Below are 72,089 nucleotides of genomic sequence, written 5' to 3' on the forward strand. Positions count from 1 at the left end.
AAATCTTCCTTTTCTCTAACTTGTTTATTAGAGCTTCTGATTTAGCCTTCAGGGGGCTTTTATCTATGAAATCAAAGTTACTCCAGGTTCTCCATTTTTCAATGTTGTTGTTTTGGACCCAAAATTTTTTAACTTTATATAACCCTTTAGTATCTGTATCCTCCTTGAGAACTCTCAAGTCTTCCTTTAACAAAATAGGTTTTGTTGCCATTTGTCCTCCCAGAATAGGGCCAGGTTTCCTTCTCTGATTTCCCAGAAGTTGTTTCCTTAGACTAAGCCCATGTTATTCCAGGCTTTATTCCAGATGTGAGAGCCCTTGTTGTATCCCAACATTCTTATTAGATCATTGTTTTTCCACCTGTGTGGATATTTTTCTTTCCATATATTTGCCCATTGAGCCTCGAGGTCTTTAACACATTGCCACCATAATTTAGCTCCTAAAGCCTTACTTAAAATCTCAGGATCATCCAAACCTAGTCCTCAGTTTTTGGGTTTGCATATTTTCTCCCATGCCACCAAGGCCTTTTTCTTTTTTTTCCCCTACCCCAAAGAAGGTCTCTTTGCACGTTTCTAAATTGCTACAGAACACCTTTGGGAGCTGGGAGAGCTGATTGCATGAAAACAGGGATTGATTGAAGGACAGCCTTGGTTAGCACCAACCTACCAGCCAAATTTAAAGATCTGAAAATCCATTTCCTGATCTTATCTTGCATTTTGCTGAGCACTAGCTCCCAGATGCTCTTGTGAAAAGTTTTGGCTGTAAGAGGGACTCCAAAATATTTTGAAGGGAGGGTCTCCCTTTGAAAGCCCAAAATTCTGGAAATATTTCTCTGAATAGCAATGTGAGTATTAAAGAAAAAATCTTAGATTTAGAGATATTAACTTCCATACCTGAAGCCATAGCAAAGTCCCTCAGGATTTTCTTATAAGCTAGAGCTTCTTTGATAGTGGGGATGCCCTGCAGCATGGCATCATCCACGAATTGTTGATGTATTAAGGCTTGACCATCTTCAGAAAGTTAGAGACCTTTGACTGTACCAGTTTCCTTTGCATGCTTGATAGATCTACCCAACCCTTCCATCATGAGAATGAAGAGAAAGGGAGAGAGTGGATCTCCCTGCCTGAGTCCTCTTGAAGGAATAAAAGTCCCCGAAGGAGAACCATTAACAAGAATTGAAAAACTAGGAGAATTTACAAGGGCCATAACCCATTTGATCCAATTGTGGTCAAACCCAAAAGCCATGAGAACTTTTCTGATGTAGTTCCAGTTCAACTTATCATAAGCTTTGGCTATATCCAACTGCATGATCATTCTAGCTTTCTTCTTGGTTGTTAGTGAGTGAACCACCTCATGAGCTTGAAAAATTTTATAGAGGATTTTCCTGCCTTCCACATATCGAGATTGTTCCCCCGATAGCAGGGTGGGAAGAAGAGGTTTAAGTCTGTTGGCCACAACCTTGGATATAATCTTGTAGACAACATTGCACAAGGCAATGGGTCTGAACCTATCAGGAGTTAGCGCTAAATCTTGTTTAGGGATCAGCGCAATAAAGGTGGTATTAAGTTCCTTTAGAATGGTTTTGTCCCTTCTCGAGTCTTCCACTACATTCAAAACGTCCTGTTTAACGATATTCCAACAAGCTTTGAAGAAATCAACATTAAAACCATCCAGACCTGGTGCCTTTCCATTTTGCATTTCTTTGAGGACCTCACTGATCTCCTCTTCAGACACAGGTCTATTAAGGTTGAAATTGTCCTCTTTGGAAACCAACGTAGGTATATGTCTTAATATAACTCTAATGGATTGTTCTCTATCTAAACAGGACTCCTTAGCAATACCACAAAAGTGTTGAACCAACACTGCTTCTATTTCTTCATGAGAATGAAGAAGATGACCTCCTTCGTCCTTGATAGAAGAAATCTTGTTGTGAGTTATGTTCGCCATAGTGGAACCGTGGAAAAATCTAGTATTACGTTCTCCTTCTTTTAGCCACTGTACTCTGGATTTTTGCCTCCAAAAAATCTCCTCTTGTTTACATATGTTCTCCCATTCTTGTTGATATTTGGTTGCCTGCTCATTTCTTTCTTTATCAAAACCCTCCCTGATAATGGCTTGCTCGAGTTCCTGCAATTTTCCTTCAACATATTTTTTTCCTTCAAAAATATTACCAAAATCCTTCTTGTTCCACTCCTTGAGTCTGAGTTTGATATGTTTTAGTCTTTTTTTAAGTAGGAATATTCCTGTGCCTTGTAAGTTTAATTCTTTAGCCCACCAAATGGCTATGTTTCTGTCGAAATCTGGGTGGGAGAGCTAGATGTTTTCAAATCTGAAGGGTCTATTCTTGGGAATGCCAATGCCTTGGATTTCCAGATGCACTGGCCAATGGTCAGAGCCCCCAAAGGGGAGAACTCTAGCCACTATGTCCTTGTTATTGAACATAATATCCTTTGAGATGATGAATCTATCTAATTTGGCGGCCACCTGAGACTCTCCTCCTCTTTAATTCTTCCAAGTAAAGGTACCATTACTCATAACAATATCCACTAACCTAATATTGTCTATGAAGGATTGGAAAGCACAAGAATATTTATTTAGAGCTCTGGTGCCCCCTTTTTTCTCCGACAAAGATTTGATCATATTGAAATCACCCCCCAAGATCCAGGGGATACTTGCATATCTTTCCCTGAGCTCCTACAGGGAGACTAAAAGGTTGAGTTTGCCATCCATTCTTTGGGGACCATACACATTCGTGACCAAGTAGACTTCATTATGTCCCACTAGTTGAATAACTACTGATAGATAATCCCTAGCTGCCTTTGCATCTATAATTTCAATTTTTTGGGTATTCCAAAGCGTGAGAATGCCACCAGCTATAGTCTCTTCTTTGACTTCCATAAACTCAAATTTATTCAGCCATTTACTATGAATCTCTTTTATCTTTTGACTGGAACATTTAGTTTCCTTGATGAAGATTACATCTAGTGCTACTTGTTTCATTCTGTTACTAAGTAATATTTGTTTTCCTTTGCTGCCTAAACCTCTAATATTCCAAGAAGTGAACTTCATAATTAAATATTTGTAAAGGAGTACTTGTATATGTCTTTCATCTTACTTGAGTCTATCATTAGCTTTCCACATTCCATCAAGAGCTCGTTCTGCTTTTTCCTGCCTCTTTTCTTCCCTAGGTATCTAGGTGCCAAGCCCAGTGTGGTTTTCATTGCTTTCACACCTTCGCTGCCCTGCCTTTCATGATTTCCTTGCTTTTCCTGCTCTATGGTATGAGTTTTCCATAAGAACAGTTGTTGAACTCCGTTGAACTCCTCTAGAGGTAGCGAATCTACTCCCTCTCGAGTTCCTTGTTTCAAGAATCCTTCTAGATCTAGATTCTCTTTCTCAAGAATCTCCTGTAGTTCATGATCTTCCATTTCCATCTCACTCTGGGTCATTTCTAGATCCATGTCCAATTCTGTGTCACCCATCATATCTTCTTTCTGTATATTAATGTTTTGTGTTTGCTCATCCTCTTCTCCATTCTCCTCGTTCACTGGACTGCCTCCCTTGGTCTGATCTGCTTTCGTAATCCCCTCTTCCTCTTCTAGTGCTTGAAACCTATTTTGACTGGCTTGTTGCCTGTCATTTTGATGTGTCTTCGATCCCCTCTTGCTTCCTTTTCCTTTCTGGATCACTTTGTGAAAGCTTTCAGTGTCTTTCATGGTGTTGGTTTTACTATTGTTTTCAGTTTTACTGAGAGGGCAATCTTTGAATAGATGCCCATGTTCATGACATTTACAACATATGAATGGGATGTGCTCATAATCCACAGTTTGAACCCATTCTTCATCAAATACTTCCAATATTATCTCATTCGACAGAGCTCCAGAAAGATCCATCTCCACACACATTCATGCAAAGGATGTGTATTTTCCCCTTCTCGTAGCCTCAGAAGCTTTGACAAAACGTCCTAACTTATTTCCTATGGCAGATAGGGATTCCAGTTGCCAGTAATCCAAAGGCAGAGAGTAGAGTCTTACCCAAACCAAGACCGAGGTGAAAGTTTCACATTCTGGGGAAAAATTCATGATCCAAGGTTGCATATACAGGCCTCCTGCTGCATAAAAGTAGGGCCCTCCTTCAAACATGTCAGACCAGGAGTAACTCCAGACTTGGCAGAAAAACTGATTCATTTATTTCATTAGGTAGTTATTGTTATATACATGAATGTGACTGATCAATTCATCTTCTTGATGATTGTTCACATTCCACATTCACCCAATCGCAGAGGATTAGGTGTCAACATTCCCCCCCTTAATCTGAAGGGATGTTGGTGAGTCCAAGCATCGTTCTGAATCTTTCAAGCTTTTCTCTTCCAAGCACTTTGGTGAAGATGTCTGCAATTTTCTCATTTTTGGAACAATGACGAAGATGGATTGTTTTGGCCTCAACATGATGTCGGATCAGATGATATTTAGTATTGATGTGCTTTTATGATCATGGAACTTTGGGTTCTTGGCCAACTTTATTGCAGAGGTGTTGTCAATCATGAGTGGAGTTGATTGTACTTGTTTTACCTGCAAATCTTCAAGAATTTTCCTGAGCCACACAATTTCTTTCGTTGCTTCAGCTGCTGCCACGTATTATGCTTTTGTTGTGGAATCTGCTGGAACTGATTGTTTGCGTGATCTCCAAGAGACAGCTCCTGATCCAAGACTCATAGCATATCCTGAAGTAGATACTCCAGTTTCTTTGTCTCCATCAAAGTCTGAATCAGAGTATCCAATCAAGCTGAAGTCGTCCACCTGTGTATACTTGATTCCAAGGTCTTGAGTTCCCTTCAAGTACCTTAGAACTCTTTTTGCAGCAGACCAATGTCCCTCACAAGGCTTTTGCATGAACCTGGAGAGGATTCCAATAGTAAATGAAATTTCTGGTCTGGTAGTAGTGAGGTAGATGAGACTTCTTACAGGCTATCTATACTTTGTTGCATCCTCAAATTCCTTTCCTTCAATAGATGTGAGATTTAAGTTTTGTTCCATTGGAGTAGAAAGAGGATTGCACTCTGTCATGCCAAATCTGTTTAACAAATCTCCAATGTATTTCTTTTGAGAAAGAAATATGGATTTTGGATGTTGGGTTACTTCAATGCCAAGATAGTAATGAACATAGCCCAAATCAGTCATTTCAAAACTTTATCCTAATTCTTTCTTTATGGATGCAATATAGCTTTCATTGTTCCCTATCATTAGAAGATCATCTACATATACCACAAGATATACAACTGTTTTGCCAACTTTCTTGACAAATAAAGTTGCATCATCAAGATCAAAATGATTGAAGTTGAGTTTCAGAAGATGCTCAGTTAGTTTTTCATACCAGGCTCGTGGAGCTTCTTTGAGGCCATACAAGGACTTCACAAGTTTGCATACTTTATGTTCATGTCCTTTCATAGAAAATCCTTCAGGCTGGGACATAAAAACATTCTCCTTTAGATCTCCATTCAAGAATGCAGTTTTTACATCCATTTGATGGACTTTCCAACCATTCTAAGCAGCTAGTGCAAAGAGTGTCCAGATGGTGGCCCATTTTGCTGTGGGGGCAAAAGTTTCCTCATAATCGACCCCTTCCTTCTGTGCAAAGCCTTTTGCCACAAGCCTAGCTTTGTGCTTGTCAAGTGAGCCATCAGCTTTGTATTTGTTCTTGTAGACCCACTTGTAGCCAATTGGTTTGGTTCCAAATGGAGGATCAACCAGCTTCCATGTGCCATTCTTTATGAGGGAATCATACTCCTTTTTCATCGCTTCTTTCCATTAATCATGAGAAGCAGCTTCTTTGAAGGAAGTTGGTTCAAAATCTGTAGACAAGTTCAATTCACAATCATAAGTAACATCCATATCAACAGGTGAATTAGAGTCATCTACATCACCTCCATTTTGTCGGTTTGAATTTCTGATTCCTGTTTTTCCAATTTCATCAGGATGAACACTTTCAAGTGTCTTTGTCAGCCACTTTGGGGGACCTTTCTGAGATGGTCCAGGCTACTCTATTGATTGAGTTGGGACTGAATCAAGATTGAGTCTCCCAATTCTATCAATTACATCACTTAAAGCATCATCCATTGTTGGAGTTTTATGCAGGAGAGATTGTTCTTCAGAAGAAGATTCCACATGTTGATCTAGTATAGGAATCCCCCCTTCAAGATGTGGAATCTGATTATCAAATTCTTGAAATGATTTTGTTTTTGTGAATCTATCCAAGCGATCAAGTTGTCGCTCAATAACATTGTCAGATTTGGATGATTCCAAAAAAATGACATCTCTAGATACACCAAACTTTTTATTTACTTCATCATAGAGGTGGTATGCTTTAGAGGTGTTTGAATGCCCCAGGAAGATACACTTACGACTTCTAGCACCAAGTTTGTTTCTATGTACCTTTGGTATCAAAACATAGCAGGTGGAACCAAAGATCCTGAGATGTTTTACCAAAGGAACATGTCCATACCACAATTCATAAGGAGTCTTGTTTCTTATAGCATTAGATGGACATCTATTCTTTATATATGCAGCACATAGAACAGCATCAGCCCAAAACATTATCTTTACATTTTTGAAAAAGAGCATGGATCGTAGCATATTCAAGATTGTTCTATTCATTCTTTCAGCTACACCATTCTGTTGGGGATTATAAGGCACAGTTGTTTGATGTTTAATCCCATGTTGGCGAAGATAGTGTTCAAATTCATTTGATGTATATTCTTTTCCATTATCAGTGCGAATAGACCCAATATGAGATTGTGCATCATTTTCAATCCATTTATGAAAATTATTGAATGTTTGAAAAGCATCAGATTTGTTCTTCATTAAATAAACCCAACACATTCTAGTGTAATCATCAATAAATGTCATGATATATTTATTTCCATTTGCAGAAGGAACATGCATTGGACCACATAAATCTGAATGAATGAGTTCAAGCTTCCTATGTGCTCTTGAATGTGAATCATGAAAAGACTGTTTGCTATGCTTTCCTAGAATGCAAGCATCACATTGCTTATGTTTCCTAGGAATTGTAGGCAAACCAGCAACACCATTTTTCTTCAATAAGCGGAGACTGTCATAGTTTAAATGTTCAAATCTAGCATGCCATAATAAACTTGATGGAAGTGTACCTTCTTCAGGATGAGAAAAATATGAGAAATGTTGTGCATGAGCAGAGGTTCCTTGCAGTTTGAGAGGCCTTTCTTCTTCTATTCCCCTCATGACAAGTGAGTGGTCAGATGCTACCTCAAGCTTGCCATCAAACATATGAATGGAGTGACCTTGCTGGCGGATGTGGACCAAGGACAGCAAGTTTCTCTTGAGCTGTGGGAGATATAGAACATGATCCAGAAGAAAGTCTGGAAGACCAGGCAGTTTAAGCCTGATTGTGCCAAGCCCTGATGGCTTGATTTTTAACTGATCTGCAAAGTATACTGCTCCATCAACATTGTCAGTGAAATTTTCAAAAAAATCTTTCCTATGAGTCATATGACAGGTTGCTCCTGAATCAAGCAACCAATCATTTTTCAAAGAAGCAAGTGAAGCATTAAACAAATCTTCATTTACTCCAATGTTACATTGTGCCTCAATATAGTGAGCAAATTCAGGTGCTTTACCTTTGTCTGTATCATCAGTTTTACCTTTCTGCTGGTTTCTTTTCTGCTCAATTTTGTCCCATAGTAGCTTGCATGTAGAAGAATCATGTGATCCATTTCGTTTGCAGTGAATGTAATGCAGATCTGCTTTTTCTGCTTGAGAATGTTTGCCCCCCTGCCTCTGAAGTATCTTCCTCTTCCTCTTCGTCCACCTCTTCCTCTTGTAGAATCTTGAGCATGATTCTTTTCTTTATGAGCAAGGCAAATAGTCTCTTCAGAAGATTCAGGGACTGTCTTCTTTCCAAAGGCTTTCTCTCTTTCAGCAAACTTTTTCACAAGAGAATCAAAGGTTATATCTTTAAGATTTCCATTTGCTTGTAGAGACTCAAGATAATTGGAGTAAGTAGGATAGAGTGCCTTGAGAAAAGCAATAAGAGGGATATCCAGCTCAACCTTAGTGGATTTAATATCATGCATTATAGAATTTACTTCAGATGCAAGAGCAAGAGGATCATTATTTTTCAGTTCAAGAGTGAAGAGTTTAATCATGAGCTGAACAACTTCAAGTGCAGAATGTGAGTCATAGAGTTCTTTCAGCTTTTGTAAAGCTTCAAAGGTAGTTGAATATGATGAAATATGGCGACTTACTTCTTCATTTACAGATGCTGCGATTAATGCATAGGCTTTGCTGTTCTTGTTTTCCCAAATGACGAGCTCTTTTTCTGATGTAGGCTGCACTGGGTCATTGTATCCTTCTTCGACACACACTCCTTTCCACAACTCATTGAAGATGAGGGTGTGTTTTATCATCCGGGACCATTCAGGATAGTTCTCCTTGCCAGTGAGAACTATTCCTACCATAGAGATGATTGAATGCATTCTGTAAAAAAATTACTTCTGCTGATATACAATGAAATTGTATTCAAAAAAATCTCTGTGGGAAATAATCAATCATTCACCGCGAGCTCTACAAAGTTGGAGCAACAACGGTATTACAATTTTAAAGTTTAGTGAAGAGACTAAAAAATCACCATAAATCCCTTTGATTCTCTAGACCTTGAAGCCAATAATAAAAAATATGGCAATGTTACTAAAGTACTGGACAACTTTAAAAAAAAAAAAACTTCAGCACAACATTAAAAACTTCAGCACAACAATGTTACTAAAGTGTTGGACGACTTTAAAAAAAAGGACTTCAGCACAACATTAAAAAATTCATCACAACAATGTTACTAAACTGCTAGATGGCCAAGCTCCGGGTTTAGTTGTTTATGTTTATTTCAATACAATGTCTTCTCTGTCGCATCATATTGCAAGTAGTAGTCATTAGCAGACGACAATAAGGATCAACCTTGGTATCTGAGGTTTTTACAATGATCACTTCACAAAATAATTCGCAATTGATACCAAATTGAAAGGTCCATGGGCATATCTATAACACTACTAGTTTAAAAAGAATGTTGCCTTCTCGATCATTGCAATAGCTGCTCCGTAAGTCACATATTCAGGTTGGAATATATTCATCCAATTTGAGACAAAGTAACTTGTTGGAGTGACTTCTATCTGGCATTAGCAGACGACAATAAGGATCGCAAAGTTGTGTTTCCCCCTCGCTTGTGTACTCTCAGAGCTTTCGCTGATAGTGGAGATAATGTTATGAAACCCGAGCCCCAGCCCGACAGAATGTCGAGTTTCTTCAATTCTCTCGCCGCCAGTATCGACCATGCAGCCAAATTCAAAGACTGGGAAATTCTGTCGGGTCGTTTGGCAATGGTGAGAAAATCTTCTTGATATTCTGATTCGAATTTTCCGTCAAGCTATTAGCATTCGCATGTTTGGATGCCCTCATGCTGTGAATTTCTCATGGATTTGCAGATTGTGTTTGCGACAGCCATCAATGTGGAGCTATTGACGGGAAACTCTCTGTTTCACAAGATGGATATGCAAAAGATCTGCGAGTTTGGGGGAATCTGCATGGCTTCCATTGTAGGTGCTGCTGGATTTTGTCAGAACTGTGAGGTATTTTGCAAGGAAACCGAAGCTCACGTCCCTCTTACCGTTACATGATAGAGGCAGGCACCAACGCATACCATGTCAGGACAAAGGCAGGCATAGGAGTTACAAGGGGCACAAAGGCTAAAAAAAGGATTGGCTCTGATACCATGTCAGACCAGGAGTAACTCCAGACTTGGCAGAAAAACTGATTCATCTATTTCGTTAGGTAGCTATTGTTATATACATGAATGTGACTGATCAGTTCATCTTCTTGATCACTGTTCACATTCCACATTCACCCAATCGCAGAGGATTAGGTGTCAACAAAACACTCTATCCTTATCTTCAATGTTTGCAAAGACTATAGTGAAGAACCCCTTCGACCCAAGATGTAGTTCTATGCTTCCTTTTGGTTTCTAGTGGTATTTAATACATGTTTGTAGTGCTTTTTCAGTGGGCCATATACCCATGAACTTACAAATGATTGTATAGGTCTGCATGTGGTCCATATGCGCTTGCAGAGCAAAATCGCTCAAAACAACTCTAGGAGTAATAGTAGTCCTGGGTTTGCATTGTCCCTTCTAGATTTTGTCTTTTGTGCCCTGTTCCTTGTCTGTTTCCTTGTTGTCTTTAGAGTTTTTATTCTTCTCAGCTTCAGAGCCCTCCTGCTCCTTTTCTCTGTTGTTTTGCCTTTCAACTGAAGGAACTCTATCCTCTTCTATTGGTTTTTCTCCTCTGTTGGCCACTACCTACTTGTAGGAGGGAGTGGAGCTCCCTCCTTTACGGCCTTCCATGGAGAATGAACTCTGTAAAATTGTAACTCTAGCTCAAAAATCGCCCTCCTGGAAAGTGAATCTCCTCCTTAACTCCCCCCAACTATCCCACTACTTCAAATATTTTTATTTTAATAACTTATCATTATTTTATTTAAAATCACCACATTATATAGAATGCTAAGATATCAATGAAATTTTAACCCAACAACAATACTAAAAGAGAGTATCCCTACCAGTTAACCCAGTTGGGGATAAAAATTGACTTACTAAAAATAGTAAGAATTGGAGAATTCTCCTCAAATAATTCTAAAAAAATGATTTTTTTCATAATCCTAATGAGATTTGAACTAACCATCAAAAACTTCCAAAACACTAGATTAATTTCCTCCAAGGTTCCTTAACCCTAACACAATCTTATAAGAGCCAACTAATAGGTTAGAGGTCAACGGACTCCGACGCTTATGAATGGGACATTCTAGTTCATCCTTCACGAACTTTTTCTCAAGCAATCTCAACTCTAGTTGTTGAAATATTTGTTCATTTTCCCATGCGGCATCCTCTACTAGCAAGTTATTCCATTTGACGAGGAACTTTTTGATGGACCACTTATAGAGTCCTCACTCTAGTATCAATGATGGTCTTTGGAATAAATATTGACTTCCCCATGTTCATCCAGTAGTGGAAACTCATATAAAGGAACTATGTTATGACTGAGATCTTTTGTAAACTTGGATACATAAAATACATTATGAACCCTGCTTCTATTCGTTAGATCAATTTCGTAGGAAATATCTCCAACCCTTTGAGATACTCTAAATGGTCGATAAAACCTAGACTTAGTTTCTCTTATCCACTCTTATTGAGAGTATATTGTCTAAATGAATGAAATATCAAATAAACCATATATCTAACTTCCAAAATGTGCTCTATCTAATGTCGATCAACATACGACCTCTATTGATTTTATTCTTGTTAAAAACATTCCTTTTGCAACTTCATGATTTCCTTACTCACTTGTAGTAGTTCCATTTCCTTAGGCACTCTACTATCCCCAAAAAGTAGATACATGAAGTTGGGAGCCTACTAACAATATAATTCCATGAATGGAAACATCTTGTTAAACATTTGACAAGTAGTATTACAACAAAAATCACTAAGATATAGCCGTTTTATCAAACCTATACGTTATCCAACAACATAGTACCTAAAATACCCCTCCACACATTTTTTAACTATCTCCATTCAACCAAATTTCTATGGGTGGTAGGTAATGTTACAAGTGGTCTTAGTCCCACTCAATGTAAAGATCTCCTGCCAAAACATACTAAAGAAATTGTTGTCCCTATCATTAAAAATATTCTTGGGCATACCATGAAACATAAAAATCTCTTTGAAAAATAAATTAGCCACCTATGTTGTTGTATAAGTCACTGAAATGGAAAACAATTGTCCAAACTTATTAAACTTTTCAAACACCACATAAGATGTAATCTTTACCCTTCACTTTAGGTGGCCCTGTGATAAAATCCATAGAGATAGAATCCCATTTTTTATTAGCAACGAGTAGGGGTTAAAGCAAAAAAACTAGATAAGTATGCTCATTTTTGTTTTGCTAGAAAGTTGGAAACTTTATAACATACTTAAGGACTTCGTTCTTAATTCCTTTCCATTTGAATCTCTCTCATATTCCCCTATAGCTTTTAAAGAAACTTAGATGACCAACAATAGGTGCATCATGAAATTTCGTTAATATATTTAGCTTAAACTGTGAATAAGGAACTAAATAAATTATTCCAATATACATGATGAACTCATTTACTATTGTATATCTATCATCATGAATTGTGGCTTCCATAATTAATACTTCCCATGATTCCTTGGCATACTTTTCTAAAATTAAGTCCCTCTAAAAAACAAAAATATCCACCAGCGAACATATGTAAGGCATACTAGAAAGTGCATTAGAAACTACAATGTCAAAATAATATGTTTATAATCTACTGGCCCACTTATCTTACTGTTGTAGCGGCTGGAACACCCTACAAAATTTTGGCTTGGACTCAAATTTGAGAGCCTTCCTTGGTATTTCCCTTTATCGTTGCAAGCACTCAAGTGTGTTTCATGAGCTTCCTCAGAGTCTTTTCACCCCTTTCTGTTGCTTGATCAATTGCCATATTTTTTCACATTGGAGTGTTTCATCACACTTGTGGTCCTTTTCTAGTGAGTTCAAAGTTTTGTCTTTGCATGTTCAAGTTGTACTAGTTATGTAAACAATGACCACACTAATACATAAAGCTTTAAGAAATGTTGCACAAGTGTCGTTATTGTCATCCTAGGGTCTCTCACAAGTGTTGCACTTGTCACTTTTTGTTCTAGATAGTCTCACAGAGGGTAATGCTTTGTCTTGTTGATTTGGTGGTCTATGTTGTCATGTCATCAAAATATGCTAAGTTTGTGATCATAATTTCAAGTTCGTCACAAGTTCACTTACCTCCCACACTTAGCCATTTTTTTTGAAAATCCTCTCGAAAAAGAAACTCTTGTTAATCGGACGTTGACTGAACTGTGCATTACACAATATTAGCCCTCAGTGATGTCACCCTACTATCTAGAACTACACAGTGTGCAGTCAGTGTCCCCCCATACAGTTGCACTACACAATTCTAGAGTTGAGCAAACTACCTTCCACATAAAATTTTAAGGATGGAAATTTATTTTAATTTTTAGAAACCTTGGGAAATCTCACTAGTTCATAATATGTAATATGTGAAATGTTTAGCAACATTTTTGCAAAATATTAAAATTTCTAATAATTTTATGTAGTATCTATATAAAGTTTTGATGAATTTTAGGGTAAAATAATTTTATAATATAAATTTTGGGAGGATAATTTTTAGAAAAAAATGGAAATTAGAGTTTCTTTTTGAAAAAAGGATGGAAAATTAGCCCAATTGCAAATATTAGCCCCTAAAAGTTTCACCGCTGCCTTCCTTCTCAGAATTGCACAGTAGCTTCTTCAAGCCTAACCTGAAGTGCACATTTTGCAAGATCAGTCATCAAGCTTCCTCCTTGCCCATTGGAACCCCGTGATTCACAAACATCCAAGCCTACCTTACCTCCTAGAACAATATAGACCTCTCTCCCAGTTTCCTCCCTCAGTCAGGACTCGCCGATACCAAGCACTGTGCAGATCTGTCCTCCTAGGTCCCTCTATTGCCTAGTCCTACCTTGCCTCTAAAAAATGCGGAGACTTGCCTCCCAGGGAAAAAATGCATAGACCTGCCTCCCAGGGTCCCACCATGTAGCAGCCAATGATGGTCTCAACTATGCAATCATGTCTCCTAGTGGCCTCTATGCATTTTTTCCCATTATTGAAGACTGTGCTCAAGAGTTCCAAAGCCAATCCTAATTTGCGATCTGCATAGTCTTAGTAACCAGTCTCCCGGTCAACTAGAACTGTGTAATGTGTAGTTATTGGGGGCCCTTTCCCAGCTTGTCACATGTCTCGGGCATATTCCATGGATAACAATGCATTGTCTTATACTAGGAGGTTCTTTTCATGAGTGAATTGAAGGAACAACTATACTGCAAGATCATGGTGAGATAATGAAGGAGATGAAGAAGGTGTGAACATGCTAGAAGACTCACTTATAGCTGGATTGATGAAGAATATTATCAAGAACAAACAAAGGGAACACATGCATGTAACCACCTCTCAAGACCAAATATCGTTGAAGACCTTGCATCATCAAACTATCCAGAGGAGAAGAGGAAGCACAATCAAGAAAACATTTATCACTCAGCAACAACAATGAATTGACATTGTGTAACACCCTCCTCCAAAATCCACCTAAGTAACCATGCCAACTGGGGTAAACATGAGATGAGAGGCTACTATGATCAAATTCAACCTCCTAGGTAACCTTAAGAAAGTGGAATCGATGGAACATCACACACAGTCATCCAAGATCATCAACAAAACCCTCACTAGACAAGTCAATCACTCAGACAACCTATCCCTAGGTCCCATTATTGTTCTCAACAATTTAAGGCTCAGTCACTCTCATGATATAGGAAAGGGAGCGACCAAAGACCTAAAGTCACTCTCATAGGCTTGATGTCAGCAATTGTGGATGAAACTTGCCAGTTTTGTGCCAGCGATTCTGGGATTTGAGCCACTTTTTGAGGCCGAGAACCCATGCCACTACCCATAATGAAATGAAATCTCATAATTAATTAAAGTACAAGGAAACAATGATGCAAAAGTAAATAGTTGATAAAGGTCTTAACAAGACCCCTACTAGTCGTGATAGGCATTTCATCAAACATATCATCGATATGTAATCTCTAGGCATAAAAAACAGAGTTAAGTGTAGGGATCTCTTACTTATCTGAGAATCACCATGAACCATTTTTTACTCATGTCATTTGCTACCTGATCACGTATTAGGTCATAGATACAATATCCATTCAAATAAAATTAAAAACATGCTAAGAGCCAAACATAGTGGTTTCCCTAAAATGAACATATAACCAACATAATAGGAACAAAATTAAAATAAGCATATCAACCATCAAAGTCCATATATACACGAGTACATTTACACATGAAAATCAATGGAATGAATTTATCATTAATCAATGCAATGAACCGACCAGATATGGGACTACCACATTCCACCCGACCATAGATTCGCTGAGCCAAGTGTCTCTTAATCCAATCACCCCCATGCTATATTACAAGAATGAATGTGGGACTCAAACCAAAAGAACTCAACTAGGGCATACCGAGTCCAAACCACCTCACCCTCATTAATAGAAACTAGGCTTTACCGTAATCCATCCCGAATCACTAGGTCAACACAATGAACACATCATAACAAGCTTTACCATGATCTCCACCCTATCACTAGTCCAAAAAAGAATGGATTCCATTGGATTTCTCCACCTACACCATGAGGAATTGTCTTGACTCCTAGTCTCTCAGGATTTACCACAATGCAAACCTGGATCACTAGGCCCTAAACCGAGACCCACTCTCTAGGCTTTACCACATATCCCAAACCTGGGATTACTAGGTCAAACGAAGAGAAAACCACCTGTAGGCTTTACCGTATATCCTTCCATTCACCAACAAGTATTCCTAGACCATCTGAGGCAACACACAATCCAAATTTATTGCAACCCACATTTCAGTTCAGGGGTTACTATGCTATGTTTTCTATCATTTCAGAGATCCACCTCACTTAACATCGAATCCATTCGGCAATCCAACTCAACCAAACATGAGAACCCTATCACACCATTGTTATCAAAAATGGCAAGTTTCGGCCAGATAAATCGTTCTTGCGGACAAGACCGATCTCCCTAGTATCTATGGACATCTAGCGACAAGCAAACCAAATAAATTCTATCTTTCTCTAAATATTACGATTTATAAATAAAGGCTAATAGATGTTTTAGACCCTACCTCAAGTCCAGTGCTAGTTTGTGGAAGCCACGCTCTGTTTTTCCAAATGAGCTCCCTTTTAAAGAACCTGCAAACACAAACAGGCACACATCAAATAGCATCTGAAAAGCCAATATAATAAACCATATTTATCATGATGATCAAGGAATTCATGAAATAAACCATAGAAGACAATTTATTGAGAAAAATGAATCTGATTGTATTAACTTTAATCAAAGAAGAAATTTACAACCTTGGTGCCTTGATGCTGTACAAGATCCTCCCACGGTCCAGCAAGAATCTCCTCTACTTTGACAAGTTTCACTCTCTTCCCAAAGAAGCCAAAATGTATGTAATCTCTCCTCTCAATCTCAATTAGGAAGTCTAAATTCCAACAACATTTACCCTCAAAAATGTTCAGCTTTCAACCTCCCTAGCAACCAGCCCAATGCCTCAATTTATATTGCAAAGGAGGCAAGTTACCAGGTCCACCTTCAAAGGGATAGAGTCCTCCTTCAAAGGGATAATCTCCTCTCATCAAGGGGTTAGCTCCTTTAGTTATGGGATGCATGAACCACCTAGGAGCGAACTTTCCACCTCAAGATTCCTTCTAGAAGTGTCCAGATGTAATCCAAAGTGAATTTTTAATAATAAACTTGCGCCTTTTTTACTTTTACAGGGGTCCGCACCCACTCCTTTAGAGACAGAGCGGGCAGGTCCACAGGGAACATGACCAAGGGGTGCGGGACCGCAGGTAATGCTAAGTGAAAGTGCGAAACCAGGGTTTTAAAGATTTTCAAAGGCTTTCTCTCATTTTTAAGGCTTTGACATGAAGAGCTGAGGTTTAAGACTTGCAAACGAGGACAGTATGAGTGGTGGTAGACTCACACTAACTGCAAAAAGTCATGGTGACAATATTTTGTGTAACAGATTGCCCCCTAAAGTACGAAGTTTGTAGTAGATAGTATTTGTCATCTAAGAAGAGTGAAGTAATTTATCATTTCGAGGATCATCTTGTGGAGAGCCTGGTTGGAACCTATAAAAACATTCTATACAAAATATATATATATATATGAGATCATATCATCGTTGAGGAAGGCATTCCCATACTCAGATCAGAACTGACTAGAAAACTAACTCAGCTACTCTGATATAGGAATGATCTTGAAATACATCACAAGTATAGACAAATGTAGACACAGTATGGATGTAGCCATCTATTTATGAATACTCCACTGTATAATGAATACAAAATTCCTCGTAGCCTGGATGGTGGAAACTATATCTACGGTCTTGATTTCTACTTCCAGAAATAGTATGATTCTATCCATGTGAATGAATGTGTCGAAGTCGAACATGGTAGAAACCACTTGCTTACCAGTCAATGATGTAAACTATTAACAAGTGTGAGAGAAACCACCAGTAATGTCAATGGCTCTCAAAGTACTCAGTACAATCCATGAAATGTGAATAGATGTGTTGATGTCGAACATGTCACAGAATCCTTTGATCGAAGGTCAATGATGCAACCTGTCATCGAAGGTGATAAACCTGCCATTGAGGCATGCAGATTCCAAGGTACTGAAGATTTCTAGATCATCTTTCTAGATAATGAGCTGAAGTCGATAGAAAGCGATCCGTCGTAGGCAACCCCACAACACGAAATCATATATCAAGTTTGAAGAAATATACTTGCAAGGACTGACTCAGGGATGGTCAAGATGGATGACAGATATTTTGCAGATGAATGGTTTATTTGCACTGACCTCTTGAACACATAATGACACAGCAGATGGTTTGGTGACAATTGACCCAAAGTTAATACCCAGAAACCGGCTGAAGACTTTCAATATGGTTTGATCCACTGTTAGGCAAAGGATTTCCCAACCCAGGTGAATAAAAAGTGTCCTGTTCAAGAGTGGTTAAACGTTTTTCTGAGACACAAAGTATGAAAAACAAGTTCATTTTTCTCTCTTTTCCTCCAGCATTTCTGGCAAGTACCTCTTTATTTTTGACAAGCTTGAGGAGGATAACATTTGCTTGATTATAAGATCATCCTTTGGATGAGTCCAACATAGTTTAAATTCAAACCCTGAGAAGGAGTGGTCAGTTCCTATATGTAATTGAACAGGTCCTTTACTATTAAATTTTAACGAGTCCAGTATAGGAGAAACTGGGCGTTTTTCAATTTTAGGGAGTCGGAAGAAAAACTTAGGAAAACTCCATGGTATTCCATTTTCATAAATTTGTGTCTCACAAGCCCGAAAAGGTATAAAATAACACTTGAGAGAACCGCTTGACCGTTACAATCAAGGAGTACTTTTCATAATTAGTGTCTCTGTTCCGAAAAAATAAAAAAACAATCAATGACATGTCATTTTATAACTAATATCGAATTTGAAACAACAAAAATCCGGTAATTTTTTCATGTTTTTACCGTCAGAAAAGAGCTGTAAGTGGACCGTCCTTTTAATTCTGTTTTAACGAGCTTAAAAAGAAAAAATCGGCAATATTTTCATATTTTGGGAGTCATAAAAGAGCTTAAAGATGACTCTAATGCTTTTGGTTGAAAATGATCAATTTTGCCTGAAAAATCCAGTATTCTGCACAAAAACTCAAACATTACTCATACCTGTTTAAAATAAATAAAAATGCTTCAAAAGTTACCTCTTTAAAGTGAAAAATAAACAAATTAAAAATTCATTTATTCAAAATAACTTATAAAAAGGGGTTTTGTAAATTCATTTTTACCGTTGGACCTCAGAGTGAGAAAAGAGAGCTTTTGGTAAGAAAGTTCCCATGAAGATTGCAGAAAATCCGTTTGTTGGAATCGACCACTGTCACCTCCAGGTAATCCACATCACTTAAATATTGCATTTAAACCGTTCGAATTTTGTTTTTAGGTTTTTATTTTCATTTTTAGGAAATATTAGGTTAAAAGACCACACGCAGGGGTCCGCAGGCACAGCATGCGAAACATGCGGACCCCGACTTTTTCCTAGAAGGAAAAAAGTCAGGGGCCCGCACCTACTGTTAAGGCAGAGTGCGGGCCTACACACTGTCTCTAACCTAGAGAGTGCGGTCCCCGCGACATAGGTTTTCAAACTTAAATTTTTCAACTTCCGCCAAAAAACTTTGATTTAAAATGTTTTAATTCTCCTTTTCATTTCACTGTAGGATATACACAATGCTCAGTTGGCAGGAAAAGGAACACGAAGATGTAGATCTCACCACAATTAATCATCAACCTTCGATTGATGCATTGAAGGCATGCGGTTTGTTTAAATTTGGGGCCATACCTGGCATGAGGGCCCAGGTGGATTTTTTGCAGTGGCTGGTGGACAGATGAAATATACAGGACCAGTGTTTCATTATTAGTTGCCACCAGCTCGAAATGGAGCTAGAGGACATTTAATTTTTTACTGGTTTGTCTAAGAGAGGTGAACAACTGACTCTATTCGGGACTAGGCTAGGTGGCCAGTCTGTCGATAGTCTCTGGCTAGAGTTTTTTAATGACCAAACCAAGGACAAAGGGATTGATATCAAAACCATCTCTCATCCTGAACTCAAAGTGATTGCATTTACTATCACCAGACTCTGCAGAAGAACAACACTACATATTTCCACCGGATCTCAAATGCCGACGGCAGTAGACTACTTTCAAGGCACCGTCTTCAATTGGTGCGAAGTTGTGGTGCCTAACGTAAAAGGCAAACTGACTAGAGCAAAGAATGGACAACTGAAGAACTTTGGATATGGTTTTTTAGTTTTGAGCTTTGGTCTAGAGAGGGTCACAATGTTGGTCCCACAACATCTTTTAGTTGAAGTTGGACTTCCCCGAGAGCCCAAACTGATGCGTTGGGTTGTAGTTATGGTCCGTCATCCTGAGGAGGGTTCAGAGGTTGTTCGATTTCGTCCTGAGTATTTTCATTGGTTAGAGAACCAAGTTTTTTCTATTTATGATTTTCCTTATGCTGGGATGGATTATTGTGGTGACCCAGACATGGCTCTTCCACTAGGAGAGCAATGGGATGACTCAGGTAAAATCATTTTCAACATTTTCTAATTTAATTTTTTTTGTTTTAAAACGTCTCAAAATTGATAGTAAAACGTTTCAAATGCCGATGTAGGTCCACGTCGACCAGCCACTCTACGGCCCTATGAGAGGAAACAACCAGATGCAGTAGCACCAGCCCCACGGGACGAATCTACAGAGACCCTGGCTGAATTGGAAAACCATCTAGAGCGTTTGAAAGCAGGCATTCCAGAGACCAGCATAGATGACATTCCTCTTAGGCTACAACGCTATGTGATTGGAGTCCCAGGACCTTTTAGGAGGTTCCTTCGTAGGGTGGCCCGTATAGTGGTTTCTCATCGTGATCATCACCAGTGATAGGATGATCACCTGTTGTAGACTCATATGAAATTTTTTCTTTTTTGTAATACCATTTTCGCCGATCATAAGGTGTTTTTCAACCTATGATCGAAGACGATGTACATTTGACGCACTTCTATGTTATACTATATCACTATTACTGGCTATCTTGTAAAACATATTATGGAATGTGTTTAAATTTACTGTTTGATTATTGCAAATATCTACTTAACATTCGAGAAGCAATTGCATATACTAATGTATTTAAATATCTTGGAATATGATGATATTCAATATAGTCAAATTCACATTCCAAGAGATGAACTCTCAAAAATAATCTTAATAACACTGCATTTCTAATGGCATAAACTCTATTAAGCTGCAATACAACGAGTTCATAATCTAACCTCACAATCAAACTCTGAATTCCAAATGAAATGGATTCAGATAATAACTCAATCACTGCACTATAATCTGCAATGTTGTTCGTTGTTTGATCGAGGCTTACCCCATGTGTAGATACCAACCCATCAGAGGGCGAATAGATAACCCAAGCTGCAGAAGAAATGTTTTGTGTATTACGACAAGCACCATCAGCAAAACCAATCTACGTTTGAAGAGACGTCGACATCTGTAATATCAAGAGTAAACTCAAGATAAGCAGGAATAATGACGAAAACACTTTCTAAACTAACCACACTTTTATAATCTAAAACACACCAGTCTAGAAAGAAAAACTAACCTAACTAAAATCTCCACACCCAGATTTAAGAATAATATCTCTTCAAGTAAAGACCATTTCTGGGTTTACCTAAAGAGACTCCGTCAAAGTCTACCAATTCATAGGCCCCTTTTGCCAGCTTTCGCTTAACAACATAAGGACCATGCCACATGGGTACGAATTTTCCAGCGCCTAACTTTTCATTTGCTTGATCGTATAGTAAGACTAGGTCTCCTTCTGAAAAATTACGAGGTGTAACATTTCGCTCATACTGAGCTTTAATACATTTGGCATGAGTTTCTATTGCTAATGCAGCATCACGTCGATTCTCATCTAGCTGAACCAAGTACAACAAACGTTTCTCCTCATCGGAAGTGGTTGGAAGTAATTCTAAGGCCATTTACAATGACATGATTTTGCATTCAATGGGTAACACAGCTTCCAAACCGTAAACTAGTTGGAAAGGAGTGAAACCAGTTGATGTTTTTACTGAGGTTCAATACGTCCAAAGCACTGAAAATAACATGTTATGCCAATTCAACCTATGAATCCCAATGATTCGTCAGATCATAATGACTAGGACTTTGTTGATGGCCTCAACCAGACCATTAGCCTGTGGGTAATATGGAGTAGAAATATCGTGATGCAGGCCAAGTTGATCTGTTATTTTAGTCATTATAATTTTTCGAAAATGACGCCCATGATCAGTGATAATCGCTTGTGGAACATCGAACCTAGCAATTATATGATTGAAAACAAAAATCATAGTAGTTTTTCCACCTGCCGCAAATGTAGGCATCGCCTCGGCCCACGGTAAAATAATCTACTGCAAGGATGATATACGCATGCCCCCCAGCCGAGTAAGGGTTACATGTAATAAAATGGATACCCCATTTTGCAAAAGGATCGACAGCGATTATAGCATGGAGAGGAGCAGGTGGAGCGGGCATCTTTCGATAAAAAATTTGGTAGTTGTGGCATTTTCAGACCGCGTTAATACAATCTTTAAACAAAGACGGCCAGAAATAGCCAGCGCGCAATATCTTTTGGGTTGTGGCAAACCCAGACATATGACCGCCACACGCTCCAGAGTGACAGTCATTTAGAACCCTTTCAGATTCCTCATGAGTTAAACAACGTCAGAAAACAAAGTCCGCCCCACGATGATAAAGTGTTTCTCAAATAATTTTTTATTGTTGGGATTGGAATCGTATTTTCCGACGCTTGGATCTTGAAATTTCAGGCTGAAAGGATCGGGTTTGGAGATAAACTATGATATCTCCATACCATGGATCAAGAGTGCTGATAAGAAACAAGGATTCATCTGCAATGGGCTCTTCCGCCACAGTTTCAGTATCAACACGCGGAAAGTCACACATCAACTCTGAAAAACTAAAGATTTCTTTGACTTAGATTTTTAAAACTCCAAGTCAAATTCCTGCAGGATAACAATCCATTTGGAATACTTTCCCCTAGCAATTGTTTTGTCAAAATATAGATCACAGGGTTACAGTCGGAAACGATAGTAGTTTTGCATAGTAAAATGTAATGATGAAATCGTTGGACAACTTGAACAGCTGCCAAGGCCAATTTCTCCACATGTGAATATTTTAGCTCAATTGGATTCAAAGTGCAACTAAGGTAATCAATCACATGTTCATTACCGAATTCATCTTCTTGAACTAATACCATTCCGATGGTGGAACGAGAGGCGACGAGATACAAGAAGTAATCTTGGTTGTAGTTGGGAGGATGCAATAACGGTGCATGGGTCAACATGTGTTTTAATGCATCAAAAGATTTATCAGCTATCTCATCCCAAAAGAATGGAGTATTCTATTTCAACAACCAGGTAAAACCCTTTTTGATCTCAGCGTAGTTAGGAATGAATCGACGTAAAAAGTTTGCTTTCCCTTGCAAACTTTGGAGTTGGCGAAGAGTCGATGGAGGAAGCAATTTGATAACAGCTTCAACCTTCGAGGGGTCGACATGAATGTTACTTTCGAAACAACAAATCCCAGTAAACGACCCGTTTCTATATAGAAAACACACTTATGTGGATTCAACCTAATTCGATAATGCCTACATCTCATTAAGATTTCTCATAAATGAGTGAGATGATCGGCTCTACGTAATGAATGGGCAGGTAAATCATCGAGATAAGGTTGCACATTGTGCTTGATTTCGTGAAACGCATAAGACATGGCCCTTTGAAAAGTCGCACTGGCGTTCTTTAGCTCAAAAGGTAATTTTCAATAAGAAAACGTCCCCCATGGACAAATGAAATCCGTTTTTGGTTGATCAACAGGTAGAATATTGATTTGATTATAACCGGAAAAACCATCCATAAAGGAGAATATTTCACTACCGGAACAATCCTCAATGATTTGATCGATATAGGGAGTTGGGTAATTGTCTTTCGGACAAGCTCGATTAATATCCCTATAATCGATACATATTCTTATTTTTCCTTACTTTTTGTTAATAGGAACAATATTTGATACCCAATCCGCTAAGGGAATTGGATAAATGAAACCTACTTTAAGTAATTTTTCAACTTTTTATTTAATTGCAGCAGCTTTTCGTGGGTGAATCTGACGCAAATGTTGACAGATGAGTTTAGCATCCGGGTAAGTTTTGATTTCATGAACAACAATTGCTAGGTCAATTCTTGGCATTTCTTCATAAGACCAGGCAAACACGTCTCAAAATTCTTGAAATAGGGCCTTATATGTTTGAAATTCATCTTCCGTACAGGAGGCACCTATATGAATGTTTCAACAATTCCAGGTTTAACTGAAATGTTAATAGGAACAGTTCAAGAAATATTTCCCAAATTTAACTCAGAATCAGGATTTTTCAATGGATTCTATGGTTCCTTGACATAATCAGTTGTAAAAATAGATGAAAAATCATTTTCAAAATGATCAATCTCAAGTAAAAACAAAGATCTATGATGAAGATCCTCCCATGGTAAATCATCAACAGACAAAATCTCACGAATTTGCTCATCAGTGTGAACAAGTATGGAAAATGTCGTTGAATTTGAGTTTGATGTTGAAAGTGATTCTTCATGGACTACATTCATTAAGTCAATTTCGGTTGAAGAAGGGTCAGAAAATGACTGTACGGCCTGATACACAATTTCATAGGGACTCAAATGCATAGCATCACCAAATGAATCCATCTCATATTCAGAAGGTACGATCCAAGGATAATCATAAAAAATAGTGTTTGATGAAATAATATGAATGGTTGCAGTAGAAGGTGGTACGTTAGGAGGAGGAAAGGAAAAAGTTCCTAGTAAACCAGAATCTTTAACTAATCCTACTGCCACATCCTTATAAGGGATAGTTGTTTTGCTGACATGCTGGATACTTTCAGAAGAGGCTGGGTTGGATGAAAGGTAAGTTAGCTGGTCTATAGTTACAATCTTTCCATTATGAGGAAACTTTATAAGCCAAAAGACCAATGAAATAACAACAGTCATAGCATAATACCAACTACGACCCAAGAGAAGGTTGTAATCTAGAGGGGCATCAACCACCTCCATATCTAGATTAACAGTTTTGCCTTCAACCCCTATAGGTAAATCTTGTAAAATGCCAAAAGGATGGAACCCATGGCCATCAAAATCCTTTAGAATCATCGGGGATTGATTGAGCGTAGGAGAACCAAGCAATCTCCAACACTGGATCGACATAATACACGTTGAAGCTCCCTCATCAATCACAATCCTATAGCAAGGTCTGTTTTTTACTAACACTAGAATCTGGAAAGCCATTTGATGAGGTAAACGAGGTGTACTATTTTCTAAATAGAATATTATAAGTTTCGAGTCCTGAATATCAACAGCTCCCATAGCTGATAATAACAATTTATGTTGTGCTGGACATGATTGCAGCACCTCCAAAGCCGGCATTACTGAAGGAGAAATAGCTAAATCTTCAACAATGTTATAGTTCTAAGCATCTCTTGCATGTGGATTGAAAGCTGACTTTCGAAGTATACCCTTGGCGGGTGGTTTGATTACTAAGTCTGGGTTAGGTTTCTCGATTTGTAGCGGATCAGAACTGGGAGTTGAAGTTGATGGGTTTGAATTAGAAGATTCTGCTTCCTTACCACCAACAAGAATTTTACTTCCATAATCTTGCGATCGTGTCACAATCCTAACATGGGACATCATCATTATGGTTTCTTCTGAGGCATTTGAGGAAGAGCCTATCATCTTACTGTCTTGACTAGGAAAAGGATCCTTCAAAATAGCAGTCGTTTGAGAACCTTTGACGATTTTTGCAACCTCAACGCGATGAGGGAAGTCTCTTGTAAAATGCTCTTCATCACAAATGAGACAAGGAAAACATCTCACTAAGGAAAACACAGTAAGCAAAAGCAAGATCACAACAATTAATAAGGATTTCACCCTATTCTCCAGGGCTACATCTCCGATCCAGCTTTCAATGGTGGCCTTCTTTTTATTGTCTCTTTAAAGTAGAGATTTACAATGAGGAGCTCAACTTGAGTCTCCTGAAATAGATAATGTTTAGTAGGGTGGTTCTTGGATTCCCCAAGCCACTAAAGTGCATAGGCTCTTTTCCTTTCCAAGTATTGACCTCTCTGGTCTTTAATGGGAGGAGCCCAATGTCGTACTCAATTCCTGACAGATCCTCTCAGAGATTGCTTGAACCTCTCAAGCTTTCTGTCTGCTCGATGCTACCTAAGGTCAGCTTGGCTCTCTGTTTTCTACTTCTTGCTTCACTGTCTTTTCTTTACTCTCACCCTCTATGTCTTCATTCTCTTCCCCTTTTCTGTTCTCTATCTGTTCATGGCTTAAAGCCAATTTGTCTTTCACTCTTCGATTCCTCTTCTACCCTTTCAGTTCACCTACTCCTACTCGTTTGGGGTTCCTTGCCTCTGCGTCATTGCCATCATTCACAGGGAGGTTGCCACTTTTCCCCTCATGAATTGCGCTAGCTCTTCCTCAACAGTTCGGTTTTTCAGTTACATTGTGGAATGACTCATCTGCTGACTCAACAGTCAAATAGGACATCAAACACTTATGTGTCATGGCTTAATCCCTTGTCAAATCTGATTCCTCCATCACGCGCAATCTCCGCCATCAGGTCTAGAGCCTCCAGATCCTACAATGTTCGCTCATTTCATGCGGTTGACTTGCTTGACCGTTAGCGCGCGATGAGAGGCGGTTTTCTCTCTCATCCACTAGACATGTGTCATGCGCTGAATGAATCATTTGTTTTCTGCCAAATCTGCTTACCACCCAAGGATGCCTCCGATATACCATCGGTTTTGGACGTGGGACCTACCTTTCGCTTTAGCGCTTTCCGCACATTTTCTTGGCTTCCCATGCAACTGAGCGTTCTGTGGCTTTTCCTTCTCGAGGGGTTTTTCTCAGCAATGTGCTAAACGTGCATCAAAAATGGCCTCTGTTTCTAAATCTAGGCTTCCCAGTTTCTTGTTTTACCTCTTGCATGGTCTCCATGGGCCTCGGTCAACGCGCTTTGACTGAGGTCCTCATCGTTCCTTACTAACTGCAAACTGCCACTATCCATAGGTCTTCCTAATCACTCTTTGCATAAATTTTGAAGTCTATCCTGATTTGATACAATCATGGCACTTTGATAATCTTCATGGATCCAATTTGGATCATGGCCTTCCCATTGAAAAAACTTTTGGACCACCAAAAGTTAGTTTTTAAGCATTGACTAACTAAGGGTACAATTGTCTCACTTGTCCAATCTCTATCCACTTTGCACTGCTCGGCTTTGAACCTTTGAGCCCAATTTTGAGGTACTCAACATCTCCCTTGCGCATCGTCCTCACCTTCCTATCCAAAAATGTGTCTTCCTACATTTCATTAAGATATTCAGGTAGCAGGTCATCAATAGAAGGCAATTGACTCCGCTCTTCGGGATCCTCAATTACTTAAGGTTCAAAAAACCTTAAGCAATCTACATCTACAACTAAGTAGAGGTGCAAGTAAGCTGGTAGATCAAGGCAGAAAGCATTCTCACCAATTTTCTCAAGTATCTTGGAGAGTCCATACCTGATAGGCTTTAGCTTTTTACCTTCACCTTGCATCCTGTCCTTGCTGATGTACAACTAGACTTGGTCACCAACTTGGAAACTATGCTCCATCTGATGCTTGTCATGCCTTGCATTGTATTTGGCTTGACTCTTTTCCAGCTATTCTTTTACTACCTCGTGGATCTCTTGTATTTTTTCAGTGAACCTATTTGCCCTGTTCACATCACTATGTCCCTCAATTGTGGTGTCTTTACCAAAGACGAAATCTAAAGGAGACCTTGGTGTGTAACCAAAACAAGTCTTGAAAGGAGATATTTGTGTAGAAGAGTGTTTTGCTCTGTTGTAAGCATGCTACACATAACACAAGTGTTCATCCCAAAGCTTAGGATGTTTGCTGCAATATTCCCTGAGTAAATGGATCATTGTCATGTTAACTACTTCTATCTAGCCATCAGTTTGTGGATGAAAAACTATTCTTTTCTTCAGTTTGGTGTCTGTTATCACCCAGGTTGTTCCCTATGACTCCCAAGGGAATACGGCTGGGGTAACCACTAACCAATCTTTGGGTTACAGTTTCTAGCCAAACTGTAATCAGAGAGGGCTCTCTCTTTATGATTTGTTTCTGTTCTGATAGTATTTTAGGCTAGCTATGATGTTCAAGGTTTTGTTTTTGGAATGTGTTTGGTGATGATTCCAGTCAATATATATAGGTGCTTACTAGCATGTCTTAGTCCATTGGGCATGGAGTCAGTGGTCCTTTAGTTGGCTTGATGTGCTGTGTGATAATGAAGTGATGATGCAGAGGCAGATTAGTGTCTGAGAAACAATTTTTTGAAATGGTGACTGAATGTGGTGTATCCAGTTTATGCAAGGCAATTAAGAATCTTACAATAAACTGCTAAAGAAAGACAGTGAGAATATTATTCTGGAAGCAATGAAGAATTTCTAGATAACATTCATACCTATAGAATTAATAGAAACATGAGCAATTAAGAATTCATGTCCATGGTTAATTCTGAAGACAAACATTTACAACAGTAAAAATTGAGTGCAAGGTGTAATAAAACAAATCCTGCACTATTCTTTTTCTCTACTGCTAGTTTAGTGTAACATGAGTATGATTTAATAAACATAAGAAAACAATAACAGAGATTGAGGAAAACTTGTTATTTCATCAAGCAACACAGGAATTCTGCATCAGCACACATAGCATCATCCAAACATCAAATATTTCAGGAAATCACTGAGCTGGTCCAGCCCTTTGTATTAGATAAACTGAAAGCATACAATAGATTTGCCTTAGAGTCTAAATCACCAACCCCTAATGCGTTGCCAAAGGGGGTATATATACAAAATTTACATAAGAAAAATATCAGAGAATGAGTTAATGGCTCATTTATGTTATGCCAACTCCTGGAGCATTGTAGCTGAGAGAGTTAATGCTGAAATAACTCTTTAGTGCCTTAGCTGTCAAAAATAGTCAGAAGCAGTTGGTTTGGCGGCTGTTGGAGTCGGCTGAGGATACGCTGTCAAAATTTGCGTATTGTCTTATCCCTTAGGCTAGCTGTCATTGTCCATGTGCTGAGTCACCTTTCAGCTGCCTTTAATGCTAACCTTTTTCTGCTGTTTGTTTTGTAGTGACCTGGAGCTGGCGGTGGCCGAACAACTGAGGCTACCGTGGCAAAATCTGAAGCATTGCTTGCCACCAATCCTCCTTAGGCATTTGATGTCTCCGAATCTTTATCAAGGTCTCATCGGCTTCTGTATATCTATAAAAGTTAGGAGGAGTTTCAAAAAGATGATTTACCTCATTTTCAATGAAGAACAGGCCTTCAAGTTTATCATATAAGCTCTGTCCCGTGGGAGGCACTGTTTGCTCAGATGTACTGCCAGATGCAGTAATCTGATTTTCAATATAGGTTGCCATTCTGTTGGCAAATTGATCTCGGGAGATCAGTCTTCCTGCACCGCTTAGGAGGCTGGGCAGTCCCTTTGCTTGCAGCACTGCCATCTTGACTTTATATTCCTCCACATCAGCTTGTATCTCATAGCACTTCCTCTCCACAGTTTGTACATAGTTCCTGAGAGTTAGTACCTTCTTAGCAGTAAGGAGAGCCTCTGTTCTGTTGACAATGCCTATGGCTGCCAGTTCCTCCTTTTCCTGCCTGTTCAGGAAGTCTATCATTCTGTTGGCCTGTTCAGGTTTGTCTCCCAGTAATGTTTTGGCCTTATGAATTTCTGCTTGTGCTTGGCCCATTAAGTCCATCTGCTCATGTATTGTTTTGATTGACCTCCATTGTTGAGTGATGGATTGGCCAATTTTGGCCCATAGAATCCTTTTTATGTCGGCCATGGCAGTCTCTAGATTCAGCTCCTTCTCTAAGGCCTTTATCTTGTCTTTTAGGGCCTTTATTTCTCTGCCCTGTTTTGCTACAGTTACTTTTGATTTGTCATACTTGGCATCCAGTTCTGCCAATTTTTCCTTGGCCTTCTTTATCTCATTTGCCTGGAGCTCCATTTCCTTGATGGCCTTAGTCAATTCTTCTACACTTGTGCTGGCATCTGGAGTTGTTGTTGTTCCTGCTGCTTCTGTTGTGGGGGCCACTGCTGCCCCTGTAGTTGTTGCTGTTGTTGAAGTAGTTGGAGGAGCTTGGGATGTGGACTCTCCCTGTTTATCTTGTAATGCTCCTTCCAGCTCTTTCTCCAAATCCAGGACCCTCTGGTTTAGATGCATTATGAGGTCCAGTTGGTCATCAACCTGTTTTTCCTTTTGTAGCTTTGCTGTTTGAGGGTGCTCTGTGGGCAGCAGCTTTAACCTCTTCTTTAATGCATTTCGGTCATCTTCTTTCTTCTTCAGAAGGGCCTTTACACCCTTTGGATCACTAGGATCATGTCCTAGATCAATAATGATGTCCTCAAGTGACTTTATTCTATTGTCTTTGGCCAGGGAGGACATTCTCTCAAAATCCAACTGTGTGTTGGTATTTTTCAGGGACTCCTTTAGCTCATGGGCTATGGTTGCCCTCTCCACCAAGGTTGCATAAACCATCTCTCCAGCTTGCTTGTGGAGTTCAATTTGGTCCATGGGATGGATGTCTTTGGCCATGACCTCCACCCTTGTCTTCACAAAATCTGTTGCTGACTTAGGCTGCGGTATTGTAGGCTTAAAGTGACTGAGGATGATTTTTTCCTCTTTAATGTCATATACATACATTAACCTTTCTTGCTGGGCTGGTGTTGCATATAGATATTGTTTGTACACCTCTACCCTTAGCAAGTCATTCTGTGCCTTTATTTGCTTGAAAGAAGCCTTAGTGCTTTTAGGCTTCTTGCTCTGCTGAGAGGAGGAAGACACCTCCAAACCAAGTTGCAATCCTTGCTCCTGCTGAAAGGAGCTTGTCCCTGTGTGCTGGCTGCCCTCCCTGTTTTTCCTTGAACTGTCAAGGAATTCTTCTGTGATGTCTTCTACCTCTGGGGAATCAGCTCTTGGCCTCTTGGTCTGGGGTTGCTGGGAGGATCCACTAGCAGGAGTGGACTCTTCTCTGGCTCTTTTCGTACCCCTTTCCTCATGTGCTGGGGTCTGTAAAATTGGAGCAGTCAATGGCTCAGTCTGTGGAGGTGGAGTTTGCATTGTTGGAGCTGCTGGTAGCTCCGTTTGTGGAGGGGCAGTCTGCTCTTGCTGCTGTTCTGGTTGCTGCCCTTACTGCTGCTCATTTGAAAGGGCAGGCTTTTCTTTCACTGTTTCTTCTTCTGCACCCATTATTCCTTTGCCTTTGTCAGTACCTGGTGCTGCTGTAGAGGGTACCTGTGTAGTTGGTGCAGCTGTTGTGGCCGAGGTCCCTTCTCCTGCTGGGTGCGGTCTTTTGAAGGGTACCTGCTGCACAGAGTCTAGGTCAATAGTTTTTTCAAGCTCCTTTACATTCTTTAGCATTGTCTCTTCTTCAGTTAGCTTTTCAACTAGAGTACCCTGCTGCCATTCTTGCTGGTTGGCATATCTTTCAATGTGTGGGTATTGACAATGCCTATAACCTAGAAGCCTGTACTTGGTTCTTCTAGCAGTAATGAAGCCTTGAGGGTCATAAGGGACCCATCGAAAACATATGACAGCTTGTATTTATCTTTGAGGATTAGGTCGACATCTTCCCATCCTTCTTTCTTATTCATGATGAAGGGGCCCAACTGGTGTTTGAACTTGAGGTGGGCCTTCTTTTTGGAGTTGTGGAAGTGGGTGAGGTCGGACTGAATCAACTACCTGTAATACTCCAAGGCAAATAACCTCATAGGCACATATTTTGGGAGCCTGTATGGACAGAGCTCACATCCATAGACTCTGATGACTGTATGATTCTCATATAGGTACCAATCACCTATTTTGTATTTTTTGGAAAGCTGCAGAGCTTTTTGTATCTCAGTTGATATTCTGGGAGGAGGGGACCTCATCAATAGGCAAGAGGCTGGGTATACAAATTGGTCAACAAATTCACAATAGGAATAGGGTGAATTTGAGACTTTGTGATAGACAGAGGTCCAGAACATAACAGATCTTCTTTCCCCTCTATAATCCAGCTTTTTGATGTAGCATGGAAAAGCCTCAGACTGATAGTACATGAACATGTGATAGATATAGGCCGAGTACTTGAAGACACCCTGTCTGTCCACTCTGCTCAACTGATCATGAATCTTGTTAGCTATGAACTTAGCAAAGTTGTACTTGCGGGCAGGGGGCTGGCCTGGGTTGTAAGCAGCTAACAATACCAGCATTGTTTCATCCACATGCTCGCTGGTTTTGTATCCCAGCACATAAGCAATCATGTCCAGTAACAGTCTGCCTACTTCAGTAAAATAGACATCCAGATAAGGAGGTGGCCCTGTAGGCTGGCACTCAGGTTTCATGAATGTCCTGGTGACCTTTTGAATCTCCTCACTGGTCATCTTGGCACCAGTGTCCAGTAGATAATTCATGGAAAATGGGAACAGCAGCTCTGTCTGATCAAAATGGAGCATTTTATTGATGGATTCAGGATTAATGCAAAAGAGTATCCTCCCAGATGGAGAGCTAATAGCTCTATGCTGCACATCATAGTTTTTTGCACATAGGCGAATGATCTCAGGAAAAATATTGACAGAAGGGAGACAATAGTATGGCAGGTTTGACTCCCATATTCCATATGTATCATGACCATTCAGGTAGTCCTCTCTCAATTGCCTGAAGGTCTACAAAAAATCCTTGTCACCCACAAAGTCTTCAATGAGGTAGTCCTTGTCAGCAAAGGGCAAGGCCTCCAGGTCTTTATTTGGAGGATTTAATGGAGCTACACTGAGGGCTGAGGGTGCAGGGGCAGCCATTGTATAATCTGATTTTGAACAAGGTGAGTTCAATGGATTGCAAGGTTCCTCAGAGCTCAAGTGATAGACTCACTGTAGACAATGTTTGAAATGTTTTTCAGAGTGGAAAAGGCAGGCTTGTTTTTGCAGTTTTTGGTAAATTCACAGGGGTTGTGAATTGCTAGGGGTAAATTGCAGAGGGTATGTGAGATATACTTTGTTAAGAAGCTGCAGCTGGTCTAACCCGGCAAAAGGGAACAATGCCGGGCAAGTTTGAGGCCGAACTGGTAACCTTTGACCGTGAATTAACGTTTTAATAGCGAATTGCCGAGGCAAAGGATAATGCAGGTGGATTTGATGGTAAATTTGGTGAAAAACAGTGTGCAATTTGGCAATTGAATGTTTCTTATGGAAAATTCGCATAGAAATTGGTATGCTCAGTGGGAAAACAGGGAACTTGCGGTGAAATACCTGAAAAACGAGCTGGAATGCCTTCGGGCCGAACAGGGGAGCTCACTGCAACTGGATTTCCAAGTTATAGTGGTCGCAGCTTCGAATTTGAGGGCTGGAGGCAATTTTGCGGCAAACTGGTTGACAACGGCTGCATCGTTTTCGCGTGAAAATGACCGCAAACGGCTAATTTGGGAGTTTATAACAACAAATTCGAAAAAAAAAGGGTCATTGGCGCTTTTCCGCCAATGACATCAGCATGACGTCACGGCGGGCCCGGGTACGGAGGTGACATGGATGCTGAGCTGGCGGCCAGAGTGGCAGACGCGGTGGCAGGCGGATGCGGTGGTAGGCGGATGCGGTGGCAGGCCACGTGGAGGGCCACGGGGCGCGGGGCGGACGGGGTGATGCGCTAGTAGAGTGACGTGGGCAGTGACGTAGGAAGGGTGGTAACGGGGAGGCGGTAAGCGGTCTCCCCGCACCGCTTTTGGCGATAGGAAGTATCGGGGAGGGGGGCTCCGAACAACCCCCGCGCTTGCCACGCGTCCTGGGTACGGCCCCCAATACCGCCCTTCCCCGGACGTTAAAGGGAGGCAGGTCGGGGAGCGAAATCGACCGCCCACCGTTAGATCGGGGCGGCGGAGATCGGACGGCTGGCGGGTACTGCCGTCGGTCGCGCAGCTTCTGGGTTGGGTCCCGCCCGCATTAAAATATTCAATTTAATATATATGCGCGGAACTTAGGATTTAAGGGTTTTGATGGGTTTTTTGGGTTTTTTCTGTAGGAAAAAGGGTTTTTAGTGGGTTTTAGCAGAGGTAAGGGGGTTCTTTGTGGAATTTCTGAACAGAGGGGAGGTGAGTGCTTAGGGGGAGGTTATTACTCCAACCAGAGGCTAGAGCAATCCCATGACAGGGTTGACCCTGGTCCCTGGTGGACCAATGTCTCCCTCAACAAACTTATTTAGCTATAGTGCTAAAAGGGAGAATATTTATACAATGCTGGGGATTTATACACCATGGTGTTATAGTAGTAGGGGGAAGGGAATCATAAGGGATTTAGATAATAAGAAGTTAGGGGTTAATATGAGTGAGAAAAGTGAATGAGGAGTGATATCACTAAGTTTATATGAAAACAACTTAGATTAGGGAGTAGATCAAAATGAAAAGAATTTTTAGACAAGAAATGTGGCTTTTACAGGAGCAAGAACCAACATAAAACCTTAAATTCTTCCATGAGTCTGTACTGATGAAGGGATGTTAGTAAATGAATGTGAAAGGGGAAAATGGAAGTTAGACATGCTCCTTTGTTTTGCTGCAACATGATGGAGAAGAGAACCTTCTCAATCCACTGATATTCCTTTGCAAACATGTTATCAAACACTCACTTGAAAGGAATGAGATTTCTGCAACCCCATTTACTTACCCATCTATTTCCTAGCATTTTTTGTTGCTTCCTGGAGGGTGCACTTAGACTTGCAGACCCTTATGTGCCTTTTCTTTTCTTTGGCTTTTTCTTTTGACTTTCTATCTAGAACTACCCTTATTGCTTCCAAGGTCCCAGATTAAGCAGTTGGGAACCTTACTTCTCTACCTAAGCTAGTTGTCTGCCAAGGTTAAACAGTTTGGACAGACTTCTTTCTCTATTTTACAACAGAAAATTGAAATATTGTATGATCCAGATTAAGCTGTTGGACCACCCATCAAAATTTAGTCAACCTCAAGCTATGTACACACATTGTTTTCTCTTGGAAATATGGGATCTTTGCATCACCAAAGCAGAGCATATTTGGACCTTTCTTTGCCAATCATGAAATATGAAACTTATTGGTATAGGTAGCTAACAGTGGCTCCACTTGGGGATGGTTTTTCTTCTTGAAAGACCAAGAACAACAGGTCAGAATGCCTTGGCCCTTGATCTATTCTTGCCAAAATTTGAAACTTCTCTCTTTGTATTTCAAAACTAGAAGCTATTACCTCTGTGGACTTTCTGGTATGTAAAGCCCCCTTTCTGTTTATTTATAGTGACTTCTCAAACTGAACTATTTATCTGCTGAAAGAAAATATATACAGCTGATTATGTACAAAGGAAAATTAGGCTGCACTCATGGATGATAGTCAAAATAGTGCTTCAGCATCCTGCCATTCACAGGACCTTCGCCTAAGTCAGTGCCATCCAAATTTTCCAAAAAGTAAGTGTTATTTCCCTGTATTGCTTGTATGACAAAAGGCCCTCTCCAAAGGGAGTCAAATTTTCCATGTTTTCCCTTATCCTCTCTTCTTGAATCCCACTTGAGGACTTTGTCTCTAATATTGAAATCTTCTGCCTTAGTCCTTCTGTCAAAAGCTTTCTTTAATTTTTCTTGTAAAACTTGAACCCTGCTGTAAACTTGATCTCTAGTTTGCTGCAAACATATTATTTGATTAATCCTTCTTTGCATGTCATTTGGTTCAGCTTGACTTTCTTGAAGAAGTTTCATGACAGGAATCCCTAGTGATGAAGGGAATTTAGCTTCTGATCCATAGACTAACTCATATGGGCTGACCCCAATTGATCTCTTGGTTGTTAGTCTATCTGCCCATAAGGCATTCACAAGTTTCTTATGCCAATTCTTTTTATTTTCTTCTAACACTTTCTTTATGATGTTTACCAGACTTTTATTTGATGATTCAGCAAGGCCATTTCCTTGGGGATAGTATGCAGTAGAATGGCCCAAGGTAATGTGAAATTTGTGGCAGAAATTCACCATCTTCTTAGATCTGAAAGCAGCAACATTGTCTGTTATTATCTTATCAGGACAACTAAATCTAGAAAGAATATTGGTCTCAAGGAACTGAATGATAGTGGAATCATTAGCTTGTCTGCATGGAACAGCTTCAATCCATTTAGTAAAGTAGTCTGTAGCTGTTAGAATCCATCTATGTTGGCCTGAAGATGAGGGATGAATTTCCCCAATGAAATCCAAGCCCCATTATTGGAAAGGTCTCTCTGTTGCAATAGGCCTCAAAGGAAGTGGCAGTAACTTTCTCTTTCCCTCAAACACTTGACATTTATGACATGAGGTGGTGAATTTCTTGACATCAGAGAAAACAGTGGGCCAATAGTAACCAGCCCTCAGTATTTTATCCACAGTGGACTTCCAATACAAGTGTCCACCATAGTCACCTGCATGAAATTCTTTGGTGACATTGTTAGTCTCATTCTCAATCAAGCAGTTTAACAGTATACCTTCATGGTTTTTCCAAAGCAAATTGCCATTTATAACACAAAATTTAGAAGCTTTCATTTTTAGGAACCTACGCTTAGTTCTGGACAATCCTGGGGGAGCACACAGGTTTTGTAACACATAACAGATATCAGAGTACCAGGGGGATTGTTCAAAGGCTACATTGATCTTTGGAGTCGCCAGCTCCAGTTCACTGTCCAGTTGGTTGATGTCCAAGGCTTGGAAATTTGTTTCAGACATTAATTTAGCCAGACCTTGTCCTTTTATCAGTTTTGTAGGTTTTATTTCAATATCAAATTCTAAAATATTTGCAATCCATTTTCCTCTTCTGCCCTCTAAGTTCTCTTGAGTAAGCATGTCTTTCACAATTGGGCTTGGTACATAGGCTATAACATGGGAGTATAGGATGTAGATCCTAAAGTCTTTAATAGCTTTGACCAAGGCATATGCTTGCTTTTCCATAATCTGGTATTTCAGGGGTGCATCTCTAAGAGCTTTACTAAAGAAAGCAATGGGTTTCTCATTTCCTTGGTCATCTTTCTGTAATAAGACAACAACAATTGTGTGTTGGGAAGCAAAGGAAAATATGATAAATTCCCTATCAAATTGTGGATTTGTTAGCACTGGAGTTTGGGTGAGGGCCAACTTTATTCCTTCAAAGGCTTGACTTGCTTCTATCGTCCATTTTACCTTTGAATCCTTTTTTAACATGTTATTTAGTAACCTGCTCAATTCGGCCAGATTTGGGATAAATCTCCTCAGGAAGTTGATTTTACCCAAAAAGGCTTGTAATTCCTTTACATTTCTTGGATGAGGCATTTGTAAGATGGCCTGGATTCTGTTTGGATCAATCCTAATGCCATCTTTAGAAATGATGTGGCCCAACAGTTTACCCTCCAAACCAAACAGGGATTTCTTAGGATCCAAGGAAATCCCATATTTCCTACAAGTTATGAATATCTGCCTTAGATGTTTCAAATGTTCTTGGTCAGATTTGGAGAAAGGTGTGAGGTCATCCAAATAAATGACAAGAAAGTCATGAATCTCTTTGGCAAAAGCAATATCCATTGCTCTTTGGAATGTAGCCCCTGCATTCTTCAACCCAAAAGGCATTTTAACATATTTGAAGGTTCCCAATGGGGTTGTAAATGATGTTTTGTCCTGATCATCAGGATGAACTAAGATCTGGTTGAAACCCGAGAATCCATCAAGTAGAGAAATTCTTGAGGCCCCCACTACTCTCTGCAAGATGTGATCCATCTTGGGTAAGGGGTAATTATCTTTCAAGGATACTTGATTCAAGTTCCTTAGGTCAACACATAGCCTTATTTCACCGGTTTTCTTTCTTGTAGGGACTAAGTTTGAAATCCAATCAGAGAATCTGATTGGTGCTATGATGCCTGCCTTAAAAATTTTTTGTACCTCTTGTTCCATTACTGGGAGAAGCATAGGATTGATTCTCCTCAATTTTTGTTTAAAGGGTTTTTGATCTGGCTTGAGAGGGATAGTGTGTTGAATTACAGAGGTGTCATAGGATTTTAAATCCTCATAACTCCATGCAAAGACATCCTGGAACTCTTTAAAAAGGTCAATGTATTTAGGCTTTTGGTCAGGAGGTAAGGAAGCAGACAATTTTATTATTTTGGGTTGTTCAGCAGTCCCAATGTTACATTCTTATATGGCAGTGTTGAGGGGCTGCATTTTTGGTTTGTTGGGAACATCATTGGAGTCGAAAATGTCTTCTAAAGGAGCTAAGCCTGTTGGAAGAAAATTGTCCTTCAATTGTATCATTTCAGCTTCATCTTCGGCTGTCTCCTCACAACTAATTTGTTGGATTTCTTGTATGTTGTCTTTGTTGAAAATTGTAGAATGTAGCATTTGGTTAGCTGTTTTGGGTGATATTGCTTTGTTATTCTGTTTACTCTGTATTTGTGATTGACTTGCTCTTTCAGGTATTTGTGGTTGACTTGCTCTTTCAGTGTCAATGTTTAGTCCTGAAAATTCTTGCTGTAAAGTCAAGAAATTGTTTATTTGTGTATCATCATCAAACACTTGCCAATCCTTGACATTGTTTGGGACAGATGGTCTGTGTTTTATCTCAGCTGAAAAACAGTGGTGGGGCTCAAAAGGTAGCTTGCAGGTACTTGCAAATGTGGCCAAGCTATGGGCATGCAGATTATGGGTTCTAGGAATTTTGGTAATCTGGAATTCAGTGAAGGACTGTAGTAGTTCAGCAGCAGCAGACCTATAAGATCTCAGTCTTTTATCATTAGTAACAAAATTTCCCTTTACTTGTTGGATGATCAAGTCTGAATCTCCCATAATTGAAACCTTTATGGCTTGTAAGGATTTTACTAGCTTAAGGCCTAACAAGAGAGCTTCATATTCTGCCATATTGTTGGTGCATCTGAAGTTTAACCTATAGGCTCGGCCCTCTGCATGACTGTGTTGTTTATTATGTATCCAAACCCCTGCTCCCGCCCCTAACTTGTTGACTGACCCATCAAATTCTAGAAACCATAGGTTCTCTTTTTCTAGGGGTGATTTAATAACTTCTCTGTGATCTGGGATCATAAGTTGAAGTTCTGGTTTTTTACCTGGTTTGTCTTCTAGGACAGTCTGATCACTTGATTGAATTAGCTTGATTTCTAGAACAGCAGCTTTGTTTAGTGATGGTTTAACCATTATTTCTTGGGTAGCGGTTTGTTCATCAGTGTCCTCCTCTTGTATGAGTGTATTGGTTTCAACATCCTTGTTTGAGGGAGTTGTATTATCATTGAAGAGAATGTATGAGTCTATGTCTGAATGGACAACATATATGGGAAAATTTTGGGGCTTTTCTTCACTGCTGACCATGTATTTCATTAGTGTTTCTCTGTACAGTCTCTTTGGTTGCCCAAAAACAGAGATGGTGGCGTATGACATGTCCAGTTGTAGGGAACCTTGAAGTTTAGCCCCCCATGATCTTGATAACAGCATCCCATACTTGGGTGGGATATCAGCAACTACAACATCCATTAGAATTGTTTTATTTGGGTATTGAACAAGGGACACACATAGATCTTTTATTAGACCTAAGCACTTGACTTGGCTGGAGTCAAAGGAGAATAGGTCCTTATATGGTCTTGTAATATCTAGATTCAATCTTTCCATGACTGCTTTTGGCATGAGGTTGTGAGAGGCACCTGAGTCAAACATTGCATTGTGCAATATCTTATCATGAACATGTAAACTGACATAAAAAGGTAAGATCCCTGTGACTACTATTTTTCCATCAACATCTGGACCGAACAGCAATTCTGGGGTATCATCCAACACATTGACATCATCTTTGTTGTTAGTAAGTTGAAGGGACTTCTTGATTTGTTGTTTATAAATGTCATGCTTGGCTAGTTCTGAAAGAGGAATAGCTACCTTCAATTTACCAATTTCAGTTTCGAGGTCAAAGGGCTTTTCAGATTGGGTCTTTTGGTTGTGGATGACAGTTCTTTCCTTGTTCACTAACTCTTCTTCTTGATTCTTATCTTGATCTTGAGGCTTGTCGTTCTTGCTCATCTCTTGAGGAGTGACTCTTGGGTTAGGGTGCAAGGATGATGTAGCCATGGGCTGCTGTTTTGAAGAAAATGGTTCAGTGATTTCTTCAATGGTTACTTCCTTTGCAAGTGATTCCGTTGTGTCATTTGGCTCTGTGACTATGGCTCTTTTGGGCTGCTGGCTATCCTTTATCTTTTCGGGCTGTGTTACATTTACAGTTCTACTCCTTAACTTGTATTGTTTATGGACTTCATAAACAGCTGTGTCATAGCCTTGTTTAAAGTCAAATGACTCACCTGATTTGGTTTGGAACAACTTGATTTCATCATTCTCATGATCTTCTTGTGTTAAAAAGACTTGACTTTCACCATCCAAACCCATTAAATTAATGTGGGGATCTTCATTGGGTTCACTTGATGTGGAAGTCTCAGCATAATTCTCTTGGAAAGGGGGTCTTATATCTGGGTCAGAACTGGCCTTGCCAACGTTTGGATTTTGAGTTCTCCTAAAATTTGGATTCCTAGGAGGGTTGTTTTGTGGTGCTTCCCATGATGACTTTCTCTCAACTGATTCCACTCTATCACCCAATCTCTTCATACCAGTGAGTATTGCATCCAGTTTTTGATCAAAGGCTGAGGGTTCTTCCTTGAAGGTGGTTCTTTTTTCCAACCTTGCTCTGTTTCTTTTGGCAATCAGGTTAGCTTCCACTGTGACAGCAACCTTTTGGGCATCTGCAAGGGTTTCAGGAGCTCTCTCCTTCAACTGATAGGCCATATCAGGGTCAAAACCATCAGGAAATTTGTACAAGGCCAAATCAGGAGGAGGTCTTAAATTTTGTGGGATTGTGTTATATACATTGTTGAATCTTGCACAATACTCCAAAACGGTCTCTTGTGGACCTCGTTTGATAGTGTCATATTCACCAAGTATGTGCAGAGGATCTTTCTTTTTCTCCCATCTGTTAGTAAAGGCTTGATAAAGCTCGTCAGGAGTTGTGATGGAATTTGCATTCAGGGATCTAAACCAAGTTCTTACATCCCCAGTCAGACTTTGAACAAACATCCTCATTCTCACACTGTCATCATCTATTTCATAGGTCTCAAAATGATCTTGCATCCTTTTGGCATGCTGAATAGCTGTGAAGGGGCCAGTGGAGTCAAAATATGAGATCTTAGACTGGTAGTCTTGGGGTAGAGCTGCAGCATTAGCAGGTAACTGCAAGGGTGCATACCTATTGGCCATATTTGCAGGGTTTATGGGATTGACAGGGATAAACAGGATAACAGGGACGATGGGTACTACAGGGTTGATAGGACCGGTAGAAGCTAGAGTGTTGGTCAAGGGAATATGTGCAGTGGATGAAGGTGTGAAAGGAGGGCTTTGAGATGCAGATGGTGAACTGGGGGAGACAGGGGTAGATCGAAATAGAACCTTGATACGAGTTGGAACCGGACTTGGATAAGCTGTCTCAGGACTTACATCAGCAAGAGTTTCCTGTCCTTGCTGCTTCCTAATGATCTTAGGGATTGTATTAGGATTTTCAAAAACAGCTGGTGGGTTGGGGTCAGGATTTGACCTAGTATATCGCAGATTCTTCTTAGGAGCCAGCTTCTGAACTTGTTTTTGAGTATGTTTTTTGGAATATTTTTATATCTGTAAGGACTAGGCAAGATTTTGGAATAGCTGTATATATCTCAAAGCTAACATGAAGATTGACTGAAGCAACATTTATCTGAACCTGTTAATGTAAAACAGAAACAGTTCTGAAGGCTTCCTGGCTGGTATTCAGGCTTCATCTGTAGCTTTAGGAGATATACAGTAATTAGAAAATCCTAAGGAGTCCCCAGTGGAGTCGCCAATTATGTTAACACCCAGGTTGTTCCCTATGACTCCCAAGGGAATACAGCCGGGGTAACCACTAACCAATCTTTGGGTTACAGTTTCTAGCCAAACTGTAATCAGAGAGGGCTCTCTCTTTATGATTTGTTTCTGTTCTGATAGTATTTTAGGCTAGCTATGATGTTCAAGGTTTTGTTTTTGCAATGTGTTTTGTGATGATTCCAGTCAATATATATAGGTGCTTACTAGCATGTCTTAGTCCATTGGGCATGGAGTCAGTGGTCCTTTAGTTGGCTTGATGTGCTGTGTGATAATGAAGTGATGATGCAGAGCCAGATTAGTGTCTGAGAAACAATTTTTTGAAATGGTGACTGAATGTGGTGTATCCAGTTTATGCAAGGCAATTAAGAATCTTACAATAAACTGCTAAAGAAAGACAGTGAGAATATTATTCTGGAAGCAATGAAGAATTTCTAGATAACATTCATACCTATAGAATTAATAGAAACATGAGCAATTAAGAATTCATGTCCATGGTTAATTCTGAAGACAAACATTTACAGCAGTAAAAATTGAGTGCAAGGTGTAATAAAACAAATCCTGCACTATTCTTTTTCTCTACTGCTAGTTTAGTGTAACATGAGTATGATTTAATAAACATAAGAAAACAATAACAGAGATTGAGGAAAACTTGTTATTTCATCAGGCAGCACAGGAATTCTGCATCAGCACACATAGCATCATCCAGACATCAAATATTTCAGGAAATCACTGAGCTGGTCCAGCCCTTTGTATTAGATAAACTGAAAGCATACAATAGATTTGCCTTAGAGTCTAAATCACCAACCCCTAATGCATTGCCAAGGGGGGTATATATACAAAATTTACATAAGAAAAATATCAGAGAATGAGTTAATGGCTCATTTATGTTATGCCAACTCCTGGAGCATTGTAGCTGAGAGAGTTAATGCTGAAATAACTCTTTAGTGCCTTAGCTGTCAAAAATAGACAGAAGCAGTTGGTTTGGCGGTTGTTGGAGTCGGCTGAGGATACGCTGTCAAAATTTGTGTATTGTCTTATCCCTTAGGCTAGCTGTCATTGTCCATGTGCTGAGTCACCTTTCAGCTGCCTTTAATGCTAACCTTTTTCTGTTGTTTGTTTTGTAGTGACCTGGAGCTGGCAAAATCTGAAGCATTTCTTGCCACCAATCCTCCTTAGGCATTTGATGTCTCCGAATCTTTATCAAGGTCTCATCGGCTTCTGTATATCTATAAAAGTTAGGAGGAGTTTCAAAAAGATGATTTACCTCATTTTCAATGAAGAACAGGCCTTCAAGTTTATCATATAAGCTCTGTCCCGTGGGAGGCACTGTTTGCTCAGATGTACTGCCAGATGCAGTAATCTGATTTTCAATATAGGTTGCCATTCTGTTGGCAAATTGATCTCGGGAGATCAGTCTTCCTGCACTGCTTAGGAGGCTGGGCAGTCCCTTTTCTTGCAGCACTGCCATCTTGACTTTATATTCCTCCACATCAGCTTGTATCTCATAGCACTTCCTCTCCACAGTTTGTACATAGTTCCTAAGAGTTAGTACCTTCTTAGCAGTGAGGACAGCCTCTGTTCTGTTGACAATGCCTATGGCTGCCAGTTCCTCCTTTTCCTGCCTGTTCATGAAGTCTATCATTCTGTTGGCCTGTTCAGGTCTGTCTCCCAGTAATGTTTTGGCCTTATGAATTTCTGCTTGTGCTTGGCCCATTAAGTCCATCTGCTCATGTATTGTTTTGATTGACCTCCATTTTTGAGTGATGGATTGGCCAATTTTGGCCCATAGAATCCTTTTTATGTCGGCCATGGCAGTCTCTAGATTCAGCTCCTTCTCTAAGGCCTTTATCTTGTCTTTTAGGGCCTTTATTTCTCTGCCCTGTTCTGCTACAGTTACTTTTGATTTGTCATACTTGGCATCCAGTTCTGCCAATTTTTCCTTGGCCTTCTTTATCTCATTTGCCTGGAGCTCCATTTCCTTGATGGCCTTAGTCAATTCTTCTACACTTGTGCTGGCATCTGGAGCTGTTGTTGTTCCTGTTGCTTCTGTTGGGGGGGGCACTACTGCCCCTGTAGTTGTTTCTGTTGTTGAAGTAGTTGGAGGAGCTTGGGATGTGGACTCTCCCTGTTTATCTTGTAATGCTCCTTCCAGCTCTTTCTCCAAATCCAGGACCCTCTGGTTTAGCTGCATTATGAGGTCCAGTTGGTCATCAACCTGTTTTTCCTTTTGTAGCTCTGCTGTTTGAGGGTGCTCTGTGGGCAGCAGCTTTAACCTCTTCTTTAATGCATTTAGGTCATCTTCTTTCTTCTTCAGAAGGGCCTTTACACCCTTTGGATCACTAGGATCATGTCCTAGATCAATAATGATGTCCTCAAGTGACTTTATTCTATTGTCTTTGGCCAGGGAGGACATTCTCTCAGAATCCAACTGTGTGTTGGTATTTTTTAGGGACTCCTTTAGCTCATGGGCCATGGTTGCCCTCTCCACCAAGGTTGCATAAACCATCTCTCCAGCTTGCTTGTGGAGTTCAATTTGGTCCATGGGATGGATGTCTTTGGCCATGACCTCCACCCTTGTCTTCACAAAATCTGCTGCTGACTTAGGCTGCGGTATTGTAGGCTTAAAGTGACTGAGGATGATTTTTTCCTCTTTAATGTCATATACAGAAATTAGCCTTTCTTGCTGGGCTAGTGTTGCATCTAGAAATTGTTTGTACACCTCTACCCTTAGCAAGTCATTCTGTGCCTTTATTTGCTTGAAAGAAGCCTTAGTGCTTTTAGGCTTCTTGCTCTGCTGAGAGGAGGAAGACACCTCCAAACCAAGTTGCAATCCTTGCTCCTGCTGAAAGGAGCTTGTCCCCTTGTGCTGGCTGCCCTCCCTGTTTTCCCTTGAACTGTCAAGGAATTCTTCAGTGATGTCTTCTACCTCCGGGGAATCAGCTCTTAGCCTCTTGGTCTGGGGTTGCTGGGAGGATCCACTAGCAGGAGTGGACTCTTCTCTGGCTCTTTTCGTACCCCTTTCCTCATGTGCTGGGGTCTGCAAAATTGGAGCAGTCAATGGCTCAGTCTGTGGAGGTGGAGTTTGCATTGCTGGAGCTGCTGGTAGCTCTGTTTGTGGAGGGGCAGTCTGCTCTTGTTGTTGTTCTGGTTGCTACCCTTGCTACTGCTCATTTGAAAGGGCAGGCTTTTCTTTCACCGTTTCTTCTTCTGCACCCATTATTCCTTTGCCTTTGTCAGTACCTGGTGTTGCTGTAGAGGGTACCCGTGTAGTTGGTGCAGCTGTTGTGGCCGAGGTCCCTTCTCCTGCTGGATGCGGTCTTTTGAAGGGTACCTGCTGCACAGAGTCTAGGTCAATAGTGTTTTCAAGCTCCTTTACATTCTTTAGCATTGTCTCTTCTTCAGTTAGTTTTTCAACTAGAGTACCCTGCTGCCATTCTTGCTAGTTGGCATATCTTTCAATGTGTGGGTATTGACAATGCCTATAACCTAGAAGCCTGTACTTGGTTCTTCTAGCAGTAATGAAGCCTTGAGGGTCATAAGGGACCCACCGAAAACTATATGATAGCTTGTATTTATCTTTGAGGATTAGGTCGGCATCTTCCCATCCTTCTTTCTTATTCATGATGAAGGGGCCCAACTGGTGTTTGAACTTGAGGTGGGCCTTCTTTTTGGAGCTGTGGAAGTGGGTGAGGTCGGACTGAATCAACTTCCTGTAATACTCCAAGGCAAATAACCTCATAGGCACATATTTTGGGAGCCTGTATGGACAGAGCTCACAGCCATAGGCTCTGATGACTGTATGATTCTCATATAGGTACCAATCACCTATTTTGTATTTTTTGGAAAGCTGCAGAGCTTTCTGTATCTTAGTTGATATTCTGGGAGGAGGGGACCTCATCAATAGGCAAGAGGTTGGGTATACAAATTGGTCAACAAATTCACAATAGGAATAGGGTGAATTTGAGACTTTGTGATACACAGAGGTCCAGAAGATAACAGATCTTCTTTCCCCTCTATAATCCAGCTTTTTGATGTAGCATGGAAAAGCCTCAGACTGATAGTACATGAACAGGTGATAGATATAGGCCGAGTACTTGAAGACACCCTGTCTGTCCACTCTTCTCAACTGATCATGAATCTTGTTAGCTATGAACTTAGCAAAGTTGTACTTGCGGGCAGGGGGCTGGCCTGGGCTGTAAGCAGCTAACAATACCAGCATTGTTTCATCCACATGCTCACTGGTTTTGTATCCCAGCACATAAGCAATCATGTCCAGTAACAGTCTGCCTACTTCAGTAAAATAGACATCCAGATAAGGAGGTGGCCCTGTAGGCTGGCACTCAGGTTTCATGAATGTCCTGGTGACCTTTTGAATCTCCTCACTGGTCATCTTGGCACCAGTGTCCAACAGATAATTCATGGAAAATGGGAACAACAGCTCTGTCTGATCAAAATGGAGCATTTTATTGATGGATTTAGGATTAATGTAAAAGAGTATCCTCCCAGATGGAGAGCTAATAGCTCTGTGCTGCACATCATAGTTTTCTGCACATAGGCGAATGATCTCAGGAAAAATATTGACAGAGGGGAGACAATAGTATGGCAGGTTTGACTCCCATATTCCATATGTATCATGACCATTCAGGTAGTCCTCTCTCAATTGCCTGAAGGTCTGCAGAAAATCCCTGTCACCCACAAAGTCTTCAATGAGGTAGTCCTTGTCAGCAAAGGGCAAGGCCTCCAGGTCTTTATTTGGAGGATTTAATGGAGCTACACTGAGGGCTGAGGGTGCAGGGGCAGCCATTGTATAATCTGATTTTGAACAAGGTGAGTTCAATGGATTGCAAGGTTCCTCAGAGCTCAAGTGATAGACTCACTGTAGACAATGTTTGAAATGTTTTTCACAGTGGAAAAGGCAGGCTTGTTTCTGCAGTTTTTGGTAAATTCACAGGGGTTGTGAATTGCTAGGGGTAAATTGCAGAGGGTATGTGAGATATACTTTGTTAAGAAGCTGCAGCTGGTCTACACCCGGCAAAAGGGAACAATGCCGGGCAAGTTCGAGGCCGAACTGGTAACCTTTGACCGTGAATTAACGTTTTAATAGCGAATTGCCGGGGCAAAGGATAATGCAGGTGGATTTGATGGTAAATTTGGTGAAAAACAGTGTGCAATTTGGCAATTGAATGTTTCTTATGGAAAATTCACATAGAAATTGGTATGCTCAGTGGGAAAACATGGAACTTGCGGTGAAATACCTGAAAAAACGAGCTGGAATGCCTTTGGGCCAAAAGGGGAGCTCACTGCAGCTGGATTTCCAAGTTATAGTGGTCGCAGCTTCGAATTTGAGGGCTGGAGGCAATTTCGCGGCAAACTAGTTGACAACGGCTGCGTCGTTTTCGCGTGAAAATGACCGCAAACGGCTAATTTGGGCGTTTATAACGACAAATTCGAAAAAAAAGGGTCATTGGCGCTTTTCCGCCAATGATGTCAGCATGATGTCACGGCGGGCCCGGGTACGAAGGTGACATGGATGCTGAGCTGGCGGCCAGAGTGGCAGACGCGGTGGTAGGCGGATGCGGTGGTAGGCAGATGTGGTGGCAGGCCACGTGGAGGGCCACGGGGCATGGGGCGGACGGGGTGACGCGCCAGTAGAGTGACGTGGGAGGTGACGTAGGAAGGGTGGTAACGGGGAGGCGGTAAGCGGTCTCCCCGCACCGCTTTTGGCGACAGGCGGTATCGGGGAGGGGGGCTCCGAACAACCCCCGCGCTTGCCACGCGTCTTGGGTACGGCCCAAAATACCGCATTTCCTCGGACATTAAAGGGAGGCAGATCGGGGAGCGAAATCGACCGCCCACCGTTAGATCGGGGCGGCAGAGATCGGACGGCTGGCGGGTACTGCCGTCGGTCGCGCAGCTTCTGGGTTGGGTCTCGTCCGCATTAAAATATTCAATTTAATATATATGCGCAGAACTTAGGATTTAAGGGTTTTGATGGGTTTTTTGGGTTTTTTCTGTAGGAAAAAGGGTTTTTAGTGGGTTTTAGCAGAGGTAAGGGGGTTCTTTGTGGAATTTCTGAACAGAGGGGAGGTGAGTGCTTAGGGGGAGGTTATTACTCCAACCAGAGGCTAGAGCAATCCCATGACAGGGTTGACCTTGGTCCCTGGTGGACCAATGTCTCCCTCAACAAACTTATTTAGCTGTAGTGCTAAAAGGGAGAATATTTATACAATGCTGGGGATTTATACACCATGGTGTTATAGTAGTAGGGGGAAGGGAATCATAAGGGATTTAGATAATGAGAAGTTAGGGGTTAATATGAGTGAGAAAAGTGAATGAGGAGTGATATCACTAAGTTTATATGAAAACAACTTAGATTAGGGAGTAGATCAAAATGAAAAGAATTTTTAGACAAGAAATGTGGCTTTTACAGGAGCAAGAACCAACATAAAACCTTAAATTCTTCTATGAGTCTGTACTGATGAAGGGATGTTAGTAAATGAATGTGAAAGGGGAAAATGGAAGTTAGACATGCTCCTTTGTTTTGTTGCAACATGATGGAGAAGAGAACTTTCTCAATCCACTGATATTCCTTTGCAAACATGTTATCAAACACTCACTTGAAAGGAATGAGATTTCTGCAACCCCATTTACTTACCCATCTATTTCCTAGCATTTTTTGTTGCTTCCTGGAGGGTGCACTTAGACTTGCAGACCCTTATGTGCCTTTTCTTTTCTTTGGCTTTTTCTTTTGACTTTCTATCTAGAACTACCCTTATTGCTTCCAAGGTCCCAGATTAAGCAGTTGGGAACCTTACTTCTCTACCTAAGCTAGTTGTCTGCCAAGGTTAAACAGTTTGGACAGACTTCTTTCTCTATTTTACAACAGAAAATTGAAATATTGTATGATCCAGATTAGGTTGTTGTACCACCCATCAAAATTTAGTCAACCTCAAGCTATGTACACACATTGTTTTCTCTTGGAAATATGGGATCTTTGCATCACCAAAGCAGAGCATATTTGGACGTTTCTTTGCCAATCATGAAATATGAAACCTATTGGTATAGGTAGCTAACAGTGTCCGTCAGTTCCCGCAGACTTGACCAAACCTTCCCCACAAATTAGGTGTCTCGATCAAATACAATGGAAGTGGGTAATCCAAAATGAACCCATACATGTTGAAAGAACAATTTTGAAATTTGTTCAGTTGTAATCTGTTTATTACAAGGTATCAAAATAAGCATTTTATTGAATCTATCCACAACAACATATAGATAATTATGACCTTTCCTAGATTTAGGCAATCCTCCAACAAAATCCATGGAAACACTTTCCCAAGGGTGATAAGGAACTGGTAATGGAGTGTACAAGCCTAGTTTTCTATTGCTGGGCTTGATTTTTGCACACACTGTACACCCTCTTACATATCTAGAAACTGTCTCATTCATTTTTTGCCAATAACAAAATCTTTGTAGTTGTGCAACTATTTTACTTACCTCAAGTGGCCTGATTTTAGAGAAGCGTGTGCTTCTCGAATTATCTTTACTCTTTCATTTTGTGGAATGCATAACTTCCCACAATGGTATAAAAGTTGGTCCTTTACATGATACTCCAATTCTTCTACTCTTTTTCCTTGACTTAAAGTTGCATATACATTTTTGAAGTCTATGTCTTGAGCATATTGTTCAATGTAACTCTCATGTAACACAAAATTATGCTTAAGTATAGTAGATGCATTTGTAAGGGGTCTAGATAACATGTCTGCAATTTTATTATGTATGCCCCTTTTATATCTGATGACTAAATGAAATTGTTGTAGAAAACCCATCCATCTATAGTGTCTTGATTGCTGCAACTTGGTTTGGGAGTGTAGATATTAAACTGGTTGATGATCAGTATGTATTACTATCCCTTTGCCCATTAAGTAAAGTTTCCACTTCTTCACACTCTGTACTAATGCATACAATTCTTTATCATATGTAGCATAGTTAACTACTGCAGAATTAAACGTCTCAGAATGATAACATATGGGTTTATTGTGCTATGTAAACACTGCTCCCATGTCATAGTCACTGGCATATGTTTGGATCTCAAATGGTCTCTGAAGATCAGGTAATGCTAGTACATGTGTTGTACTAATCTTTTCTTTCAAGGTGTCAAAGGCTTTCTGCTGTTTGCCTCCCCATTGAAACACCTTGTTCAATCCTGTTAAAGCATGTAAGGGAGCTACAATGTAGGAAAAGTTAGAAATGAATTTTCTCCAATATTGTGCTATCCCTAAGAAGCTTCTAACTTCTGTAGTAGATTTGGGTTTAGGCCAGTTTACAACGATTGCCACCTTAGAGGGATCTATCTTCAATTCACCACCCCCTACTATATGACCCAAATAATTTAGAGATGTTTTGCCAAATTCACATTTTGAGAGTTCAACATAAAGTTTTTCTCTTTTCAAAACATCTAGTTTTTTCTTAACATGCTTTAAGTGTTCTTCCCACATTTTGCTAAATATCAGGATGTCATCCAGATACACAATAACAAAATCATCAAGAAAAGGTCTGAGTACATCATTCATTAATCTCATGAAAGTAGCAGGAGCATTAGTTAAGCCAAAAGGCATAACTAGCCACTCATACAATCCCTGCTTTGTTTTGAAAGCAGTCTTCCATGCATCTTGTTCTGCAACTCTGACCTGATAGTATCCACTATGCAAGTCTAATTTGGAGAAATAAACAACTTCCTTTAATTGATCTAAAAGATCATCTATGCGATGAAGGGGATAACGATTTTTTATTGTTATCTTATTCAGTGCTCGGTAATCAATGCACATTCTCCACGAGCCATCTTTCTTTCTCACCAAACTGATTGGTGACCCACATGGTGATGTGCTAGGTCTGATGAACCTTTCTCGAGCAACTCCTACACTTGATTCTTGATTTCAACATTGTCTAAAGTAGACAACCTGTACATTCCAATTTTAGGCAATGGAGCATCTTGTTGCAAAATAATATCATGCACTATTTCATTTTTTAGTGGCATACCTTTAGGTTCATGAAACAAGATATCATACTCTGAAACAACCTTTTCTAAATCAGCGTGTTGATTAGCATTACAGGCTTCAAATACATTGGTTTTATCAGGTTTCTTTTCCTTTACAACCATCAGTAAGAATTGTTTACATGAATTTATCATTCGTTTCATCTGCCCTGAGTTTATGAGAGTATAATTATTCTTGAGCTTATAAGCTCTTACAAAGTATTTTATTCCATCTTTAGCATGTAGATACTTGTTATTAGCTCTATAGAAGATAGCTTTTCTATCATACAAGTAAGGACTTCCTAAAACAATTCCACATATATCCAAAGGAATTATGTCTAACTCAACCTCATCTACAAATGCTGACCCAAAAGAATACTTGAGTTTGCACTGTCTAGTCACTTGTAGTTGTGCTTTATCATTTAACCATCCTAATGGGTATGGTTTCTTATGAGGTGTAGTTATTAATCCCAACTTCTTTACAATTGCTTCAGGAATTAAATTTACCTATGAGCCACTATCAAACAAAGTATCAATCTTTTGATGTTTGGAAATAACTTGAATATGGAAAAGCTCATGTCTTTTTCTCTCATTTTCTTAATCAATAATAGATTGTGCATAATTACTAGTAGATGCTTCAGAATTCTTACCTTTTATACATGTGACTGCAATAGTTGTTTCATCTCCTTAGTCTGAAATCGAGACTTAATTCATAACCAGTCACTTTTCTCTCTGATGGATCTTGTCTTGGGTTAATATCTACCTCACTTACCCCACCCACTCACCTTTTACATCATAATGATTGGTCAAGAATCACACTTACTATGAGATATAGGATAGATTGTTTCTAAAAAAAGTATTTTCTACAATATAATGTTCTTAGACTGGGATTCCTTCTTCTTTAAGGTTGTTTTTTTTTTGTGGTTTAAAAGCATATTTTCTACACTACAATGTTCTTAGGAGGGGATTTTCTTTTCTTTGGGGTTGTTTCTTACTTTGAAAATCATATTTTCTATCATAAAATGTTCTTAGGCTGGGATTCTTTCTACTTTAGGGTGGGATTCTTTCTACTTTAGGGTTGTTTTCTTCATCTTTTTCTTTCTTTTAAATCATATTGAAAGTAGATATTATGGGTATACCCATTTGGTTGCTTTTTTTCAATCTCTCTTTATATTCTCAAGAAAAAGTTGAGATATGTGTTTGGACATAGGTAAATAACTCTTATGATTGTTTAGGGAGGTTTTGATGGTTGACCTTAAGAGTTTATTTAAGAATAATTTATATCATGTGAAAACTCAAATTTTTGTTTCCTACATCAAATAAATTAGTTTGTAAAAAAATGATAATGAATTAAATAACAAAATTTGGTGACATTTAATAAATATTGCATTATTTTTATCACATTCACCTATGTTTTCATTATCTTTGAAGAAACCAAGTACAAATAAATTTATTTTTTAAGAGGATAAAAAAAATAATCTTAAAAATGATAATGTTATTAGTTTCTTTCAAATTGAAAGAAATGTACAAAGTTAAAAATGTTGCTAAATTTTCAATGTAAAATTGTCATATTCCTATATAACCAATATATACTAAAAAGTCCTTTAAGATCCCTTTAGTTTGCGAACATATAGTCCATTTCGTTATCCTAACAAATAAAACCAACCAACCAACCAATAATGAATCCTAACTCACAAACCAAGAAGAAGTAATCTCCTCTAGAAAATACTAATATCAAATATCAAAAACCAACATATGAAATGAACTCCAAATTTTTTCTTTCATAACTCTCCCAATAAGTTAGACACCCTTCATAAAGCCATGTGGGACTAAATAGAGTCACTTTTAGTCTTCCAATTAAATACATTATAATTTTCTATTTTTTAATAAAACATCCTTCACTTTATAATTGGTCCTTAGTCACTTTATTAAATTGTTAAAATAACAATAAAGTTAAATGATATATATATATGGCTGAAGCAAGAGACGATCCTACTATTTCATTAATTCAAAAGTAGTGTTACAAAATATTCAGGACTCATACAAAAACCATCCAAATTCATGGACTTGAAAAAAAAAACCAAAGGGCATCCTATCATAGACAAGCACCCCCCCAAGCAACAGTCGTTAACAAAATTTTGAACTACACAAAAAGTTGGACAAAAGAATCTCGAACTGCAGGGAAAGCACCGGTAACTTCCTTACCCCACCACCCGAAAAGGCAAACAGTTGTCATCCTCCATACTTCTCGCGCCAAAACAATCCAATAAAACTCGTGGAGAGAAAGACCTGGTCCACGGAACAACACGGTTGTTTGTGACCGTCGATCTAGTTGGCTAGATCCAACGGTCTCGAGCAATATCACGCTACCAAGTTCACCGAAAGTTAGTGTGCGATAGAGGGCGCTATTCCTTACCCCTCCACTACCACGTGTTGGAAGCCTAATGGGATTGCTTCTAAATCTCCAATACCATTTACCGCTCAGGAGCCATCCGATCACCTGGAAACTACTTTGTGCACGGTTTTCCGTTCCAAGAGTGGACTCAAGGTAGATTGCCACAGCTGTTATCCAGCCAACTTAGTCCGATAACCTGCATGATCAATCCCGGCCGTCGAAACGCTTCGCCTGATCCTATGGCTAAGGATTAAATTGCACCAAATAATATCACTGACCATTAGCGCATCCCACCAACTAAACCGATAAACTTCTCGATTAATCTCGGCCATCGAATCCCTTCGCCTGATCTGATGGCTAAGGATCATATCGCACTGACTTATTTCACAAAAATTTAGTGCTTGATGAGGGTGGTATTTTAGCCAACCCCATCGGCACGTGTAGTCCTCTATATGGTATCACTTCAAAATTGGCAATACCATTTCCTACTTGTAAGGGTTGTGATCGCCTGAGAACCACTCCTAGCCTGGGATTCCAAACCCGAATAGAAACCCCTAGTATTGCAGTGGCCAAGAGTCCCCGAGATCCTACATGTCATTTTGTTGTCTCTACCAAAATCCAAGACGGACGAAACCCCCACCAACCATTCTTTCTTTGAAGAACTAGGGCCGCCCGACTGAGTATCCACTGAATAAATTGGATTTGGTCTCCATAGCCCTACTCTGAAACACAATCCTATCTTCATTTTCCTGGTCGTAACATTTCACTTTTAGCCTGTTCTACGACATTTCCTACCAGTCAAAAGCAACCCTATTCTCTGTGCAGATCACCCCTTGATTGGCAAGAAGATCTGCCTGTTTACTTGTCGATCCTCGTACATGTTTAAAGCTGACAGTCTGAAGGCTCTGGAGGTGCTGCTAAATCCATTGAAATCCCTAAATCAAATTCCAGTTGCTTAAGACCTTTTCTAGCCTTGTACCCCAACTAATTATCTTGACTGGATCTATGACTAACTTTGAATTAGCCTCAACAATCACATTTTGCTAGTTATCATGTTTCAGGAAATCTAAACACTGCTCCATAGCTATCAATTATGCCATGTTATTGGTGGCTCTTCCTAAATGACAGTAGAAGATGAACAGTACTCCTCCATTCTCATCCCTTAACACACCTCCATAACCCGCAAGGCCTGGGTTGCCCTTTGAAGCCCCATCAATGTTGAATTTCAAAAAACCCTTGGGGGGAGGATGCCATAAATCTTGCTTTGAAACTAGGGAGGTTACTTTCCTATCCCATCCCTGAGGTATAAGTCCTTGCAAACCCAGTTCACTGAGAGTTCTCAAATCCTCTGCAGGAGGATTCTTGGGGAGATTTCGCACAATAGTGCCAACCATTTCCTTGATTTATTTTAGGATCTGCGTAAAAAGGCATTGGGATGGCCTCTTTACATTCTTGAAGATTCTATTATTCCTTTCTTTCCAGACATTCCAAATAATAAAACTTGGCATGATGGCCCATGCTGAGCTGAGAATATCATTGTCGAAATATGTTCTTCTCCATCTATTTAGGGTGTTGATGATGCTTCCTTTGTCCCTGTCAGTCTGTCAGAAAATAATGGCATGAGAGTCCCACAAACTGGAGGTGAAGATGCAATTGTTGATAAGGTCCTCCATAGTTTCCTCTTGGGCTTCACAGAGCTGACATCAGGAAGGCCCCAAGACACCCCTCTTCTTGATATTATCCCAGGTCAGGATTTTATTCTATTGAACCAGCCACATAAAGAGTTTAATCTTCATCCAGCCTTGATGTCTCCATAATTCCCATGTCTTATCTCGAGCTTGTGAGTTAAGGTCTAGGAGAATGAGTTTTTCTTCTTTTGGATTAAAGGTACCCTCATTTTTGTTGCCCCATATTAGCTGATCTTACCCCCCTGATTTCAAAATTTTCCTTTGCTCTAACCTGTTTATTAGAGTTTCTGATTTAGCCTTTAGGGGCCTTTCATCTATGAAATCAAAGTTCCTCCAGGTTGTCCATTTTTCAATGCTGTTGTTTTGGACCCAAAAGTCTTTAACTTTATATAACCCTTTAGTATCTGTATCCTCCTTGAGAACCCTCAAGTCTTCCATTAACAAAATAGGTTCTTGTTGCCATCTATCCTCCCATAATAGGGCCAAGTTTCCTTCTCTGATTTCCCAGAAGCTATTTCCTTAGACTAAGCCCCTATTATTCCAGGCTTCATTCCATATGTGAGAGCCCTTGTTGTATCCTGACATTCTTATTAGATAATTGTTTCTCCACCTGTGTGGATATTTTTCTTTTTATATCTTTGCCCATTGAGCCTTGGGGTCTTTAACCCATTGCCACAATAATTTAGCTCCTAAAGCCTTACTTAAAACCTCAGGATCATCCAGACCTAGTCCTCCATAGTTTTTGGGTTTGCATATTTTCTCCCATGCCACCAAGGCCCATTTATTTTTTTCTTCCCCCCTACCCCAAAGAAGGTCTCTTTGCACGTTTCTAAATTGCTGCAGAACACCTTTGGGATCTGTGAGAGCTGATTACATGAAAACAGGGATTGATTGAAGGACAACCTTGGTTAGCACCAGCCTACCAACCAAATTTAAAGATCTGAAAATCCATTTCTTGATCTTATCTTTCATTTTGTTGAGCACTGGCTCCTAGATTCTCTTGAAAAAAGGTTTGGCTACAAGAGGGACTCCCAAATATTTTGAAGAGAGGGTCTCCCTTTGAAAGCCCAAAATTCTGGAAATATTTCTCTGAATAGAAATGTGAGTATTAAAGAAAAAATCTTAGATTTAGAGAGATTAACTTCCATACCTGAAGCCATAGCAAAGTCCCTCAGGATTTGCTTATAAGCTAGAGCATCTTTGATAGTGGGGATGCCCTGCAGCATGGAATCATCCATAAATTGTTGATGTGTTATGGCTTGCCCATCTTCAAAAAGTTGGAGACCTTTTACTGTACCAGCTTCCTCCGCATGCTTGATAGATCTACCCAACCCTTCCATCATGAGAATGAAGAGAAAGGGAGAGAGTGGATCTCCCTGCCTGAGTCCTCTTGAAGGAATAAAAGTCCTCGAAGGAGAACCATTAACAAGAATTAAAAAACTAGGAGAATTTACAAGGGCCATAACCCATTTGATCCAATTGTGGTCAAACCCAAAAGCCATGAGAACTTTTCTGATGTAGTTCCAGTTCAACTTATCATAAGCTTTGGCTATATCCAACTGCATGATCATTCTAGCTTTCTTCTTGGTTGTTAGTGAGTGAACCACCTCATGAGCTTGAAAAATTTTATAGAGGATTTTCCTGCCTTCCACATATCGAGACTGTTCCCCCGATAGCAGGGTGGGAAGAAGAGGTTTAAGTCTATTGGCCACAACCTTGGATATAATCTTGTAGACAACATTGCACAAGGCAATGGGTCTGAACCTATCAGGAGTTAGCGCTAAATCTTGTTTAGGGATCAGCGCAATAAAGGTGGTATTAAGTTCCTTTAGAATGGTTTTGTCCCTTCTCGAGTCTTCCACTACATTCAAAACGTCCTGTTTAACGATATTCCAGCAAGCTTTGAAGAAATCAACACTAAAACCATCCAGACCTGGTGCCTTTCCATTTTGCATTTCTTTGAGGACCTCACGGATCTCCTCTTCAGACACAAGTCTATTAAGGTTGAAATTGTCCTCTTTGGAAACCAACGTAGGTATATGTCTTAATATAACTCTAATGGATTGTTCTCTATCTAAACAGGACTCCTTAGCAATACCACAAAAGTGTTGAACTAGCACTGCTTCTATTTCTTCATGAGAATGAAGAATATGACCTCCTTCTTCCTTGATAGAAGAAATCTTGTTGTGAGTTCTGTTTGCCATAGTGGATCCGTGGAAAAATCTAGTATTACGTTCTCCTTCTTTTAGCCACTGTACTCTGGATTTTTTCCTCCAAAAAATCTCCTCTTGTTTACAGAAGTTCTCCCATTCTTGTTGATATTTGGTTGCCTGCTCATTTCTTTCTTTATCAAAACCCTCCCTGGTAAGGGCTTGGTTGAGTTCCTACAATTTTCCTTCAACGGATTTTTTTTCCTTCAGAAATATTATCAAAATCCTTCTTGTTCCACTCCTTGAGTCTGAGTTTGATATGTTTTAGTATTTTTTGAAGTAGGAACATTCTTGTGCCTTGTAAGTTTAATTCTTCAGCCCACCAAATGGCTATGTTGCTTTCGAAATCTGGGTGGGAGAGCCAAATGTTTTCAAATCTGAAGGGTCTATTCTTGGGAGTGCCAATGCCTTGGATTTCCAGTTGCACTAGCCAATGGTCAAATCCCCCAAAGGGGAGAACTCTAGCCACTATGTCCTTGTTCTTGAACATAAGATCCTCTGAGATGATGAATCTATCTAATTTGGAGGCCACTTGAGACTCTCCTCCTCTTTTATTGTTCCAAGTAAAGGTACCATTACTCATAACAATGTCCACTAACATCATATTGTCTATGAAAGATTGGAAAGCACAAGAATATTTATTTAGAGCTATGGTGCCCCCTTTTTTCTCCGACAAAGATTTGATATTGAAATCACCCCCCAAGATCCAAGGGATACTAGCATATCTTTCCCTGAGCTCCTGCATGGAGTCTAAAAGCTTGATTTTTCCATCCATTCTTTGGGGTCCATACACATCCGTGACCAGGTAGACTTCCTTATCTCCCACTGGTTGAATGACCACTGATAGATAATCTCTAGCTACCTCTGCATCTATAATGTAAATTTTTTGGGTATTCCCAAGCGTGAGAATGCCATCGGCTATAGTCTCTACTTTGACTTCCAGAAACTCAAATTTATTGAGCCATTTATTGTGAATCTCTTTTATCTTTTGAATGGAACATTTAGTTTCCTTGATGAAGATTACATCTAGTGCTACTTGTTTCATTCTGTTACTAAGTAATATTTTTTTTCTTTTTCTACCTAAACCTCTAATATTCCAAGAAGTGAACTTCATAATTAAAGATTTGTAAAGGAGTAATTGGATAGGTATTTCATCTTACTTGAGTCTATCATTAGCTTTCCACATTCCATCAAGAGCTCGTTTTTCTTTTTCATGCCTCTTTTCTTCCCTGGGTATCTAGGTGCCAAGCCCAGTGTGGTTTTCATCGCTTTCACACCTTCGATGCCATGCCTTTCATGATTTCCTTGCTTTTCCTGCTCTATGGTATGAGTTTTCCATAAGAACAGTTGTTGAACTCCGTTGAACGCCTCTAGGGGTAACGAATCTACTCCCTCCCGAGTTCCTTGTTTTAAGAATCCTTCTAGATCTAGATTCTCTTTCTCAAGAATCTCTTGTAGTTCATGATATTCCATTTCCATCTCACTCTGGGTCATTTCTAGATCCATGTCCAATTCTGTGTCACCCATCATGTATTCTTTCTGTATATTAATGTTTTGTGTTTTCTCATCCTCTTCTCCATTCTCCTCGTTCCCTGGACTGCCTCCCTTGGTCTAATCTTCTTTCGTAATCCCCTCTTCCTCTTCTAGTGCTTGAAACCTATTTTGACAGGCTTGTTGCTTGTCATTTTGTTGTGTCTTCGATCCCCTCTTCCTTCCTTTTCCTTTCTGGATCACTTTATGAAAGGTTTCAATGTCTTTCATGGTGTTGGTTTTACTATTGTTTTCAGTTTTACTGAGAGGGCAATCTCTAAATAGATGCCCATGTTCATGACATTTACAACATCTGAATGGGATGTGCTCATAATCCACATTTTGAACCCATTATTCATCAAATGCTTCCAATATTATCTCATTCGAAAGAGCTCTAGAAAGATCCATCTCCACACATATTCGTCCAAAGGATGTGTATTTTCCCCTTCTGGTAGCCTCAGAAGCTTTGACAAAACGTCCTAACTTATTTCCTATGGCAGATAGGGATTCCATTTTCCAGTAATCCAAAGGCAGAGAGTAGAGTCTTACCCAAACGAAGACCGATGTGAAAGTTTCACATTCTGGGACAAAATTCATGATCCAAGGTTGCATATACAGGCCTCCTGCTGCATAAAAGTAGGGCCCTCCTTCAAACACTCTGTCCTTATCTTCAATGTTTGCAAAGACTATAGTGAAGAATCCGTTCGACCCAAGATGTAGTTCTATTCTTCCTTTTGGTTTCTAGTGGTATTTAATCCATGTTTGTAGTGCTTTTTCAGTGGGCCATAAACCCATGAACTTACAAATGATTGTATAGGTATGCATGTGGTCCATATGCGCCTATAGAGCAGGATCGTTCAAAACAACTCTAGGAGTAATAGTAGTCTTGGGTTTGCATGGTCCCTTATATAATTTGTCTTTTTTGCCCTGTTCTTTGTCTGTTTCCTTGTTGTCTTTAGAGTTGTTATTCTTCTTGGCTTCAAAGCCCTCCTACTCCTTTTCTCTGTTGTTTTGCCTTTCAACTGAAGGAACTCTGTCCTCTTCTATTGGTTTTTCTCCTCTGTTGGCCACTACCTTCTTGTAAGAGGGAGTGGAGCTCCCTCCTTTACGACCTTCTATGGAGAACAAACTCTGTAAAACTGTAACCCTAGCTCAAAAATCACCCTCCTGGAAAACGAATATCCTCCTTAACTCCCCCCAACTATCCCACTACTTCAAATATTTTTATTTAATAACTTATCATTATTTTATTTAAAATCACCACATTATATAGAATGCTAAGATATTAATGAAAATTAAACCCAACAACAATACTAAAAAAGAGTATCCCTACCAGTTAACCAAGTTGGGGATAAAAATTGACTTACTAAAAATAGTAAGAATTAGAGAATTCTCCTCAAATAATTCTAAAAAAAATGATTTTGTTCATAATCCTAATGAGATTTGAACTAACCATCAAAAACTTCCAAAACACTAGATTAATTTCCTCCAAGGTTCCTTAACCCCAACACAATCTTATAAGAGCCAACTAATAGGTTAGCGGTCAACGGACCCCGTCGCTTATGAAGGGGACATTCTAGTTCATCCTTCACGAACTTTTTCTCAAGCAATCTCAACTCTAGTTGTTGAAATATTTGTTCATTTTCCCATGCGGCATCCTCTACTAGCAAGTTATTCCATTTGATGAGGAACTCTTTGATGGACCACTTATAGAGTCCTCACTCTAGTATCAATGATGGTCTTTGGAATAAATATTTACTTCCCCTGTTCATCCAATAGTGGAAACTCATATAAAGGAACTATGTTATGACTGAGATCTTTTTTAAACTTGGATACATAAAAAACATTATGAACCCTGCTTCTAGTCGTTAGATCAATTTCATAGGAAATATCTCCAACCCTTTGAGATACTCTGAATGGTCGATAAAACCTAGACTTAGTTTCTCTTCTCCACTCTTATTGAGAGTATATTGTCTAAATGAATGAAATCTCAAATAAGCCATATATCCAACTTCTGAAATGTGCTCTATCTGATGTCGATCAACATACAACCTCTATTGATTTTATTCTTGTTAAAAACATTCCTTTTGCGACTTCATGATTTCCTTACTCACTTGTAGTAATTCCATTTCCTTAGGCACTCTACTATACCCAAAAAGTATATACATGAAGTTGGGAGCCTACTAACAATATAATTCCATGAATGGAAACGTCTTGTTAAACATTTGACAAGTAGTATTACAACAACACTCACTAAGATAGAGCCATTTTATCCAACCTATATGTTATTCAACAACATTGTATCTAAAATACCCCTCCACACATTTTTTAACTATCTCCATTCAACCAATTTCTATGGGTGGTAGGTAGTGTTACAAGTGATCTTAGTCCCACTCAATGTAAAGATCTCTTGCCAAAACATACTCAAGAAATTGTTGTCCCTGTCATTAAAAATATTCTTGGGCATACCCTGAAACATAAAAATCTCTTTGAAAAATAAATTAGCTACCTGTGTTGTTGTATAAGTCACTGAAATGGAAATTAATTGTCCAAACTTATTCAACTTTTCCAACACTACATAGATGTAATCTTTACCCTTCACTTTAGGTGGCCCTGTGATAAAATCCATAGATATAGAATCCCATTTTTTATTAGCAACAAGTAGGGGTTAAAGCAAAAAAACTAGATAAGTATGCTCATTTTTGTTTTGCTAGAAAGTTGGGAACTTTATAACATACTTAAGGACTTCATTCTTAATTCCTTTAGATTTGAATCTCTCTCATATTCCCCTATAGCTTTTAAAGAAACTTAGATGACCAACCATAGGTGCATCATGAAATGTCGTTAATATATTTACCTTAAACTGTGAATAAGGAACTAAATAAATTATTCCAATATACATGATCAACTCATTTACTATTGTATATCTATCATCATGAATTGTGGCTTCCATAATTAATACTTCCCATGATTCCTCGGCATACTTTTATAAAATTAAGTCCCTCTCAAGAACAAAAATATCCACCAGCGAACATATGTAAGGCATACTAGTAGTGCATTAGAAACTACAATGTCAAAATCATATGTCTGTAATCTACTGGCCCACTTATCTTACTGTTGTAGTGGCTGGAACACCCTACAAAATTTTGGCTTGCACTCAAATTTGAGAGCCCTCCTTGGTATTTCCCTTTATTGTTGCAAGCACTCAAGCGTGGTGCATGAGCTTCCTCAGAGTCTTTTCACCCCTTTCCCTTGGTTGATCAATTGTCGTATGTTGGGTGTGGAGCCTGATTATCTTCTATAGTACCGGCATATTGGACCCCAGTTCAAAATGGGGCGGCAACGCCGCCCGTAAAATAATCGCTGCCGTGGGGGGTCCAGGGGGGGGCCCCGAAGCTAAAAACAACTGTAAAATTGCCTTGTAAAAGTATAGTAATTTCTAGTCAATCTGGGCCGTTCATTAGGCGGATGATCTGACGGTAGAACTTATGTTTAGTTTAGGGTTTTTTGCCCTAGAAGGCAACCCCTCTCTTTATATGAGGGCATTGTATTTGAGGCTGAGAGATAGATGTGTATTCGGTGAGCAAGAAACATAGAGGTGAGACTGTGAGAGAAAACAGAGGATATTACAGCGGTTTTGCTGTAGGTTGTATCTCTTCATTTTGTTGGATAATAGAAAGGAAGGACTGGCTGTTCGGGGTGGACATAGCCCAAACTGGGTGAACCACGTATATCTGTGTCTCTCTTGTTTTGTGCGTTTTATGTGTTTATATTTCTGCAATATTTTATGTGTTCCATTGCTCCGATATATATAATTTTATAACATCGTATTTTTGCACATTGGAGTGTTTCATCACACTTGCGGTCCTTTTCTAGTGAGTTCAAAGTTTTGCCTTTGCGTGTTCAAGTTGTACAAGCTATGTAAACAACGACCACACTAATACATAAAGCATTAAGAAATGTTGCACAAGTGTCGTCACTGTCATCCTAGGGTCTCTCACAAGTGTTGCACTTGTCACTTTTTGTTCTAGATAGTCTCACAAAGGGTAATGCTTTGTCTTGTTGATTTGGTGGTCTATGTTGTCATGTCATCAAAATATGCTAAGTGTGTGATCACAATTTCAAGTTCATCACAAGTTCACTTACCTCCCACACTTAACCATTTTTTCTGAAAATCCTCCTGACAAAGCAACTCCTGTTAATTGGACGACAACTGAACTATGCATTACACAATATTAGCCCTCAGTGATGTCACCCTACTATGTAGAACTACACAATGTGTAGTCACTGTCCCCCCAGACAGTTGCACTACACAATTCTAGAGTTGAACAGACTACCTTCCACATAAAATTTTAAGGATGGAAATTTATTTTAATTTTTAAAAACCTTGGGAAATCTCACTAGTTCATAATATGTAATATGTAAAATGTTTAGCAACATTTTTGCAAAATATTCAAATTTCTAATACTTTTATGCAATATCTATATAAAGTTTTGGTGAATTTTAGGGTAAAATAATTTTATACTATAAATTTTGGGAGGATACGTTTTAGAAAAAATGGAAATTAAAGTTTCTTTTTGAAAAAAGCATGGAAAATTAGCCCAATTGCAAATATTAGCTTCTTCAAGCCTTACCTGAAGTGCACATTTTGCAAGATCAGTCATAAAGCTTCCTCCCTACCCATTGGAACCCCATAATGCACAAACATCCAAGCCTACCTTACCTCCTAGAACAATATAGATCTCTCTCCCAGTTTCCTCCCTCAGTCAGGACTCACCAATACCAAGCACTGTGCAGATCTATCCTCCTAGGTCCCTCTGTTGCCTAGTCCTACCTTGCCTCTAAAAAATGCGGAGACCTTCCTCCCAGGGAAAAAATGCAGAGACCTGCCTCCTAGGGTCCCACCATGTAGTAGCCAATGATGGCCTCAACTATGCAATCATGTCTCCTAGTGGCCTCTATGCATTTTTACCATTACTGAAGACTATGTTCAAGAGTTCCTAATCCAATCCTAATTTGCGCTCTGCATAGTCTCAATAACCAGTCTCCGTGTCACCTAGAACTGTGTAATGTGTAGTTACTGGGGGCCCTTTCCTTGCTTGTCACTTGTCTCAGCCATATTCCATGGATAACAATGCATTGTCTTATACTAGGAGGTTCTTTTCATGAGTGAATTGATGGAGCAACTATACTGCTAGATCATGGTGAGATAATGAAGGAGATGAAGAAGGTGTGAACATGATAGAAGACTCACTTATAGCTGGATTGATGAAGAATATTATCAAGAACAAACAAAGGGAACACATGCATGTAACCACATCTCAAGACCAATATCATTGAAGGCCTTGCATCATCAAGCTATCCAGAGGAGAAGAGGAAGCACAATCAAGAAAACATTTATCACTCAGCAACAACAATGAATTGACATTGTGTAACACCCTCCTCCAAAATCCACCTAAGTAACCATGCCAACTGGGGTAAACATGAGATGAGAGGCTACTATGATCAAATTCAACCTCCTAAGTAACCTTCAGAAAGTGGAATCGATGGAGCATTACACACAGTCATCCAACATCATCAACAAAACCCTCACTAGACAAGTCAACCACTCAGACAACCTATCCCTGGGTCCCACTATTGTTCTCAACAATTTAAGGCTCAATCACTCGCATGATATAGGAAAGGGAGCGACCAAAGACCTAAATTCGTTCTCATAGGTTTGCATGTCAGTAATTCTGGATGAAACTTGCCAGTTTTGTGCCAGCGATTCTGGGATTTGAGCCACTTTTTGAGGCCGAGAGCCCATGCCACTACCCATAATGAAATGAAATCTTACAATTAATTAAAGTACAGGGAAACAATGATGCAAAAGTAAATAGTTGATAAAGGCCTTGACAATACCCCTACTAGCCGTGATAGGCATTTCATCAAAAATATCATCGATATGCAATCTATAGGTGTAAACAACAGAGTTAAGTGTAGGGATCTCTTACTTATCTGAGAATCACCATGAACCATTTTTTACTTATGTCATTTGCTACCTGATCACGTATTGGGTCATAGATACAATATCCATTCAAATAAAAGTAAAAACATGCTAAGATCCAAACATAGTGGTTTCCCTAAAATGAACATATAACCAGCGTAATAGGAACAAAATTAAAATAAGCATATCAACCTTCAAAGTCCACATATACACCAGTACATTTACACATGAAAATCAATGGATTGAATTTATCATTAATCAATGCAATGAACCAACCAGATATGGGACTACCACGTTCCACCTGACCATAGATTGGTTGAGCCAAGTGTCTCTTAATCCAATCACCCCCATGCTATATTCCAAGCATGAATGTGGGACTCAAACCAAAAGAACTCAACTAGGGCATACCGATTCCAAACCACCTCACCCTCATCAATAGAAACTACGCTTTACCGTAATTCATCCCAAATCACTAGGCCAACACAATGAACACATCATAACAAGCTTTACCATGATCCCCACCCTATCACTAGGCCAAAAAAGGATGGATTCCATTGGATTTCTCCACCTACACCATGAGGAATTGTCTTGACTCCTAGTCTCTCAGGCTTTACTGCAATGCAAACCTGGATCACTAGGCCCTAAACCGAGACCCACTCTCTAGGCTTTACCACATATCCCAAACCTGGGATTACTAGGTCCAACGAAGAGAAAACCACTTTTAGGCTTTACTGTATATCCCGCCATTCACCAGCAAGTATTCCTAGACCATCCAACGCAACACAAAATCCAAATTTATTGCAACCCACATTTCAGTTCAGGGGTTACTATGCCATGTTTTCTATCATTTCGAAGATCCACCTCACTTAACATCGAATCCATTTGGCAATCCAGCTCAACCAAACATGAGAACCCTATCACACCATTGTTATCCAAAAATGGCAAGTGTCGGCGGGATAAATCGTTCTTGCCGATAAGACCGATCTCCCTAGTATCTATGGATATCTAGTGACAAGCAAACCAAATAAATTCTATCTTTCTCTAAATAATATGATTTATAAATAAAGGCTAATAGATGTTTTAGACCCTACCTCAAGTCTAGTGCTAGTTTGTGGAAGCCACGCTCCATTTGTCCAAATGAGCTCCCTTTTAAAGAACCTGCAAACACAAATAGGCACACATCAAATAGCATCTGAAAAGCCAATATAATAAACCATATTTATCATGATGATCAAGGAATTCATGAAATAAACCATAGAAGAAAATTTATTGAGAAGAATGAATCTAATTGTATTAACTTTAATCAAAGAAGAACTTTACAACCTTGGTGCCTTGATGTTGTACAAGCTCCTCCGAGGGTCCAGCAAGAATCTCCTCTACTTTGACAAGTTTCATTCTCTTCCCAAAGAAGCCAAAAGGTATGTAATCTCTCCTCTCAAGCTCAATTAGGAAGTCTAAATTCCAACAGCATTTACCCTCAAAAATGTTCAGCTTTCAACCTCCCTAGAAACCAGCCCAATGCCTCAATTTATAGTGCAGAGGAGGGAAGTTACCAGGTCCACCTTAAAAGGGATAGAGTCCTCCTTCAAAGGGATAAGCTACTCTCATCAAGGGGTTAGCTCCTTTAGTTATGGGATGCATGAACCACCTTAGAGTGAACTTGCCACATCAAGATTCCTTCTAGAAGCATCCAGAAGTAATCCAAAGTGAGTTTTTAATAATAAAATTGCGCCTTTTTTACTTTTACAGGGGTCCGCACCCACTCCTTTAGAGACAGAGTGGGCAGGTCCACAAGGAACATGACCAAGGGGTGCGGGACCGCAGGTAATGCCAAGAGAAAGTGTGAAACCAGATTTTTAAAGATTTTCAAAGGCTTTCTCTCATTTTTAAGGCTTTGACATGAAGAGCTGAGGTTTAAGACTTGTAAAGGAGGACAGTATGAGTTGTGGTAGACTCACACTAACTGCAAAAAGTCATGGTGACAAGAAGAGTGAAGTACTTTATCATTTCGAGGATAATCTTGTGGAGAGCCTGGTTGGAATGTGTAAAAACATTCAATAATATATATATATATATATATATATATATATATATATATATATATATATATATGGGATCATATCATCGCTGAGGTAAGCATTACCATACTCAGATCAGAACTGACTAGAAAACTAACTAAACTTCTCTGATATAGGAATGATCTTGCAATACATCACAAGTATAGACACATGTAGACATAGTATGGATGTAGCCATCTATTTATGAATAGTCCACTGTATAATGAATACAAAATTCCTTGCAGCCTGGATGGTGGAAACTAGATCCAGGGTCTTGATTTCTAATTCCCGAAATAGTACGATTCTATCCATGTGAATGAATGTGTCGAAGTCGAACATGGTAGAAACCACTTGATTACCAGTCAATGATGTACATTGTTAACAAGTGCGAGAGAAACCACCAGTAATTTCAATGGCTCTCAAGGTACCCAGTACAACCCATGAAATGTGAATAGATGTGTTGATGTCGAACATGTCAATCCTTTGATCGAAGGTCAATGATGCAACCTGTCATCGAAGGCGAGAAACTTGCCATTGAGGCATGCAGATTCCAAGGTACTGACGATTTCTAGATCATCTTTCTAGGTAATGAGCTAAAGTTGATAGAAAGCGATCCGTCGTATGCAAGCCCACAACATGAAATCATAGATCAAGTTTGAAGAAATATAGTTGCAAGGATTGCCTCAGGTATCGTCAAGATGGATGACAGATATTTTGCATATGAATGGTTTATTTGCACTGACCTCTTGAACACATAACGAAACAGCAGATGGTTTTGTGACAATTGACCCAAAGTTAATACCCAGAAACCGACTGAAGACTTTCAATATGGTTTGATCAACTGTTAGGCAAAGGATTTCCCAACCCAGGTGAATAAAAAGTGTCATGTTCAAGAGTGGTTAAACGTTTTTCTGAGACACAAAGTATGACAAACAAGTTCATTTTTCTCTCTTTTCCCCCACCATTTCTGTCAAGTACCTCTTTATTTTTGACAAGCTTGAGGAGGATAAAATTTTCTTGATTATAAGCTCATCCTTCGGATGAGTCCAACATAGTTTAAATTCGAACCCTGAGAAGGAGTGGCCAGTTCCTATATGTAACTGAATAGGTCCTTTACTGTTAAATTTTAACGAGTCTAGTATAGGAGAAACTGGGCGTTTTTCAATTTTAGGGAGTCGGAAGAAAAGCTTAAGAAAACTCCATGGTTGTTCTTTTTCATAAATTTGTGTCTCCCAAGCCCAAAAAAGTATAAAATAACACTTGAGAGAACCACTTGACCATTACGATCAAGGAGTACTTTTCATAATTAGTGTCTCTGATCTGAAAAAGTAAAAAAATATCAATGACATGTCGTTTTATAACCAATATCGAATTTGAAAGGACAAAAATACGGCAATCTTTTCATGTTTTTATGGTCAGAAAAGAGCTGTAAGTTGAGCGTCCTTTTAATTTTGTTTTAGCAACCTTAAAAAGAAAAACTCAGCAATATTTTCATATTTTTAGGAGTCAGAAAAGAGCTTAAAGATGACTCTAATTTTTTTTGTTGAAAATGATCAATTTTGAATGAAAAATCCAGTATTCTGCACAAAAACTCAAACATTACTCATACCGTTTTAAAATAAATAAAAATGCTTCAAAACTTACCTCTTTAAAGTGAAAAATAAACAAATTAAAAATTCATTTATTCAAAAAGGCTTATAAAAAGGGCTTTTGTAAATTCATTTTTACCGTTTGACTTCAGAGTGAGAAAAGAGAGCTTTCGGTAAGAAACTTCCCGTGAAGATTGCAGAAAATATGTCCTTTGGAATTGACCACGGTCACCTCCAGGTAATCCACATCACTTAAATCTTTTATTTCAACTGTTTGAATTTTGTTTTTAGGTTTCTATTTTCATTTTTAGGAAATATTTAGGTTAAAAGACCGCACGCGGGGGTCCGCAGGCGCAACATGCGAAACATGCGGACCCTGACTTTTTCCTAGAAGTAAAAAAGTCAAGGACCCGCACCTACTGTTAAGGTAAAGTGCGCACCTACACACTATCTCTAACCTAGACAGTGCGGTCCCAGCGACATAGGTTTTCAAACTTAAATTTTTCAACTTCCGCCAAAAAACTTTCATTTAAAATGTTTTAATTCGCCTTTTCGTTTAACTATAGGATATACACAATGCTTAGTTGGTGGGAATGGGAACACGAAGATGTAGATCTCACCGCAATTAATCATCAACCTTCGATTGATGCATTGAAGGCATGCGGTTTATTTAAATTTTGGGCCATACTTGGCATGAGGGCCCAAGTGGATTTTTTGCAGTGGCTAGTGGACAAATGAAATATACAGGACCAATGTTTCATTATTGGTGGCCACCAGCTCGAAATGGAGCCAGAGGACATTTAATTTTTGACTGGTTTTCCTAAGAGAGGTGAACAATTGACTCTATTCAGGACTAGGCTAGGTGGCGAGTCTGTTGATAGTCTCCAGCTAGAGTTTTGTAATGACCAAACCAAGGACAAAGGGATTGATATCAAAACCATCTCTTGTTCTGAACTCAAAGTGATTTCATTTACTGTCACCAGACTCTGCGGAAGCGCAGCACTGCATATGGCCACCGAATCCCAAATGCAGATGGCAGTAGACTACTTTCGAGGCACCATCTTCAACTGGTGCGAAGCTGTGTTGGCTAATGTAAAAGTCCAACTGACTAGAGCAAAGAACAGACAACTGAAGAACTTTGGATATGGTTTTTGAGTTATGAGCTTTGGTCTAGAGAGGGTCCCAATGTTGGTCCCACAACATCTTTCAGTTCAAGTTGGACTTCCCCGAGAGCCCAAACTGATGCATTGGGTTGCAGTTATGGCCCGTCATCCTGAGGAGGGTTCAGAGGTTGTTTGATTTCCTCCTGAGTATTTTCATTGGTTAGAGAACCAATTTTTTTCTATTCAGGATTTTCCTTATGCTAGGATGGATTATAGTGGTGACCCAGACATGGCTCTTCCACCAGGAGAGAAATGGGATGACTCAGGTCAAATCATTTTCAACATTTTCTAATTTAATTTTATTTTTTTAAAACGTCTCAAAATTGATAGTAAAAAGTTTCAAAAGCCAATGTAGGTCCACGGCGACCAACCACTCTCTAGCCCTATAAGAGGAAACAGCCAGCTGGAGCAGCACCAGCCCCACGGGACGAATCTACAGAGACCCTGTCCGAATTGGAAAAGCATCTAGAGTGTTTGACAACAGACATTCCAGAGACTAGCATAAATGACATTCCTCTTAGGCTACAACGCTATGTGATTGAAGTCCCACGACCTTTCGGGAGGTTGCTTTGTAGGGTGGCCCATACAGTGGTTTCTTATCGCGATCATCACCAGTGATAGGATGATCGCCTGTTGTAGACTCATATGAAATTTTTGCTTTTTTGTACTACCATTTTTGCCGATCATAAGGTGTTTTTCGACCTATGATCGAAGATGACATATATTTGACACACTTCTATGCTATACTATATCACTATTACTGGCTATCTTGTAAAACATATTATGAAATGTTTTTAAATTTACTATTTGATTATTGCAAATGTCTACTTAACATTCGAGAAGCAATTGCATCTACTAATGTATTTAAATATCTTGGAATATGATGATATTCAATATAGTCAAATTCACGTTCCAAGAGACGAACTCTCAAAAATAATCTTAATAACACTGGATTTCTAATGGCATAAACTCCATTAAGCTGCAATACAATGAGTTTAGAATCTAACTTGACAATCAAACTCTGAATTCCAAATGAAATGGATTCAGGTAATAACTCAATCACTGCACTATACTGTGCAATGTTGTTCGTTGTTTGACTGAGGCTTACCCCATGCGTAGATACCAACTCATCAGAGGGTGAATAGATAACCCAAGCTGCGGAAGAAATGTTCCATGTATTACGACAAGCACCATTAGCAAAACCAATGTACGTTTGAAGAGACGCCAACATCTGCAATATCAAGAGTAAAATCAAGATAAACAGGAATAATGACAAAAAAAAATTCTAAACTAACAACACTTTTCTAATCTAAAACACACTAGCCTAGAAAGAAAAACTAACCTAACTAAAATCTCCACACCCAGATTTAAGCATAATATCTCTTCAAGTAAAGACCATTTCTGGGTTTACCTAAAGAGACTTCGTCAAAGTCTACCAATTCATAGGCCCCTTTTGCCAGCTTTCACTTAACAACATAAGGACCATGCCACATGGGTAAGAATTTTCCAGTGCCTAACTTATCATTTGCTTGATTGTACAGTAAGACTAGGTCTCCTTCCGAAAAATTACGAGGTGTAACATTTCGCTCATACTAAGCTTTAATACATTTGGCATGAGTTTCGATTGATAATGCAACATCGCGTCGATTCTCATCTAGCTGAGCCAAGTACAACAAATGTTTCTCCTCCTCAGAAGAGGCTGGAAGTAATTCGAAATCCATTTGCAATGACATGATTTCGCATTCAATGGGTAACACAGCTTCCAAACTGTAAACTAGTTGGAAAGGAGTGAAACCAGTTGATGTTTTTACTGAGGTTCAATGCGTCCAAAGTGCTGGAAATAACATGTTATGCCAATTCGACCTATGAATCCCAATGATGTGTCAAATCATAATGACTATGACTTTGTTGATGGCTTCAACCAGACCATTAGCCTGTGGGTAATATGGAGTAGAACTATCGTGATGCAGGCCAAGTTGATCTGTTAGTTCAGTCATCATAATGTTTCGAAAATGATGCCCATGATAAGTGATAATAACTTGTGGAACACCAAACCTAGGAATTATATGATTGAAAACGAAAATCACAACAGTTTTTCTTCCTTCCGCAAATGTAGGCATCGCCTCGGCCCACTTGGTAAAATAATCTACTGCGAGGATGATATACTCATGTGCCCCAGGCAAGTGAGGGTTACATGTAATAAAATCAATACCCCATTTCGCAAATGGACTGACAACGATTATAGGGTGGAGAGGAGCAGGTGGAGCGCACATCTTTCGATAAAAAATTTCGTAGTTGTGGCATTTTCAGACTGCGTTAATACAATCTTTAAACAAATACGGCCAGAAATAGCCAACGCGCAATATCTTTTGGGTTGTGGCAAACCCAGACATATGACCGCCACACGCTCCAGAGTGACAGTCATTTAGAACCCTTTCAGCTTCCTCATGAGTTAAGAAACGTTGGAAAACAGAGTTCGCCCCACGATGATAAAGTGTTTCTCCAATAATTTTGTATTGTTGGGATTGGAATCATATTTTCTGACACTTGGATCTTGAAATTTCAGGCCGAAAGGATTGGGTTTGGAGATAAACTATAATATATCCATACCATGGATCAAGAGTGCTGATAAGAAACAAGGATTCATTCGCAATGGGCTCTTCCGCCACAGTTTCATTATCAACACGCGTGAAGTCACACATCAACTCTGCAAAAACTAAAGATTTCTTTGACTTAGATTTTTCAAACTCTAAGTCAAATTCCTGCAGGATAACAATCCATTTGGAATACTTGCCCCCAAGCAATTGTTTTTCAAAATATAGATCATAGGGTTACAGTCGGAAACAACAGTAGTTTTTCATAGTAAAATGTAATGATGAAATCGTTGGACAGCTTGAACAGCTGCCAAGGAAAATTTCTCCACATGTGAATATTTTAGCTCAGTTGGATTCAAAGTGTGACTAAGGTAATAAATCACTACTGAATTCATCTTCCTGAATTAATACCATTCCGGTGGTGGAATGAGAGGCGGCGAG

At 39.5% G+C, this 72,089-nt stretch overlaps 1 protein-coding gene across 1 annotated transcript; it reads left to right on the top strand.

The window, feature by feature from the left end:
• The first annotated feature begins 9,203 nt into the window (after nt 1–9,203).
• Nucleotides 9,204–32,937, top strand: LOC149242905 (uncharacterized). The gene is made up of 3 exons (XM_089371062.1): nt 9,204–9,404; nt 9,507–9,650; nt 32,743–32,937. Exons 1-3 carry the CDS (start codon nt 9,288–9,290, stop codon nt 32,935–32,937), a joined length of 456 nt encoding a protein of 151 aa, XP_089227188.1. The 5' UTR covers nt 9,204–9,287.
• The last annotated feature ends 39,152 nt before the right edge of the window (nt 32,938–72,089 follow it).

This window comes from Pinus tabuliformis, chromosome 8 (assembly GCF_031772625.1).
Source record: "Pinus tabuliformis cultivar Carrire ecotype Pingquan chromosome 8, CPIR1, whole genome shotgun sequence".
NCBI classification, from domain to species: domain Eukaryota; kingdom Viridiplantae; phylum Streptophyta; class Pinopsida; order Pinales; family Pinaceae; genus Pinus; species Pinus tabuliformis.

What these genes read in the sequence shown, in the direction of transcription:
- LOC149242905 (XM_089371062.1), top strand. Translation starts at nt 9,288, where the DNA reads ATGAAACCCGAGCCCCAGCCCGACAGAATGTCGAGTTTCTTCAATTCT. An exon ending in TGTCGGGTCGTTTGGCAATG is followed by an intron (nt 9,405 to 9,506) that starts GTGAGAAAATCT and finishes ATGGATTTGCAG; the next exon opens with ATTGTGTTTGCGACAGCCAT. An exon ending in GATTTTGTCAGAACTGTGAG is followed by an intron (nt 9,651 to 32,742) that starts GTATTTTGCAAG and finishes AAATTCGCATAG; the next exon opens with AAATTGGTATGCTCAGTGGG.